At 43.9% G+C, this 54,877-nt stretch overlaps 4 protein-coding genes across 4 annotated transcripts; all 4 read right to left on the minus strand.

The window, feature by feature from the left end:
* Window positions 1–17,010: 17,010 nt before the first annotated feature.
* On the minus strand, window positions 17,011–18,702 carry LOC117769816 (chitin-binding lectin 1-like). Its single transcript, XM_034598959.1, has 2 exons — window positions 18,678–18,702; window positions 17,011–17,984 (listed from the first exon to the last, which is right to left on the minus strand). The coding sequence occupies exons 1-2, from the start codon at window positions 18,700–18,702 to the stop codon at window positions 17,410–17,412; spliced, it is 600 nt and encodes a 199-aa protein (XP_034454850.1). The 3' UTR covers window positions 17,011–17,409.
* A 10,040-nt stretch (window positions 18,703–28,742) lies between these two features.
* On the minus strand, window positions 28,743–31,711 carry kctd12b (potassium channel tetramerisation domain containing 12b). The gene has a single exon (XM_034597523.1). It carries the CDS (start codon window positions 31,483–31,485, stop codon window positions 30,634–30,636), a length of 852 nt encoding a protein of 283 aa, XP_034453414.1. The 5' UTR covers window positions 31,486–31,711; the 3' UTR covers window positions 28,743–30,633.
* Window positions 31,712–36,186: 4,475 nt separating this feature from the next.
* znf711 (zinc finger protein 711) lies at window positions 36,187–42,833 on the minus strand. The gene is made up of 8 exons (XM_034597506.1): window positions 42,662–42,833; window positions 41,567–41,648; window positions 41,348–41,445; window positions 40,044–40,901; window positions 39,770–39,916; window positions 39,473–39,655; window positions 39,141–39,275; window positions 36,187–39,047 (listed from the first exon to the last, which is right to left on the minus strand). Exons 3-8 carry the CDS (start codon window positions 41,424–41,426, stop codon window positions 37,867–37,869), a joined length of 2,583 nt encoding a protein of 860 aa, XP_034453397.1. The 5' UTR covers window positions 41,427–41,445; window positions 41,567–41,648; window positions 42,662–42,833; the 3' UTR covers window positions 36,187–37,866.
* A 415-nt stretch (window positions 42,834–43,248) lies between these two features.
* Window positions 43,249–54,386, minus strand: zgc:66447 (SLAIN motif-containing protein-like). Its single transcript, XM_034597514.1, has 9 exons — window positions 54,046–54,386; window positions 52,544–53,196; window positions 49,771–49,907; window positions 48,350–48,475; window positions 46,325–46,465; window positions 45,771–46,100; window positions 45,491–45,634; window positions 44,359–44,656; window positions 43,249–44,275 (listed from the first exon to the last, which is right to left on the minus strand). The coding sequence occupies exons 2-9, from the start codon at window positions 53,185–53,187 to the stop codon at window positions 44,221–44,223; spliced, it is 1,875 nt and encodes a 624-aa protein (XP_034453405.1). The 5' UTR covers window positions 53,188–53,196; window positions 54,046–54,386; the 3' UTR covers window positions 43,249–44,220.
* Between the last annotated feature and the right edge of the window lie 491 nt (window positions 54,387–54,877).

Raw genomic sequence — 54,877 nt, forward strand, 5'->3', positions numbered from 1 at the left:
ACAAACTATGAATCGTGGCAAACTAAATGAATCACACTGATTTGTTTCACTCCAACACTGTGTTAATTGATCAGGGCCATGAATCCTGTATCTATATTCAGAAAGACAGAGGTAGATGTTACTGTACTAGTTATATTTATTCACAAAATTTAACATATTTACAACATTCACATCATTAAAATATTTATAATATTGTACAAAGGGGGAACGGGGGAGGGGTTTATTTTGAGATCTCTTTCTTTATGAGACCATCTTTGTCATTCAACTGATGTTGCAGCTGCTCCACCTGCTCCTTCAGAGCCTGGATCTCCTTCTCCTTCTCCTTCTCCACCTCCACCTCCACCTCTCTGCTCCAGCTTGTCTCAGGCTGAGGTGGCTCCTGGTGCAGACTTGCCTCCATACTCCTAGCCTTGGCCTGACACTCAGTGAGCTCGGCCATGCAGTCAATGTAGGCCCTGAGGCGAGCACGCCGTTTCTTGGTCTCCTTCTTTATGAGACCATCTTTGTCTTTTAGCTGGTGTTCCAGCTGCTCCACCTGCTCCTTCAGAGACAAGTTTCCATGTTTAAGAGCCATAATCTCCCTGTTGGCTCGGAGGAGTTCGGCTCTGAGGCTCAACACAATGTCTGGTTGCTGCATGTTTACAACAGAGAGCAGATCTATTTGTTGATGAAGCTCTTGGAACAGATATATTTGGGACCCAATGGAGAGGGATTGGTTTTTCCTTAAAGGAGCTACACACCTAAAACTCACCAGTAAAAAAAAAGCATTTTCTGAAATAAATGACTGGGAAAACTTCCCTCATCAATCACCATGGCAACCAGATGCTTTGATATAAATTTGAATCTGAATTTGATTGGCAGTGATGGCAGTTGTTTTTTTTATTACTTTCTCTGCAATACTATAGTTAAATACCACGGTTAATCTTCCCACTGTTACAAAAATCACATTGTTTGGTAGAATAAGATGTGAAATGTGAAAATATCCTGGTGCTAAAGATGTGTTTTCCACAAGGCCTCGCTCTGCCTGGCCTAGGCGACCTAACGCTACTTAGCATTATACATTATCACGTATCACAACATAAAATGACAAGAATACCACAGGAATCAAAGATAAGCAGCAGAAAACACAAAACAAGCCAGCAACAATATTCCCACATTTGTCATAGAAGCAACAGAAACCAGCACAGAAACCAGCACATTATCAACATTTAACAGCAGCAGGTAACAGCAGCAACTTCATATTATACAGTGGTCTCATTTCAAACTTAAATTATGAGCCTGAATTGTATCGGTTAGCATGCTGGGTAAATACAGAGAGAGTGAGACATGACTTACCTCAGTCAAGGTCAGAGTGCAATAGAAACTGTCTTAAACTTTAACAGTATTTAAGGCAATCAACAGCCAATCAGGGGTCTCCTATCAAAATTGTCCAATCAAAATCATCCTGTTGTCACAGCAACAATGGGGGTATTGAGGGAGTGTCCCTGTCAATCAAAATCAGCTTCTATTTCAAATCTTAGCATCATTTATTTCAGTAAATACTTTTTTTCTTACTTAGATATTTTGATGACCATATTTGATTTACATTTGAAATAATAATGTTATGAATAATAACTAAATATTATATAATGTTATTAATGCTATTTAATTATATGTTTAAAACTCTTTAAAACTCACTAACTGAATGCACCTGTTCTCTCCCCACTGGGAAGAGACGAATCTAATATAATAATAATAAATAACAACACAGTGGAATGTTAGTCAGCTTTCCCTTGAATGCCAGCGAGAACGGTGTGTCGCGGCTCGCTCTCCCTAGCTCTACTGGAGGTGCTAGCGAGGGGCTACTAGCGCTAGCTGAAGATGACACACTTGGGCTCGGACATTAAACGCTGTACAGTCGTTCAGATCCGTTGTGTGGAGACATAGCACAGAAGCATGTATAATTAAAGCCCTCAAAAAGCCAATTCATTTGCCTGAAAAAAAATAAAAATAATAATCCTTACAATTTCAATAGGGCCTCCCACTGTCTCCTACTGTTCGGTGCTCGGGCCCTAATAATGGATAAATAGCATACACTGCAATATATCATTCTGATATGAAGTATATAAATATATTTGTTTCAATCTTAAATTCATCCCTGACTCACAGTACAATACAATGCTGTTGGTGTTTTGTAAACAAGCCACTTCTAATAATAATGTAACACAGAGGAGGAAATGACCTGGTCCCGCCCTCCTGTCCTGTTCCCAAAGACCACTCTCTCTGCACCCCCCCTCTTGTTTTCCCTGGTGTGTATCCAGCCTGTCAGATATGGAGCTTTACAGATCTTTTCCTGTTTTGATTTTTCCTGTCTCCGCTCCTTCCTTTCACGCACTGCTCAGCTTGATGCATGTTTGTCTAAATTATCTGTCATGGTGTCTCCTTCTCTATTTGTGTTTCCAGTGATTGTCTGTAGCCGGTTGTGTGTCTCACCTCATCTGCTCCTCTCTCCTCTTCCTCCTGACTGCATCACGCAGCTCACCTGCACACCAGTGTTTCAGCAGCATGTGGCATTTAAGCCTCGGTTCTATCGTCAATTTAGCGCTTTGAGTATTTTCACATTTAAAGTCTGGACCTTGGTCTGAACCAATGTTCACGTTGTTCACATCTGATCATTGACATCTGACATTTGGATTTCACATTGCAATTCAGGGAGAAGACTTTTGTATGACATAAGTACATCCTGTCATCATCCCCTACGTGGGCTGCATCTACCAACACTAGACATTGATTGGTTTGTAGATGGGCGTGCGTCCATGTTGAAATGAGGATGAACCGGTTCACATATCGTTCTTTTTTTGTTGCCATTATAATATCATTATGAGGTGAAGACTGCAAGCAATCCTGTGAGTGTTTCTTTTTCTTCTTCTGCTGTTTAAGTCCATCTCAACTTCCTGCAATTGGTTCGAAAGTCGGAACTATCCCCAAAAAATGTTTTCACACTGCGAATGAACCCAATCATGGTCCCGTCTCTGGTCCGGATCTTGGTCTGAGGCACCTTTCACACCTGTTTTCATTGTTCGGACTAAACTGAAAAGTCTGAAGGTCCAAACCAAACAAGGTTGGTGTGAAAGCCCCCTCAGTTTATACACACCTTAGTTGTGCAAATGCTAGCCCCTCATTTTGTCTTTCTTATATTGAGCTCTTATCTAAGCAAACCTCACCCTGCCTTCCTTCCTGCTGCTCAACGTCTCCCAGCCTCCTGCTTCACCTGACATCAGCTTCTCCCCTCTGCTGACTCAGCCTTCATTACCTCTGCAATTAATCCTGTTCAACTCACTCAACCTGAGTCAGTGTGTTCTGTTCCTGGGTCCAAACAGTCATTATCAGTCGGTTATTATAACAATGTCTTCATGTGAGATGTTCTGGGATGTACTGTACATGCAGGATTTGTCAGGTGTTGCCTGGAGATAGAAACAGGTGTGATTGCTATTGATTTTCTCCTTGAGCTGCTGCATGTGCATAAAAGATATAGGGGAAGAGAGAGAATGGCCAGATGTGGTCATTGCAGATCAATGGAGCAGAAGCTCTCATCCTCCTGGAGTTCATCAGTTTCTCCGAGGCTGCTGCGCTGACCTCCCTCCCCGTCCAGCCAGGCAGAGGCCATCCTCTTTGATTCACTCCACCTCCTGAAGACTAATCCAGTATTGCTCTGCAGGGGATAATTGCAGACAGTTTTCCTTCTCTTCATTATTCTACCTCCGTAATTATAGTGGAATTAAGGCACATTTGCTCCAGCTGAGCACTGAATATCCATCCATTGATTACAAACACCCATTTACGCTCACGTTCACATTTAACCAGCGGATATTCTCCTGAAATAGAGGCAGAGAGCGCAAATGTCCAAGTCAGTTGCTTGAACTTTTCCTGCCAGCACACAAGTCAAATGTCAGCAAATGTGAGAACACAGCAGGACAGTGACTGGAGAATTTACCCCCGAGTGGCTGAGTGTGTTGATGGTGATTCTAACACACAACAGATGCTAAAACTGGAAAAAAAACAACAAGAATACAAATATCTCAAAATTTAAGAAAGGTGCCAAACACATAGAAGACGCAGACGACGATGTCAACTTGGAAAGACAAAGGGACTCGAAAGCTTTTGGTGATAAGAACCGGCGCCGGTGTCGATGTGCTGTAAACAAAAACACATTCTGCATGCTCTACCTGGAGGCCCCCCCTCACCTGAACACTTTGTAGATTGTCCTGATGTGTGAACCGGTCTGACTCGGTCAATCCCCGCTGCACTCTTCATATTTGAAAGGAAAACTCAGGAGACCCTATTGTCCGGATATTATTACATTTTCTGTCTGAAAAAGGACTGTAGAGACAATCATCTCCACTGAACCTTACCCCCACGCAGACTGCACCACCATGCTGAGCAGTGAAATGATGGTGCCAAAAAAGTTATTTAACACATTTAATTGTAAATATGATTATTGGGAACTCTGACAGCCGCTTCGCCATGATGGTTTACCACTGTTGGCAGCTTGTGAGTCTGTAGTTCTGCTTGTGTGAGATAGAAAACTTGTGAAAGCCTCCATTCTTCCTGTTAATTTATGAATTCCCAGTGAAAAACCTTCTTGATGAAATTGTTTCCCTTTACAAGACCAAGTATCCTCTCCACCAGGATACAGAGAACTTGTTAGACACCACTGTAGTAGCAGCAGCAGCAATGTTAAGTCGTGTGTGTCTGTGTGTGTGTGTGTGTGTACACTACAGTGTGAATGGATTCAGCATTGCTGGCAGTGTAGTGTGGCGCTGTGATGAATCACTGTAATTTGTGCAGCCTGCAGAGGAGGCGATACCATGGACTATTAAAGACAGCAGCCCTGCATTGATTACCATAGCAGGTAATTGCTTGGTGAAGATAAAAATCAGTGCTAATCCTGGAATGTTGTCAGGTTTTGAAACACGGAAAAAAAACTTGTGATCTTCCCAGCGGGTATGTAAAAGCCTGGCCATGCCAAAAGAGATAAGCTGAAGTGGACCAAATCAATTCCTGCAGTGGGTTAATTGCTTTTCTGTGCATGTCTAGCACATTTCAAGAGTGACAGGGTGGTAGGATTGTTTTAATATTGATTCACTGCACAGGGAAGATTTTAATTTCCCACAAACCTCTCTGCTAGTGCCGCCAGTCTGAGGTTAGGGAGATTCAATTATCTGGACTTGCACCAAAACCAAACTAAATCCGCAGGAGAACTGTGATATTCAAATGACTGACATGAATCAGTGGGCCTTTTGAAAAATTTCTGAATGAGTCGAGATAAGAATCAGTAGATCAAGGTCACATTCACTGAGATAATAAGAAGGTGCAGAGAGGCTTGAATGATGTGTCCTTTGTAGGAGAGTTTGTGGTGGGAAATATGTCGTGTGAAAAGGCTGAAACATGCTGTGACCCACTGCACAGCACTTAGAGGCATTAGGTGCTGCTGCAGTGATGCATGTAACAAGCCAGAGGCTGAATTGAAGAAAACTTTTTTGAGTTTATACCATGTTGACAAAGTAAAATGTGATTTTTTTTAAACAATGAAATTGGGTTTTTGATTGACTTTTTTTCCTGAATTGCATTTCAAAAACTGGTAAAGTAGAGACGAGCTGCTCCACACTGGAGAGAGAGGAATTAATTGGACGGAGCTGTGACGGCTCAGACAACAACTCAATATCTTCTCAGTATAAGACATTTGGCATGTGCATATAAAGCAGCAGCTCACACATTAGAGGTCTGTTCCCTAGCCCTTTACCCTAACCTTACCCATCACAACTAAATGCCAAACCACAATACTTACACTAACCTTACCCTAAACCTAAACCTAATCCGAACCCGAAATTTAACCAAATCTAAACCCTTTAACATCCCTTTAAAGAGTGAGGACCTGCCAAAATGTCCTCACCCTCCCAAAATGTCTTCACTCTATAAGGTGTATGCTCAAAATGGTCTTCACAAAGATATAATTACGAGTAAATAACACACACACACACACACACGTACACACACACACACACACACACACACACACACACACACACACACACACACACACACACACACACACACACACACACACACACACACACGTATCTGTCCTTATTAGTCTGTCTTTGTGGACAGCCTCATTAGGACAGGGCTTTGGTCCCCATTAGGTCTACTGGTCTTGACAATGTCAGTGTTTACCCCGGTAAAGGTCCTAGAGAGGTCACAAAAATGTATACACACACACACGCACACACATACACACACACACTGTGTTGTTTATGGAAGTATAAAGTCCAGTAAACACAGCAGACTGCACATGGCAGCTTTACTATCTCAGTGGGGACATTGACATTGAGGTTTTAACCATTCATTGGAGCAATAGGTGTTATAGTGCTGTAGTATATTATGCATTATAGTCTGCGTTATATAAATAACAATGACCAAGTCATTTGCCAATGAGCATAATCTGGTATGAACCCTGAAGTGTGGATTGTTCACATATTCATTATCTCACTAAACTCAGGCTTTGTGTGGTAAAGTGTGTAGTTAAAAGCTGAAAACAAAAACTGAAAAGCTCAAATGCATTCCCTTTTAGAGGTTTACAACAATACCCCAGCTCTAAACTGCAGTTCTGAGAATAGTGGTGTGTAACAGGCAGGAATTAGCATTTTGCACTTTCAGCCCTCAGTAATCCATTAATTGAGTCTTCCATTAGTTGTTGGCATTCAGCTAGAGTGTTTCCGTGCGACAGTCCCCCGATTAAATCTCAATAACTCCAACATGTTGGGTTAGTGGCGTTTTTTAATTGAATTTTGTCTGTACGTTGTAATAACCATGGCTACAGGGAAGTGCGCTCTCTTTGTTCACCTTGATGTGTCAAAGACAGAGACACAGCCAAAGGCCATAATAGAGACTTCACAAGACTCTGGGAGAAGAATACAGCAGTGGGAAGATCACTTCAAAGTCGGCCTCTGCTTAAAGGATGACACAAGGCCAGTCTACTCTGAAGTGCATTGTTCCTCCCTTCCAATTAATTTAAAGGTAATTATTCCTTAGGCACCTTTAATAAGATGAGAGGTCGCTTTCCAGAGACTGTTGCTGCTGCTGGAATTAGAAAATACATTCACAAGCAAAACTGTGATTACATGCCAGTCATGTCGACATGTTCTGCAATGTTGGCAGTCTTATTTGTCGACTTTTTTTTTGGTAATTACTAGGGATGTTACAACGATTCTGAGTCTGAGCCATTTTTGCCACTAAATGACCATTTAATGGACCATTTAGTGGCAAAAATGTTGGACCCACATTCCTGTCTCGTCTTTCCAAAGTGTCCGAGTGTTTAACACAGGTCATTAGTTATAAAGTCAAACTGTTAATACAAATGTGAGATTAAACTAAGGCCATCACAGTGACAGTGAAACCTCAAAAAGTAAAAATGTGTGGATTGGGATTAGCTGGTGTTTTTGCCACTTTTGGGGCAGAAGAAACACAGACTCTGACATAGTTTCACCTTTTTGAGTCACTTATATACTGCAGGTGAAAGTGCAGTATATTTACACATCGAGCAGGTCTGGTTCTGTTGGAGGAGCTTCTTCCTGTTAAAAGGGAGTTTTTGCTCGTTGTAATTTGGGTTTGGTTTCTCAATCATTTTGTATGGTCTCGACCTTAATTATATAAAGTGCCTTGAGATATTGTTTGTTATGATGTGGCGCTATCCAAATAAAATGTATTGAAATTATAGAGCAACAGTTGGATTCCTTTGAGTCATGTTTTTATCCAATATTTGCTCTCTTTTACCTCCATTTTTGGTCTCCACCAGCCTCTGTGGAAAACAGGCTCTTAAGCTGCTAAATGAGTCATTTGGTGCTTGATAGGTGGCAGTCAGTGAATTTATCCGAGCTTGACCTGACGAAGGCAGTGAGAATGAACCAAAAGACTGAATCTGCAAGCTAGAAAGCCAAATGATGCTGAACACTGAGTCAGGTGATCATTCCCTGTGGACCCTGGCAAATTGTGGGCTCTTTTACATGTTGAGAAGCCCGTTGAACCGTTCCTATCGTATTGTCCTATTCTAAGAGGGGTGGAAGTGCAAGAGATTCCTTCGAGGCTGATAACTCTCTGTGGGTTTGTCTCTTTGGCAACTCCTTTCACACAGAAGGTGTTAATATAAAGCCATTAAACATCAATAAAGTACTCAGTAAAGTCGTAATTTGTGAGTGGGAGTGTTATTTTTTCCAGGACTATTATTTGAGCCGTGAACTTCTAGTGTAGCGTTGTGTGAGTGGCATCACTAACACACAGAGCCCATTTGTATGCAAAGAGAAAGGAAGCCAGTGATGCTCCTATAGTTTATTTGGAAACAACGGGGGACTCGGGCGCTGTGTTGTTGCCGCAGTGTTTGGTTGTTGCTCAGGAGTCAGCAGGGCCTCGTGGGAGACGCGCAGACACACACAGACACACAGGACTGATGATGATGTACAGCCTCGGCGTAGTTGAGGAGTCTCCTCAGCAGTACATGCCAGGAGAGGCATCAGTGACTCAGGCTGACACAGCGGGAGTACAGGGCCAAGGGAAATTATATCAGCTCCCGGTGCACCACAACTCCTCCTCTGCCAGGAACTGTTTGCAGGCTTTTCAGCTTCCAAAGACGCCCTGGATCTGTTGTTAACGATAATGTTGTTTGTTGTTTGATATGATCTATCTGCTGTTTGAACCCCCGAAATATAGAACATTTTCAGCTCTGGGATTTTGTCTCCTCCTTGTTACCCAAAGACAAAGATGCTAATAAACTTTAATCATGCTGTGCTAAACAAGACAGAAAAAAACACATGGGGTCCTGCAGACCTTCCTTGTAAAACATTAATGATAATATCCATAACAATTTCACAAGAGGCTCAACATTTGGAATTATCACCTCAGGGTATGAAGGGAGGAAAATAAATTAAAGACATGAAGAAATGACAGCAACAAGAGCCCCTGTAGAGCAAGTCTGAGAGATTCACCTTGTCTCACATTTTAATAGGAATTCTTTTAATATAGTTTTAATAATGTCAGTGTTGCACATTGGGGAGTTTCTTTAGACAATAAGATCAGTATCCACAGTGATACTGCAGCTACAGGCAATGTTTTCTATCCGTCGCTTCTCACAGTTGTTTGTCTCTAAAATATTTGGACTGAAATTGTCCAAGGCCAAATAAAAAATGCATGATTTCTGCCTCTGGGTAGATTTAATGGTCCATTTTATACAATAACAACACAACTGTACAGTATTTAACATCCCACATAAATTGTTTTATGGTCATGAAACACTTCGTAGCACAGGAATGAAAAGTTAACGAGGGAAAGAATAATTATGGATTCTTTTGGGGTTTTATCAACTTCAGAACACATGCAGGAGACAGCAAAGTACAGGTGGAGAGTATTGATGAAGGAAACAGATGTGCTGCAAATGAGTCTGCATGAGTAGACTTTAGTTTTCGATAAAACTCATTAAAATGTATTTCACAAAGCTAGTGTCAAGATGGTGAACATATTGAAGCACATAACGGGTTAAGAACCACATATTTCCCTCAGAGGTTGGCGGAGACCAAAAACCGAGCTAGAAAGAGAGTAAATATTGGAATTCAAAACATGACTAAAAATGACTCCAACTGTTGCACCTTAACTGCTCAATGTATAAATGAACAACTGCACTTCCACCATACCCAGATAGCATACGGATGTAAACCACTTCAGGCAATGATCCGGCACTTCTCACCATCTTGTGGCCCGAACAAAATAGATAAAAGAAAATAGACAAATTGTGGGTCTTTTTTTGGCAAACCTGCTCCAGTCAGTGTGATCTGGATGTTGCCAATGTGGTAAATGGTGAATATGGCCCAAATAGCACAAAACAAATTATGGCCACCTATTTCACCTTTGGTCTACATGCGGTATTACTATGGCTTACTTGTGGCCCAGATCTGACAAACACTAACGGGCCGCCCAAGGTCCATCATTCCATGCAGTATGTGTGCCGGATGTGGGATGTGGTCCAAATCTGGTCCAAAACTATTTTGCTATGTGGGCAGTGGGCAGTGGCTTTAAAAGGTGATGCTATGTCAGTACTTTGTGTTGCTACCGACCCAAAAGTGGCAAAAATATGAGTTAATGCTGGTTTTAATGTTTTATTTCCACCGAAGGTTTTATTGGCAATACATTTCTCATAGGAAGTAATATTCAACCTAGAGTATAATGCAGCAAGTGACACTGAGGAAGTCAAATCCTCTCATGATGCGTTGGATTGTTCGTGTTGTTGTTGACTGACAGATAAGACTGCAGCTAACAGGGGCCTTGCAGGCGAGTTTTAACAGTCTTAAAAATGTCATTAAAGGTGAAGTCATGTCAAATAGGATTAAGAGCTTGGTGAACTTTTTTTCAGATGTCATGTGAGCCTTGTCCACTGCTATCGCTGTCTGCAAGGAGTTTTACGGACAATTAACTTTAACGTGGTCAAGTTCAAGTGTCAGATCACACAATTATGCAAAGTAAGTGGCTTAGCAATTAAACTTCTTTTAAACAAACTTTACTTCAACCACCACTGGAATATTGCACTTTTTGCCTTTGTATTTCAACATAGTCTACATCATGATCATCAGCAGAAAGCCTGTTGTTTCCAACACCATCAGGGAGGCAACCGTCTGTCTCCTGTGTCCGATATACTGTATATTTTTAACAGTGCTTAAATTCACTTCAAAACACATCCAAACAAGCCCCATGGACAGGACGCCTTGTCTCATTTGTGCTCCTGATGCAGCGATATCTCTACAGCTTACATCCTCCATCATGACACTGAGCTACCACCCCACGACGGTTCATAAACCACAGATCCTGAGACCAGTCAGAGCACGGCACAGACCACAAACCAGACGAGTCGGCTGCAGCTTACATTTGTGTCAGGCTGCATTCGCTGCTAAACTCCTCTCCACGTTGACAGCGTGTGGCCTGGAGGGCGACATGTCAGCAGGGCACCCGTTGCTTTGCATAAAAATGCGACTAACTGCAAAAGCCGAGGCGTACTATCGAACATAGGGCAGGGATTTGTAGCCTAAACAAGCATTAATGAGCAACAGAGCATCTTGGGACGACTGTCAAAAAGAAAATGGCTGAATTTTAATCAGTTGAAATGGTGTTCTGTAACATATCTCCACTGCCTCCACATTTAGAAGTTCTTATTTATATTATTCTCCTGCAGGAGGCTCGGTCTGTTTGAAATTTGTTTCTATATTTGGTTCATAATAATTCCTACACTGCAAAAGAGGTTGTTCCACTCTCGCTGCAGTGTCTGCAAAACAGCAACAAGGCAATGTGCCTTGCTTTCAGACAGGCCATGTCATATTTTCCACAGAGAGCTGTGACGGGCCAGGCACTTGGCTCCCGGATCAGACTATCAGGCCATCTGCTGCGCCATCCCACAAATTCACTCTTTAATGTGACACATGGTAATCGAGTCATCTAATGTTTCCATCGACTTCATGCTACTGCTCATCTCCACATGCCTGCTTCCCTCCCATTATTCAGCACTACCCATGACGCTTCTGTGTGTCCTCTTACATATCATTAATCATGTGCAGGGCTTGACAAGGATCATGGAGATGGCAGAAACGTGCTGCACAACCCCCTCCGTGCACAGTTATCACATGCAGGCACATTCATTCAAAGGATTTAAAAGCATGTAAAGTGACCCTACAATGGAAGTGTGACTGTGCGTGATGAATCTATGGAAACGTGTGATTTTATATCAGTGAGGGAGAGAGAGAGAATGGGAGTGCGCTGCGTGCAGCGAGAAAAGGGTCCAGAATTAGGAGATTAAAGTAGCTGGAGGGATTAGGCTCCAGGTTTTAATGATGGAAATGGAAAAGCTGTGAACGGAGTCTGACACATTCTCCCTGGCCCTGTGCTCCTCTTCACTGCCTCTCTCCTGAGCATGTGTCTCCTGCTGATTGTCTGGACGGCCTGCGGGGAGAGCCAGCTCTGCTCTCCATTGAATAACATACATTTGTTTAAAGAACATTTACGCGCAGGCACATGTTTCCTGAAGCTATACAAGGCGGTAAGAGAGGATGTGGACTGTGCTGCACACTCTGCATGTACTAGTTGTATTTTCGCAGCTGTCGCTGTTGTTACCATTACTCTTGCACATTTGGGACCATACACACATACTCAGGCTTATTTGCACTGACATGCATAAGGAAGACAGTGTAAATAACAGGATTAAGGTAATAGTTGGGCTAAAGCACACATGATTTACACTAATCAGACCTCCAGAGCAGCCTGAGTTTACATAATCAGGTTCATGTCTCCAAGGATGTATAGTTGTTTACAGGAAATGTCTTATTAATGCCACAAAATAATAAATCGTCTGTGCTATGTTTATTATTTTTAATTTTTCATGAATTTACAGAGCCCCTTAACATGATTTATGAGGCTTTCTAGCTGTAAATTGAAAGTTGTTTTTGCTGCATGCTGAACAATTTCCCCACCACACCCAGAAATGCTTTCTTTTCCATCTTTTTTTATTAATAAAAAAAGGCATGCATTATTCCATGACCTTTAAGGAGCATGCACAAAATCTGAGTGTGCACATCTGCCACAACAATGACTGATTTGAAATTTGGGTGTGTGAATCAGCATTGTTTTCCCTGAACCTGAATAAAGGTAAATAAACTGGAAACGCACTCAGTAGAGCACATACCTTCACCAACATTCTCCTTAAATCCAGTCATGCTGCACCAAATTACACACACCCATATATATGGGGGACTGATATCTAAGTATACCTGATGCTTTTCATCCAGAGCCATGAATTATTGCCTTGAAAAATAGAGGAAATATCATCCTCCCCCTGATCTGGATCCACACCAAATCTTAGACGTTTATACCTCCACCAAGTTTAGTGGTGAAACAAACAAATAAACAAGCAACCCCAAGCGAAAACATAACCTCCTTGGCAAAGGTAATGACAGTTACAGTTACTGGAGTATTGAGTTAATTGTTCATAGTGAAATGTAATTGTATACTTTTTGGTTATTGTTTTTTTTACTCCCAGTTAGTAATATTCATAACAAACTGTATGTTTAATGTCACACCAATACCTGATGTCACACCTGATAATAAGAAAAGTGCCAGTATGAACCCACGAGTGTATTAGAAAGCTTGACTGTTTGCTCTGCACTCCCATTTTTGGCGTAATAATTAGGCCTCAGTCCTCTTATCTCCCCTAAGGCCACGTTTCATTAGCGCATACGTACTACTCTGCCCACAAAGTTTATCTGAAAGTTTGAAACTCTTCGTGATTGGAGAGACACTAAAATATCCGATGACCCTGACTGCAGCGCTGATTTTTTTTTACAAGGATAAATTTCAGCTAAGCTCTAATTGTCAGGAGGCCCGACTGTACCAGAGATAACTCATGCCCCGAAGAAATGAGATGCTAATATATTGCTCGCCATTCGAAATAAATCTGCAAGGTGCTCTTTCATGCAAATGCGAGGCAACCTATGTGTCAGCAAAAAGGCAAAGAAGGGATACTTTTGTGAAAGGAAGACGGAAGACTGTGCTCAGGAAGTCTGTGGCGAGTTTCCTCCGACTCAATGTGTTCTTGCCGAAGGCTGCTGAGGTCAGTGTGGGGCGCTTCCTCGAAACAAAGGAGGGACAGTCCGTCTTTATTTTCAGACCCGGTGCTTGTATTCCCTTTACTCATTACGATGTATTGATTAGTGGATCTTTTTCTTCTAATTAGATGCAGCTCTAAAGCTGACACTTTCAAATTTGGATATAGGAAACCACTCAAAGTCTTGGCACTGTCGCTGCATCATATGGAGCAAGGCTTAATTTAGTTTTCATTCTCTTTTAACCCTGGGTGCCGAAACAGTGAAAACTTCAACTTTAAAGAAAGAACCCATGGTTAGCTCCACCTCTGTCCACTGATAATCACCAACGCAATGATTCATAGGTTTGATCTGAAGTGCTCAAATATTCTGTCAAAGAATGTTTCTCTGTCGGTCGTGTTCCCACCAGGACTGCTCTACCTCTCGGTTTCAAAGCGTAAGTATTCCCTTTGTTGAAGGGCTGAGCCTATCAACTTCAGAGCTCAAATCCTCATAGTGCATCCATAATAAGTCAAAAGGCCAGCTTCAGAGAGTTATACGGAAGGAGGGGAAAAAACAAAGGGTGAAAGAGAATTGAGAAGTGGACAGATTATTATCGGAGAGGCCCAAATGCAAATGCAGCGCTCTGGTTTTGGGTAGGGACGTCTGTTTTGTCTAACAGGACTCCAACACAGCAGAATGTGCAGCTTCTGCCGCAGTAAACAGGAATTTCAAATCTTGTTGTTTCAGTCCTTTTCATGCATCCCTAACTCAGGCGCGCTCTGATGACACTTGTCCGAGCCCGGGAGCCCCGCCAGCGCGCAGTCGCTGTCCATGAGCCAATGCTGAATGATGAGAAATGCGAGAGAAGGAGCTGATGAGGCAATACTGTAATGAGTTGCAGGGTGGAATCTTTTCTATGGATTTCTCAGCAATCAGCAGTTGGAGACGGCCTGAGTGTTAATGCTGGAGAGTGAAGTCAGGTTTCGTCAGAGACTCACTGGACGGCATAAATTGTCCCTGTTTTGCAGCCTGCGAGAGGAATGGCCTGCTGTACAGGGACTGTGACAAACCCTTATCTGTTGTTAATCCTCTACTCAGAGCAAGGGGATATCTTTATTGCCCCTTAGTGGTTACCAGTGTGCCTGATAAAACTACTCTATTTGTCTGATGTTTAACAAGATAAAACGTCCCTCTCAGCCAACACTTCAGGATTAACGTCTTAGCCTCGATAATAAGAGCGCTGAGCTGCATCAGGCCGAAGCTGCTGATGGAAAAGACAAGGCTGCAGCTTGGACTTTGCTTGGTCAGATAGAAAAACACAACAATTTACCGTGAGTGCAGTTTTTGGTGTGGGGGAGGCTTTTTGTAATTCTTATTATTGCTCTCTTGATAGTTATGGTAGTAAATCACAAAGAAAAAGCAGTTTGATGGCCTTGCATCTGTTGTTGTTACTAGTGGAAACAGGAAGCTGGTGAAGAGACTTGAGTTGTCCCATGTTTTAAAAGCTCAGAGTGACGAACAGTTAGTAGTATAGAGTCACTGTGGCGAGTAACTTTAGAGAACAGTGGGGTATAGCCTGCTGTGTTTTCAGGGCTGAACACCCAAAGTCCAGCTGCACAACTTACGTAACTACGTGTTTCTGTTATGTAATTAAATCATCACTCATGTAATTAAATCATGAAAGGGCAAACAATTAGAAATGCAACGTTTACGTCATCTCAGTATGATACTCTTCTACTCAGGAGAAAGAGGACTCAAGTTGTCTCCAAAGTTTGTGTCTTTTTATCTTATTGCTGTAATCCTCCACCTCCTGTTGACCTTTTGTGTGACTTTTTGTTTCTGGACTCTTTTATTTTGATCTTGTCATTTCCTGTCATTGAGATCCTGTTTCCCTGTCACCTGATTAGTCCCTGTGTTTTCCCTCCAAAATGCGCCATTAGCCTAAACCAGGCTTTTTTTCCGAGCATATTTCTAGTTTAGTGTCTCAAGACTTTTTACCAGCACCCTGATTTTTCACCTTTTGGATTTGTTTTTTGGTTTGGACTTCTTCTCCCAGGTTTTGGGACTTTCTTGTTTCATTAAAGCACCATTTTATGTTTTCATCTGCATTTGGGTCCTCCTGCCGAGGTGTCTTTGTAGGAAACATGACAGATGTGTCGATGGTCCACTTCCAAAACATATAGGCTGGCTCCATGTTGAACAACAATATCTCATCTTCTAATTCTACACATGTTAAATGAAGAATATGTGGCTGGGGAGGGTTTGACTACGGTAGCCTATAACAAGGCTTTAAGAAATATTAATTTACATAAACCAAATGGGATTTTAATATTTAAACATGTGAAAATTATATAATTCCTGTAGAATTTATCCTTGAATCACATTACACTTTCTTGCCATTTACATGAGAAGATTGATACCACTGTCATGTCTGTTCGTTAAGTAGCCTTTGGTACTAGAGCCATGAGGCAGTTAAATTAGCTTAGCATAAAGACTAGAAGCAAGGAGATGGCCTTTGTAGAGAATGTCGGGAAATCTGGATCCAGAGTTTTCCTGCCACATATGAAGAACGCAGCTGGATGTTGTCTGGGACATACGGGGTCACGACATCACGAAAATGTCCAGCACAGTCGGGTGAGGGGAGATGTCTGTTTGCTAAACTAACCAAGCTGTAAGCTAAGCAAACTAGCTCCTCGCTCAGGCTCCACACCTACTTCACAGAAATGCAAGAGGCAAACTTTTCCTATCAAAAAATGAGTAAAGTGTATTTCCTGAATGTCAAACTGTTGCTTTTTGTGTGTGAACACTCTGATGCTGAAAATGAGTTTGTATGGTGACTTAAAAAGATAAATAACAAATCATTTTTCATGTCATTATGAATTATCTCATATATCCTACAAAGGGAAAAGCACAAAGACAGACACAAGCACACAAGCACACACACACACACACACACACACACACACACACACACACACACACACACACACACACACACACACACACACACACACACACACACACACACACACATCTGGTAATTCATTTCTGAGGCTGGATGAACATTTTATGCAAAGCAGATAGAGGAACAAATGGCACTGTGCATTGGTTCATGTAGTCATTACTGTCATTATTATTCCACATTCTGGCCGCCTGTAATTACCCACTTCACTTCCTGGTACGACACATTCTCCTTCTGATTCCTCTCCAGTGCTGACTTGGATATAATGCGACGGCAAAAACTGCAGAGCCCTTTGAATCGAAGGCTTTTGAAGTCACAGGGTTAATATTAATGAGACAAAATAGTTACATACATGATTAGGACCAGATATTTCACTGTTTTTTCTTCTTTTTATTTTGCATCAGCAAGGTCAAACACATAAAACTTTCACACTTAGCTCACATTTTCCAGTTGTTTGATCAGCGGACATGTTACAAAGAGCAGGGCAGACATTTCTAATCAATGACATTATATATATTATCCTTTTCGACTGAGTAAAAAGAAAGTTATTAAAAATATATCTCAACAACAGTTTCTAAAGGGGAACTGTTTTCTATGATGGGAAAAGACACATCTTAGTATTTAATCTTGTTTGTGTGTGATTGCTGGACTCGCTCAGCCTAAGCACAAATCAGTCTTGTTCTGTCGACATGCAAAAGCTACCACATTAGAGGTTTAAGTAAACCTGCTGTGAAAATAAAGCTGGAGTCCACTGCTCACAAGTTGTCAAGTTTGTTCGTCACGTTGCCTCAGCAAAGCGCTCTATGCGTTGTACTTCTTGAGCAAGTCACTTTGCCAGTGCCTCTTGCGATCCGGAAACACTCTGGGCAATCGGATCTTTCTGAAGTCCTCAATGCATTTCTTCAGATCCTCCTCCAGCAACTTCCTCTCCTCTTCGTCCTCATCCACCCCAAGTGCCGGGCCGCCATTCTCCCGCACGGTGGGCCGTGGAAGTGTCTTTAGGTTGAGGGTGGTCGGACGCTGGGGGCTCTCAGCAGGAGGCGGCGTCGAGGAAGTAGGAGGAGGGGTGGAGGTGGACGAAGGTTTGGGCGGCAGAGGCGGAGGCAGGGCCGGAGGTGACGGAGGTGGGAGGTCCGGGCTGTTCGCAGCAAGAAGGGGCAGCGGAGGAAGAGGAGGCGTCAGAGGAGGAGGAGAGTCCAGGTGCAGCGGGTTTCGTATGTTCACTGTTGTGATGCTGCTGTTTTCTGGAAGGCTTTTGGTTCGACCAGCATTGCCATGACACACCGTGACGGATTCAGTGGCAGTTGTAGAGGTCAACGCTTCAGTGAGAGCTGGACGGTCAGAGGTTGTTGTCTTGGAATTTACTGATGAACCACCTGCAACAAAAAGAAAGAATGAAGTCTTTTAGATTCAAGTAAAATTTTAAAGGTTCATTGATAAGTTGGCAAATTTTCTTGCCAAGAGTTTGATGAGAAGATCGATTTATGACATGAACCTAGAATCAGCCTTCTGATTCAATACGGATTTTATATATTTTAGAATAAAACTAATGAACTAACTATGAAAATTCATGAGTGAGAGGAATATTTAGGTTGTGTCTGAAATCACTCACTAATCGCTATATAGTGAATCTGAGTGTTGGGTGAAAACCTATATGGTGGACTGATTGTATCCCACAGTGCTTCATGAAAGGTAGTGTACAACTGATGGTCAGTAACCAAGCAAAATATACCATCATGCATTGCACTCGAGGCATTGACTAGAAGAAAAATTAAGAAAAAGAGACGAGAGGAGAGAGGGCAGCAAGAACAGAATGAATTACTGCGAGGATAAAGTCAGGTTTATATATGCAGGCTTTTTTACAGACCGGTTTTAAATCTGTCTGTTTTCGCGCAAGTCCCTCATATTTACGATGATGTAGTTTGCTGTTTTATGCCCGGCACGGGACAAATCTGTGAGTCCTTGTGGGAAAATATATAATAAAAACAGAGCAGTGCATCACAGCTCAAACTGCTGCTTCCCAGTTAATTTCTACATTCAACATGCTTTTTTCCTAAAAGTATTAATACCAAGGGATTTTCCACCAGCCGTCATTGTTGCAAAAATTACGCAGAGAAAATGCAGAAAGTAGTGCAGCGTTTTTTTCTTTTGCCGATGAGCTCACTATATAGTCCTCTATATAGAAGTCTTTAGGGGTTAGAGAATAAGTGGGTGATTTCGGACAAAGCCTTGTGGTCAGGCATCTGTTGTGTTGGAAGGTTTTAGGAAACAGGCAAACTCTGCACAAAAATTGTACTCCATTTGTTTTGTTCCTATCAGAGTGTGTCAGTAGCATGTGGCTGGCATAGCCGCGAGCACCTCGGCTTTAAGCTTCACAGTCTTTGTCTCCAGGAGCACAAAAGTAAATACATGCTGGCACAGGAGCTTGTCGGAGCATTATGGAAACAGAAATTAGCAGAGAGACGGATCTCCGTGGGAGAGGGAAGGGAATGAGCGATAAGGAGGGTGGAGGACAGTTTCACACAAATGCAGAATTCCTCCTCGCTTTTGTTTGCCTGTGTATCGTCCTAGAAGGAGAGTGGCTGAGCGGGGAGCATGAAACCTCCTGACTGGAGCCCGACAAGCCATTATTCACGGTGTGTTGATTTTTCCATCTCAACTCTGTGTGAGGACAGAGGAGGTTGCTGCCGTGCCACTTCTCCGAATAGGTGGCACATGCACATTCTGCACCTCTCGGTATTTGAAGGCCCATCACCGGTTTTGAACTGCCCCCCCTCTCTAACTCTCTTTACAAACACAATATTTTAGAATCAAGTGGGCGTTCTACTCCACCTCCCACTCGTCTTTGATTTTCACTGTCTACACATGAGGCTAGAGGACAGCGAACTCAGGCCGACCGGCTGTAAAGCCGATGAATTTCCAATATGCATCCTTTTTTTTGGGGGTGGGTGGTGGGGGGGCTTCCATGTTGCACTTATCCTGGGTTTGACCACGTAGAACACAACACACAGAGTCGCTTCTCTTTTCTGTGTAGGGTGGTCTAGGGAAAAAAAGCAATCCAAAAGCATTCTCAGACTCTCTTCTCATGTGATCCATTTTGGAGAATCCTGATTTATTCATTTCCTCATGCTGCTTCTGTAAACAACAAACTGCAATTTCAAAAAGGCCTTGACAGGAAATGGTGCAAAGCTGCTGTGGCTGCAAATGCCCAGAAGAAAAGATTTTTTTTCTTATTGTTGTGAACTTTCAGAAATGCTGCATCGATGGAAAAAAAAAAGAAAATACTTAATGCATAAACGTTTATCCACATGAGAGTGGACCTGGTTATACACTAAGTTAAATGGGTAACGACAGCCCTGCATGCGTGCTGCTCATGCACTGCATCATCTAATGGAGTCACAGTCACACAATATTAATCACACGCATTCTGGCTCTCACAGTGAAGCAGCCACATACAGTACAAGCTGCTACGGCCCATTAAAATACACAGGCAGGTGCAATATGTCAGCGAGAGACACACAACCCAAACACACACATGTGCACCGACATACGAAGATCCACGAGGGCCTGCGCTCTTTCCTTCAACAGGGCTCATCGTCACGGTAACCCATCTTATATAAGAGGAAAAGCTGCTTGTGTCAAATGGAGGCGGCACAGAATATTCTCCCACTGCCTTGGCTTTCTGAATACCTGAATACGGCTGTGCATGTGTGTGCGCGTGTGTGTGTGACAAAAAGTGCACAGCCCATGTGTGAGATAAAGTAGAAAGCGAGTGTCATCTTTTGTGTTTCTGCATTCATGCGTACGAGTGTTCATACTGTAGTGGTGTGTTTGCATGTGTGTGTGTGTGTGTGTGAGAGAGAGACAAAAAGTGCCAATGAGATAAAGTAGAAAGTGAGTGTCAGCTTGTGTGTTTGTGCAAGCAAGCATATGTGTGTTCATTCAGTAGGTATGTGTGTTTGTGTGTGTGTGTGTGTGTGTGTGTGTGTGTGTGTATCCTGGGCATGTATTGGCATTTGAAAGGAGGACAGATAAAGACAGAGGATGTAGGGGACGGGAAGGAGGGTTGGCAGAAACATGCGCTCCACCATGTGTGTGTTTGTGTGTGTGCTGCATTCCCTGTCTCTCATAGTGAATACATGTGTTTGAGGGCTGCATGGATGTGGGAGTATGGGGGCTTAGCAGTGTCAGAGGAATAATCCACTGGGGGATGGGCTCCCTGCTTTCCTCCACCACTAAGCCTTATGGAGGAGAGCAGCGAAAGAGTGCACTCAACCCTTTTTCCCTGGGCCACTTCTCCAGGGATCTATGCAAAAGCCAAAGCACTTTCTCACACTGTCTCCTCTCTGTATCTGCCTCGCTCTCTCTCTCTCTCCCATCTGTTCAGTGTGACACATCTCTCCTCTGCCATCATTACTGCTATTAGCAACTCTAATGTGTCACTGTTGCCAGGGTTTAGCGCCACTCTGTCACAAACGTCTCCTCCACGCTTTGTAAAGTTACTCTCACCTACATCTTTATATTTCACCAGCACACTGTGTCTTCTCACACACAGACGACATGAAACCATGATGAGTTGTCAAAAACAGATACTCCGCAATTTGTGGGAAGTTATATCGCCACTATCATCCTGACCCAATGTGAACAAATCATTTTTCACTGATCATTTGAACACATGTTAAGTGTCTTTGAGTTCCCTGAAAATAGAGTTATTATTATTATTATATATTGGTTTAGTATTATTGTCGTAATAATCATCATCATGATCAAGTTGACAAATAAGTAAAATAGAAAATTCTTAGGTCATAAACCCTGCCTCCTCCATGTTAGTGGATGGGTCATGGACCAAACTAAAAAGTCAAAGTATACACGTCAAATAATTTTTTCTTAAAGATGATTTATGTCATTATAAGTAGCTCTTATCACACCGAGTGCTCATTTTTTCAGGCAAATTTCATTAATAATGTCGTGATTGACAGCTGAGAATGACTAGTGATTCATTGAGCATGTGTATCGCGATCACGACTCCACACCACGATCGCTGCTGCGCAGACCCTGGCTACAAATGCACAAGATGGCGGCATTCGTATGCAGGATATTTTGGCATCATTTCTGGATAGTGGGAGGAAGTGGAGACGCGTCGTCCATCTTTATATACAGTCTTTGGTCTCGAGTTTTATTGTTATTTAATGTAATTTAAGTTTAATCTATATCTCGGCTGTTCTTCTGCTAATATTGTTCCTGCAAATACTATAAAACAGTCGTCGTTATAGTTTATATTTTCCACACAATCAGTGTCATTAAATACCTTGAGATGTTTGAATGTGGAGTGAAGCGAATAAAACATGAACGTATCCACTGCTTCTGAATTACCTTGAGTATGACGGATCAATCAGCCGATGGGGTCTTTTTAAAAGTCATTGTGTCACCGCCGACAGGTGCTGTGACCCGAGAATGGGGAGAGTGGCAAACGATCGCCATGGTAACGGCACAATAATGTGCGGGAGCCGGAGCTACACAAATGCATAGCAATGTCTGTCAGACCAAAGAGGAAGCCTTTCTTCCCCAGTGTGATGTTGTGCATATGCCTTCAGCTCACGCTACATAAGTTTGGCAATTACGGCATGTTTTATATCTAATTACCTAGTATTCAGCGCCGATATCCAACATCTGCTTTGTGAAATGATCTGTATGGTGCCTAATGACAGAGTGGGCCTCAGCCCCTCTTCTCACTCATTGTCTTTCCTCTCCGATTGCTGCCACAGCGAATACATACGGGGGCGTAATCAGACATGGTGACACTACTATATTCCTCTGACTAAACTGTGCATGCTGGGGCATTGACACAGTCGTCCATATCAGAATCAGCGGAGTGCATTCACGAGCCTCTGAGCAATTTCAAACCTGTCAGTCTACATGATGTTGAAGAAACAGCTGGAGCTGCATCCAAGTAAGAAAAGCAAACAGGGGATGAAAGGGTGAGAAGATCGAAAGGGAGGGAGGTGTTCGAAGGAAACCATTGAGCCAGGCATCAGTGCTTGAACCACAGATAATGTTCTTCAAAGCAATGATCTACTAATTCCACAAACGTCTGTCTGTCTCTGTCTGTACGTGGCTTGAGAACCGTCGATTTAATCCGCTTCACACTTGGCAAGTGTCGCAGGTGCTGATCTCCATCATTCACAGAATCACCTCCTCTTAAGCAGGTTGTTTTCAAAGTAAAAACACAATGTTCTTGTTGCTGCTGTAAAGCATTATGTAAAGCTGAATTACATTTTTATTTTGAAAGGTTAAGTGTCAATCATTCATACTTATATAAAATCCACACACGAACAGTAATTAAGTAAATCCAGTTTTATTTTATGACAAACGTTGACTATAAAAGCTTTATTTTGCAGATAAACCAGGTAGGATGAACACAAGGCTTTCTAACTGAACTCTGTACCATAGACTTTTTATAAAAAACTCTACAAACAACGTCCAGTACACAAAAGTGACAGTTTATTGTAGAACTGTTCGAGGAGGACTCACTAATGACATGGAATAATTCTGAAGTATCTCCAGAGCTTTACCACAGGACAAGCAACCAGACCATTCCACCCATGAAGGTTCAGAACTGGAACTGAACTAGTTTGGTAATTAAATATTATGATATGATTTTTTTATGTGTTTTTTGCAGGCTCGCTCAGATCTCATGTGACCTCTTTATCTTCCCCCTGCGTTAAACACCTTGAGCCGCCGCCTGGCTTCCACAGCCCGCAACCAGACTGCGTATAAGCACCCTCAAGCCTGTCCTGGCACCCCCTCAGCTGCTGCCGAGCCCCCTGTCTCCCCCCGCCCCCGTCACCCACCACCTGCTTCTCCTCTCAAGCCCGGTTTGAGCCAGGGTCGAGCCGTGCCGAGGACGACTGCAGCACCAAGGACGAGCCTGGCTGTTCAGATTACTGATAATTAGAGGGGCAGATTAGAGCCCAAGTCTCCAGATGGCTGAGGTGAATCACCTTCTGCACAACAGCACCGAGTCACATCTACAACTCACTGCTCTACAGCAAGACACTAACTGCTCATGGTCCTTTCACAACATGGATTCACAGTGGACACATTACACAATCGGGCTGACATACTAAGACATTATTTTAAGTGAGTGAATATTAAAAAACATACACGCAGCTTAGTTTTCAAACTGATTTTGTTGAAACTTTGTGGATGTATGGGGTATGGAACAAGAAGGAAGCCATTAGCTTTCTGAGCAGATTCAATCCAGGAATGACTTATTACTTCCTTTAACATGGTGCGATAGGGTGCTAGCCTTGGCGGAGGTATGTGCTCTCTGAGTGTCCCTCACACTAAATGCTCTCTGGCTGGCAATTCTTAAAATATCAGCTTTCTATAGCATCAGCTGATATTGTCTCATATTTTATCTAAATAAAGAATACGAGACAACAAATCTAACAAGAATTAAAATAACAGAAAGCTGTTTTCAAATAATTAGGACTAAAATCTAAAAACTGTTTTTACAACCCTCCTTACAAAGAACCCACATTTGTGATCATTTTCTACGACGGGTGACTTTAAGAGAAAAATACAGATGTAATTTTGTATATATAATGTATAATAATCATAATAATTATAATTTTAGGCTAAATGTTATTTTAGAGAGGGAATATAAGGAGATCAGTCTGTCGCCTGCATTAAAATGAAGAATGTGGGGCATCTGGTGAGGTTATACTTCAGTATAGGTTTCACAAACAACAAAATACTGCACCACATTATCATAAATATCGGGAAAAGATTTTTTCAATTCAATTCTGAAGAAAGAGCCACACAGATTTTTTCTCATTAAATAACTACTTTGTTCTCATAATATTACAATTTTTTTTTCTGTAAATCTCTTCAGTGTGGTCGTAATTATCCGTCTAAATCAGGGGTGGGGAACATTTCTTCGATCAAGGGCCATTTCAATTTTTATAACATCCTTTGAGGGACATTCTAAATTATTGTATATTATTAACACATTTATCACACTAACTTTTAGTAGTTTTTAACTGGGTGCACTGGTGCGCCTAACTTTTTCATTTGGGTGCACCATCGTTTTATGTGATGTTTTAAAACAAATTCACTGTCCTCCTGTTGGACCATGTAACTGTGCAGTCTGGGAAATAGGTGCAGATAAAATATATGTTCATCACATGGGACTTGAGCAGGACTTTGGTTTGAAAAGGGAACAAAACAAACTCACGTGTACTTTCCTTTGGACAGAGACTCTTCTGCTTTTAAGGAGAAACATTAATAACAGTCACATCTTGTCAGTTATTGCCACAGCTTCCTGCTCAGTTTACGCAATCTACCACACAGTTTATACGTTTTTCCTCTCCGCTTCTTTCCTCTCAAGCTGCTGCCGCCTCACTCCTCTCGCTCCTCCTCACATATATACAATCTCTGTGCTGCTGTACCGGAGACCGTTGCCACTTGAGTTATCCTCTTTTTTGTTGCTTTCCTCTTTTTAATCCTACAACTTGACTCCGACTCTCTGACTCACTCTCTGACTAATTTCATGCTCCCTCATTCCCATCCTACTTTTGCTTTGTGTCTCCACACATCTCCAGTTCTTTTTGTCAGTTATTCTTTCTGTGTCTTGGGGCTTTGAAGAGAAGGGAAAAAAAGACTGTGAAGTAAAGCGGAATAATAAAGAGATGGATGAAAAGACACAGCACTGTACATCAATACTGACCTAATCTGCTCCTAACCTTTTCCGTCTGTGAGATCTCGTTCCATGTTAAAACCACCTTTTGCCTGTCCTCTCGGGTGTGACTACCCACTGACCTTGCATGATAAAGTCCTGCGGGAGTTCGGGGGGGGGGGGGGGGGGGGGGGGGCTTCATATGTTTTGAGACAGCTGCTCTCTGTAGGAGACATGTGTGAGGAAGAGGAGGAGGAGGAGAACAAGAGAGAAGGAGGAAGAGGCAGCAAATCATGTGTACCCATGCTGCAGGATAGAGCGGTGCAATGAAGTTACACATCTGGCTTAGTGCCTGGCTCACTATAAATAAACCAACGCACAATAAGATAAAGATGCCCCGAGCCAGCGCTACTGTACTCCGTGCATGTGGGCTTACATGGCAGCGTGGGTGAACCGTGTTGTCATCGAGGACACGCACACATGTGAAAACAAACAAAAGAATGCAAACACACAACGTGCATTTACTCTCCTCTCTCTCACACACACACACACACACACACATGTATCTTATATGTTGATGGAGAAATCTGCGGTAGGCCTGAGGCGGCGGCGGCTGCTGCCTGCTCTCTCCTCCCATTGGCTGACGCTGCTCCCAGGTAATTAGCAGCGTTTCCATATTAGCGTGGACCTCTCCAGGTTATTGCTGTCAAGAGAGGAGGGGGGCAAATTGCCTGTTTGCCTGCTAATGCATTTTTAACTAATCACAATGACGAGTGAGAAGAGGGTAATCGGATCTAAAACCTTGCAGCTCCGACTCATTAGCGTCGCACAGGAGGGCTGTCGAGCCTCTTCTTCCTGGTAACTTCCCTCACATTGTGCACGTGTTTGTGCGTCGCTGCACGTGCCAACTGCATGCTCAGCACATTTGGGAGACAGGGAGTGTCCCCCCCCCGCCCCCATGCGGCGCTGACCCACCCAAAACAGAGGCCCGAATACTCGTCCCACCTGCTCAGCAAACATTCACACGAGCGGAAAAAAAGGAAACAGAGCCAAAATGCACTGGCACGCAGATCCGAACGTGGACACACAAACAAGTTTAGAGCTACAGATGGCTGCGGCCGAATGTGGAGGGTAAACATAACGACAGCGTGAAGCCTCAATCTGATACTATACTCGGTGTAAAGTGTAGAGAAAATGAGTCACCGTGGCTCCATAAAGCATATGCTGGTGCTGTTCATGAAAGATGCAGCCTGGGAACCTGAGCTGCATGGATTTAAAGGCACAGCTCACGATTCACATCCACGAGACAGACAATACAGTTTCCCTCCTCTCCTTTGCTGACGCAATTCTACTATGAATCGATATACTGTATGATCCCAGCCATGCTGAGTAACCCTGTGGATCGATGGTGTCTCTCTCTGTGAGTGCTGACGGGGCTGACAGGCCTGTAAGGACGACATCACACTGCAGCCACGGCCCAGTGCCGCGGGTCGGGACCATTCCAGAACCTCTTCAAGCTGAAGTGGCTCAGGAAGAGAGAATAAGACGAGAACACATAATTCTTCAGCACTTAAACACTCTCCCCCTGTCACATCTCTTCCTCTACCAGGTTATCTGTTTCTCCTCACTTCCTTGCCCCATTTTCCAATCCCCCCTTTTTTTGTTCTCCTTTGACGTAAATCCGCTCCCATTCTCCTTTCTTTTTCCTAAACAGGGGACGTGATATACGAGACAAGGGGGCCATTCTGAGAGGGGAGAGCAGACCGGGGGCCAAGGCACGCTGCCACCAAGAGCCGCCTACAGTGACGATAGCAGCACGGGAACATGACATGGGTCACATCACTGCCTCAGGCTGCAGGGAACAGACTTGTTCTCTCAGGGTACGTGGCAAAAGTTCAATAATGAATAACAAAAGCTTTCTGAGGAACTGTATTAACTTTAACTATTGTGGTAGGAGTAAAAAAAAAAAATATTTAAGAATTGATTGTGTGCTGTGTGGTGAGCAGGTCTGTCAAATGCAATCTGCTATATTCTGATGTTTTCCAAAAGACATGAGAAGCAGCATTTCATGGTAAAATATATTTTTATTGTGACACTTTGGATAAGACAGGCGTACCATCCCGGTGACACAACTGGAGCCTGCTTCTTGTATTGCAGAGGAGCAGGCGTGCTGCACCTTTCAGCCACAAGTTTCACAACAGAGCATTGCAAGAAAAAACAATCCCAAGCAGCAGCATGTCATCACAGCCTGTGGCGAGTCGACCTCGCCGCTGCTGCTCCTCCACGTCTGAGTGTCAACACTTCTCGCACATCCACTGTTGAATGTCGAGTCTCAAGGCAACTCCCGGAGACAGAGACAGAGACAGAGAGCGGTTCGGGACACTGATGCCTGAAATTTCACACATGTCTCTCCATGCCTGTGCTAATGACTGACCTTGGCGCTCCCCGTCTTGCAGCGGTGCACCAGGGAACAGTGGCCAGAGGAATGCTGCTTGTGACTCTGTGTGTGTGTGCGTGCGTGCGTGCGTGCGTGCGTGCGTGCGTGCGTGCGTGTGTGTGTGCGTGTGTGTGTGTTACTGCAGGCCCTGTATCGTCCCGATCTGTGAGGATTCGTCATGCATTCCTGATCGCCACAAAAATCGTCTGTTTTTCCAGGAAAGGAGCCACATAAATATTTTAACATTTTATGTGGAGCTCATCAGCGATGCTCTTATCTAGGCCAGGCAGATATCAGGTTCACAGGTCTTATTCTAAGGTAATTAACATGTGATGATCACCAGGTAACAAAGGCTTATACAAGACAGAATTTATAAGACAACATGTGACCACCTCAGCCACATAACCGACATAAACACACACCTGGCTGTTGTACAAGTTTAAATCATAGGGCCCACTTTTCTGTTCTCTTTCTCAGAGGGGGCGTTTTTTATTGACAGCAGACGAGAATCCTTTCTAATCTTTTTAAATGGGACAAATCATTGCTTTGGATGAAGCCTTAATAACTGTAATTCACCGTCCTGCATTTTATGTCCAGTCTGCTTCGAGATTTGTAATGTGCAAAATAGTTAGCTCAATTAATGGCAACAAAGTAGGGTTTTTTGCAATCTGCTTTAAAGGAGCTTTTTTTATCTCTGCTTGTCCTCATTTGTACCCTGGCTCTATATTCTGGTCAACTGCTCCATACAAGTCCAGGCTGAGGAAGAAAAAGCAGATGGGAGAAAGATGGTGCCTGAGGGCAGAGTGTTGAACATTTAATATGAAGCAGAGTTTAAGTCCAGGGACATTCATTTTGATGGGAAATGTTGGATGGGTTTCTCTGGTGATTGAGTTGTATTGTTACTGAAAGTTAAAATGTCAATGTGTAGTAAATGAACCACTTCCCAGAAAGTTTATGTGGAAGGCCATTCAAGACTGTGGACACGCTTTGTTATGAATGGAACATAAACAACCCAAATAGGAAGAAAACATCTTTTATTTGACAAATCAATTCGCTTTTTTTTGTTCTTTTCTTTTTTTTTGCTGAACACTTTTGATTTCAGCGTTGTCTACGCCTGCAGTGACACACTGCTGCAGGACTCACATATTGACTTAGATGTCAACAGCACGTCATCACACCGAAACACAACATTGCCGTTTCTAGACATTTCAGAATACATTTATTGTCACTGTCAGACGTTCTGCCAAAACTACAAACTGACACCTCAGGTGAAATCCTGCACTGTATTGCCTTGCTGGCTGCTTCTCGACTGAAAAGTCACTCGCACCTCTTGTTCTAAAAATCAAATTACAGCTTCTACATTTCCTTTCTGTGTCTGCATCACCTGGATCTTTCCCTTCAGTTTGTGTTTTAGTCTGAGGTATATATGATGTTGCAGACCAGTCCTGAGGCTGTAACTGGAAAAGACTTGTCTCTCAACTTGCCCCTTCATGACTGAAGTCAAACCTGCCACATTATAAATCTGCCCTGTCGATGCCCTTTGCTACAGTGGTGAGAAAACATTGGGCTTTGGCTGAGCTACAGCGTAATCCTACCCTTTTCTCCCGGGGTATTCACTTACATTAAGTGAGAGTTATCATCAAATAAGCAACAGCTTCAACTAATACTGAACCGAATATTAAGAATAACATTGTTGTTTACAGAACATTCAGAGACATGGTCCACTAAAGTGACAAGCACATTTTTCTTTTTCATGGAAACAAGATGTAGTCGTGGTGTGAATCCCGTCCCACGACGCACTTCACTAAAAATGCTCTTAAAAGTCTAATGGAGCAAAGAAATGTCAAAGAGCAGTGGGCTGTGAGTGATATAACGCCTCCCGTCTCCTGCGCCCTCCCAGCGTGGCTGATTAAAATACTGAAAGCTCTGTAGTACAATCGATACACACACTTCATCCATCTTTTCTTTCTGTCTACGAGACCTACGCGATTTTGTTTTCCTTTGAATCAAAGCCTGTTGCTCATTCATTCAGGACATTCCACACACACCTACAACATCTTTTTCCCTTCAAAAACAAGTTCAATGCACAACCTCCCCCCCCCCCCCACCGTCCGTGTGGCTGTATTATATCTTTCCCCATTCAATCATTCATTACTGGACAGGAAAAAACTAACTACTGTATATGGCACGTTCCCTATCCACATGGTACTGGACATATTTAATAAAAACTGAAGGAAATTTGATTTTGTGTTACACTTCTTTTCTTGTGCTGGGGCTGCTCACATCCCTCAAGGCTGATAAGAAGTCCAATTATTTGGTAATTTAGTTCAGAGGAGCAGGAGAGTCCAATCTGCTCCAGTAAGCAGGCAAAGTACAGCACTGTACATCACGGCCAATCTCTTTGAAGCCCTTTCCCTTATGCCCATTATGACTGGTTTCATTCGTCATATAGACACAACGGGCTGCTTTTTTAACAAAGTTAGCTCTAGGATAGAGTATTGTGCTTCACCGAGGCAGATGCAATGTATAGAGTACAAAGGGGAGACAGTACATAGCAGGTATCAGTCTCTGCAGGACGAGGCTGAGGTTCAGGACTGGGGGGGCTACAGCTAGATGGAGCGACGGCTTAGGCAAAGGCAAGAGCTGGACCTGAGGATGAGGTGGGGGTTTGGATTTGGGGTTGAGGGGGAGGGCTGCAGATTGGACCAGCAGAGAGAAGAGTCAGGGCCGCTGCTGCGTACTGTTCATAGGGGAAAAAGCTGGATGCTGTAGAGAGAGATGGAAGGGCACAACATCTACGGTACATCTACTGGTGCAGGAGCCGTCAGAGAGAGACGGGATGGCTGGAAGCTAAGGGAAGGGGGGCACTTGGAAGGTGGAGGACCGGGGGAACAAAGCCGATATAGTCTCACTCACGGTAGAACACATATTCAGTGTAGCTGGTCCAGATCTTGTCGTCCGTCTGCTCATGGGCAAAGGCGCAGGTTCCTGTAGAGTTACAGGCCACCATGTGGAAGCCTGCGTCGGCCAGCTTGTCAAAAGCCTGCTCCAGAAAGGTGAACTTCAGATAATAGCGGGACGTGTAGCGCTCAGGGGGGCGGTCAGGGTCACGGCTCTCGTTGAGTGTCTCCCCAAAGACCTCTTTGGCCAAGGAGGTCTTCCCACAAACCATGATTCGTGCCACCCTGCGGAATTTAGCATCGGTCTGGCTGTCACGGCCCAGAGTATACGAGCCTCGGTAGCCAATGGTGATGAACCCGGAACGTTTGCCATCCATGGCACCGGGCACCAGGCTGGCACACGCAGCAGCTGCAGCCCCCAGGGAGCTGAGGTTACGGGCTGTGTCAATCCCCGGTGAGGAGTCCTCTGGGTCGCTCTGACACCCCTCGTCGCCCAGCGAGTTCTGCTTGCTGATTTTGGGCACCAGCAGCTTGACGAGCTCTGGCAGGTTGAAGAACTCAGCCTCCCTCTGCAGGCGCCCGCGTTCGGGGAAGTGGTCAGGAAGGACCAGCTGCTGGTCCCGCATGTAATCCAAGATGTAACGGAATAGGAAACCATCACGGTCCACAAAGAAGCGCCCCTTGGTGTCCCTGGCCAGACCTTTGGCTGACTTTCGACTGAACATCTCCCACAGCAGAGAGTCTGGCACACTTGTGAGGGTGGAGTAGCGGGTTATGTACACCTGGCCTCCAACATTAAGCTCTATAATCTCTGGGAAGGGCAGTTCCTCCACAGATATGCTACTATCTGGTAAAGCCATGGCTCCCTCCTGCCACACAGGTGCACTAAGGTGCTGCTTTAAGAAACTCTCTCGGTTGCCCAGTGGTGGCGGAGGCCTGTTGCCTGTCAGAGATGTCAGGAGCAGCCGCGGTGTGATCTCCTGTGTGGTGACGGACGCAACGCACAATTGGAATGCGCGCAAAAAAGCTGTCCACCACTCTCACATCAGATCCAGGAGCAACTGAACAGTCACACAAACACTCTCTCTGTTCTAACTACAGCTTCGCCTCATTCTTACTAAAACATAGTGCAGAGAGTTCCATCAGCGCTGAAAGGAGCCGTGTTGTCCATGTCCTTTACCCGCAGACAGTCGCGCTCTTCTGTGGATGAAAGTCCGCTTGTGGCACCAGCTCTGTGATCAGGAAATGCTCGCTTTGCGCAAGTGTCCATAACGAACTTCTCTCTCTCTCTCTCTCTCCCTCTCTCTCTCTCTAATGTCGCTCCGTGGTCCTGGCGTAAACGGGATCCGGTGGTGGCCCAACTTCAATTAAGCAATCCATAGTTGGTGCGCTCCGTGGGGGTCCCGCTGGTGTAGAGCCACGTGACGAAGAGGATCTTCCAGACGTAGTGAGAGACGAGGAAGGTGAACAAAAAGACCTCGGACCTTTCCATCACATGGTGTTGTGTCAGTGTGTGAGCGGACAGGTCCGCGGCTCCTCTCTCTCTCTCGTGTCAGACTGTAACTCTGCTGCAACGTAACCGGGGGATAAGGCATTATTCATCCCGGTAAGCACCGCCCACACGCCGTGACGCGCCTCTGCTGGGATCCAGGTCAAAACAGCCTGCGTCCCTCGGGGAGCGGTGGAAAACTGGCAGCTCCTTATTGAATCTCCTTAAACAAATCAGGGCAATTTAGTTTCCCCCTCAAAGTTGTATTGAAACGTTAATTGCCCCAAATTGCCCCAGCAGATAATGCCACAGGATCTATTTAGAGAAGCCTTACTAACTGGACTCATTACATATATTTCCTTTGACATCACATCAAAAACGTCATTATTATAAATGGTAAGAGAACAGAAAGGAAACCTGCGCTTCCATCGGGGCTTCATTCATTATTTCTCAATGTGGCGACTTGATGGAATAAACTGTGTAATAAAAACAAACACCAAGGCCAAATTCTTATTTGCCGGAGCCTCATTAAAACGCAGCCACTGACTGGTGAATGGTTGTGCTTTTAATTTTATTGCTTTTATTTTTGGGAGCACTCACAGTGGATGAGCCTCCTAAAGAAGGATGGGATAACAGTGACATCTAGTGAATACTCAGGAGGACACTTTTTCTCTTACAAGACAAAATCATTAATTCAACATTTAATTTAACTCAGGAAGACTTTGAGGTAGAGACATAAATTACTGCATAGCCGAGTGTAGAAAGTAAACAAAACATTCCAAGAAACCAAGAAAACACAAATAAGAAACAGTAAGTTTACCAAACAGTAAAAACAAGAGCAAAATCCTTGTAGTACATCAAATTCTAAAGAAAATGAATCACATGAACATACAACCAGCTTCCTCCTGAGCTTTTAGTTATACAACATGGTTTTCATGATGTGAACCGTCTGCTGAGTTGCCATGGATATTGATTTATCTGAACTCAATAGTTGTACTGATTTAATCAATGAAACTTCTGTTTTATTTGTGGCTGTCAATGAATAGTCGCCAGGCCGCCTGCTACTTATGCTCTCTGTCTCTCGCTGTGTCCTTTTCTTTGGTTAACTCCACCACACAGTGAGTCTCTCTGCCTCATCAGCAGGCCAGTTTCAGCCGTCTCCGAGCGGTCTGGTGCTGATTTCCCTGAGGCCCCTCCAGATGGCTCGCGGCATTAGAAAGCCTTTTCGCAGACAATCTGGTTTGGACGACTTTGGTTATGTGGTCCATGGACCTGGAGGTGATACGGCAGGGCTGTCTGCCAATGAGACGGACTGTTGACACAGTCCCAGCTCCATTTTCTGCTCCTTTGTCGGAAATATGCTGCGTAATAGCAGAATGGTGAGCAGGCCAAAGCTTAATATCCAAAATAATGTGCTCTGATGCAGAACTGTGTAAATATTTGGGTGTTGCCAAATCTCAACCCAGTGCCACTGATTTAAAATTATTGAATTACTTCTTTTTTTTTTAAGTTTGACCCTGCCTCTCACTCACTGGTTCTAAAATCCCTCCACATCAGCAATATTTTTACAGACAGCTTCATCATTCTAATCACATCCACACCAGATTCCATTGATCCTCAGAAATGTGGGCAAAATGACTGCATCCAATGAATTAGTTTGACCTTCTGCAATGGCTGGATTATCTGCGTACGTCTGTCAATGCTCATCACAGTGATGGCCTTTGGAGGCTGTTTGGTGTGTGTATGTGTGTGTGTTTGAGAGAGAGAGAGAGAGAGAGAGAGAGAGAGAGAGAGAGTGTTTGATGCTTCTCTGATCATAAGCAGAGTCTTGCAACCCTTGGGAGAGAGATAGTAGTTCAGCATAACTCCGACAGGAAGTGGGAAAATATACTTACAGCTCCTACTGCTGCTAAATCTGAATGTGTCGAGGGAAAAACCAGCTGAGCCACAACTCACACTAAAGAGTTGGATTCTATAGGGGGAGAAAAGAGGGGTTACTTAGTGAGGATCTCATGGATATGTCTACATATTGATCTCTGCATCCTCAGCGGTTTGTGCTGACGGCAGCGCCATTAAGTGATTTATGAGATGTACACTGGATGGACTCAACAGAAATGAGCAGGCTGTTGCTTCTGTTTTCTCAGGTGGCTGTGCTGGGGCCTGTGTGAACCTGTCTGCACGGCCTCATTTCCCTCAGTATGAGGCGTCATACATCTTTCATGACAGGTGACAAGTGGAAACTCGACCCGTCTGCAGCACGTCTCAGTGGGACTTTACAGGTATATTTTTCTACAGTGTGTCGAAGAGCTGCTTCCCAATCAACATGTGCAAAGAGGGAGAAGATTTGTTTTTTTTATTATCTCTGCCATGGAGGTTATATTTTCACCTGTATCAGTTTGTGGATTTGTTTGCTTCATAGTAGGATTACGCAAAAAGTACTAAACCGATTTCCACCAAAACAGTAGAGGGATTGGGGCCGGGGCCCGAGATGAACCACAGATTGTAAATAACGATGAATGATGAATCAATGAAGTTGAAATATCCGGGACATGAATGCTACCATCTTGCGCCCTTTGGACTCTGCGCAGTAGTGATCAAAGGATGAAGCCACAGAGGGAAGTTCCCGCCGATACAAGTGCTGGGCCAATAGCGAGTCAGTCTCAGCTGTCAATCTAGAAGTTTCACCCCATTTCTATAGCATCAAAGAATGAATAAAAAATAAAACAGAGGAAAAATTTGCACTTGTGTGACGAGAGCGACCTGAAAAGACAGACACCATCTTACAGAAAAAGGTATTTTACGTGTATTTTGACTTTTTAGTTTGGCCATGTCCCATCCACTAACACAGACGAGTTGAGATTTATGACCTATACTGCAGCCAGCCACCTGGTGCCAATCGAGACAATTTGGCTTCATTTTTAGGGAGCTGTCATGTCTTCCATTGTTGTATAGTCTACGAGAAGACCTCATTAGATTTGGGTTTTTATTTTCCACATTTTTATTCATTTTTCAGATCTTGATTTCCCTGTTCAGCACTTTGATCTATAATAAAATAAATCATTTAGGTTATAAGACCACTTCCTTTTTTCTTTAATATGTCTCGTATAAAAATGTGGATTTTAACGCTCTACTGAGTACAGATGAGGAACACATCACCTTCACAGTGGGATTACAGATTACAACTTTTTAATCAAACCAGTTGACTTTACTTTCCTCGTGACTCAGTCTGTGTTTTTGCCCTCTCTCTCCAACAGAGGACACTCCCTTACCAATCACATCCTCTCTATAATATATGCATAATGTAGACCACTTTCATTAATGTGGTTCCTTTTTCATCACTATCGCTCTGAAGAGTAACTGGGGGCTGTTGCAAAATGCCTGACAAGTCAAGTTGTCAATTTTCAGTATGTGTCAACATTTACACACTTGGGACAGGGACTACGAGTCACATTTACTCACAGACAACAAGATGTGATTGGGTTGAAATCATTGTTTGTTCAATTACATTTGCTGTTAGCCCTGGGGATAGGCTTCCCATTATTTACTGCACAATTCACAGACAATAGGGCTTTTCTTAAACCAACATGTGTAAATAATCAGACTAAAGACAGATGATTCCGTGGTTTCTTCAGTCCTGGTACCGTCACACTCCTGGGATGCTTTGTTAGAACAGAGCTATTGTTGTTAACAGCAGTACTGAGCTTGCCCACTTCACTGCATTGTGAACTTGAAACTGATGAAGTAACTGCTACCACAAGAACAAACACACTCAGACAGACTTTAAACCATAAACAGGCCTCTGCTGAAACAAGTTGTAGTTTAGGAATGATTTAAGTTCCATTTTTATTTCAGTTAAGACCACAATGCTGCATGATGTCCTATATGAAACAGGTTTGCACCGAAGACGACTGGACATTCTTTCAGATCCCTGAATAAATTGGACTACCTGGGAAATGAAGAAGTACCAGCTGAACAAGAAACAGATCTGCTACAACCAACCCTGAGTTAATGACAGGCTTTTAGGATGTCATGTCAAGTTGATTGTGTTATGCAGGACAAACGACAAAAAGTGTAAAAAGATAATTGTTTATTTTGGTTCTTCCCCACCAGTAGTTTATCCACAATCAGACTGAAAGAAAATATAGACTAAGGTACACAAAATGCAGGGATTTTTAATATATACCACAATTAATTTCATGGAGACATATGTGCATACTTTACGACTAATGCCAATATGATGACCACTGACTTTGAGGGAGTAATCCGATGCTTGGGACTGGGTTGGGTTATTTAGGGACTGTAAGACTAGGGTATGGGGAACTTGTTAGTGAGCACAAACAAAACACAAAATCCAATCACTTATCCATAGAACAAAACAATAACTGGTTCACCAACTGCTTTCAATGACATATCAGTTTTGATGCAGTAATGGATCGTGCCCACTTTGTTAAAGACAATACTCAAAAAACAATCTTTACCTTTACCCACTCACAAAGCTGTGTACTTTTTATCATGTGGGGTTAATACACAGTGGTGACAGACTTCTGGGCCCCACTGTGTATGTGTATATACATATATATATGTGTAGATATATATGTATGTATAGTCCCCATACATATAATTAAATTCAGTTATTATTAAAGTGCTTTCTACTGACTCAAAACACACAATCTCTGAGAGAATGGTATTGGTACAGCATGTTTGAGAGTTAAAAATCACTTATTTTTGATTAGCTGTGTTCATCAGTGCTTAAGAGATAAATACCGACAGATGTACGGCATGATTGCGATCAAACGGTTAGCTTAGAGATCACATCTGTGGCATAGGTAATGTCACAACTTACAGTGCCGGTTATACGACTACTTCAGGGGTTTATATCTGATGCAAAGTCCATCCATCTGTGATGTTCACGTGATAATACGCCCGTTAATTATCGGCACCATAGTAGCAGATATAAGAGCATTTCTGTGTCAGAAATGTGTTGTGTACACTAAAGGGATATTATACTAAAATACCAACTGAACCTTTCTCCTCCTCAGACCAGAACATTTTCTGATTCATCTTTTAACGCATATTTAACAGAATATAGCCTATATCATACATGATTCAGTTATTGAAACTCCAAATGTTCAGGCTTGGGAAAAGAATCAAAAATGATTAAAAGTTCAATTGATAGTTAATAAAATGTCTGTATTCAAGGTGCATAATGTTTGTCACTGAATTTATGAATCATGAATGGCTCTGCCCATTTAAGACCAGATGGCACTGAACACAAATGTCAGAGTAAAAGCTAGGTGATGAGGAAAATAGACACCGTGGAGGCAAATGTCCCCTGTACTCGGTCCACATGGTCTGATGAACTGGCATGACGTTCACGAAGCACCACTTTCTGATTTACAGGACAAAGTCGTCATCTTGCAGCATTTCAGCTGAGTGGGTATAAAAATATAGACATTTGAAACCCTGAATATATGTTCATAAGTGATTTTCTGCAACGAAACACAATTTACAGTTGTCCCCACTCAGTGTACACACTGTGTTTTTTAGACTTCAGCCCCCTCATCTAAAACATGTTCGTCCATCACCTCTTGGGGAAGAGGTTCCATTTCAACACAAAACGGCAATTATAATGTTGTTGTCTTCATCAACAGCCTGCATCCGTCATTTCTTTGATAATACACTAAAAATTATCTCTGGGTGTGTGACACAGATTTATTCGGGAAATAGGAGTGTGTATGTGTGTGTGCTGACGTTACATCATCATGTCTTTGTGATGCCTGGCTATGTGCTGGCTCTTCTCTGAAGGCCTCCTAAAGCCTTTGGTGCAGTAGTCGCAGCGGTGGGGGTAGTCCTTGGTGTGAATGGAGATGACATGACGTTTGAAGCCAGAAGCGTCCGTACTGTTATATTCACAATACTGGCACTGATAAACCTTTCTACCACTGTGTGTCTTCATGTGCTTCTTCAGCTCAGCGGGCTGCCGGAAACCTCGCCGGCAGCGCTTGCACTTAAAAGGGAGGTCCTTCGTATGCAAGGACAAAATATGGCGGCTTAGGGTGAAGGTATCGGAAGCGTTGAAGTTACAATGCCGGCACTGGTGCACCTTGTTGCCCTTGTGTGTCTCTGCGTGTTTCTTCAGCTCAGAGGGCCGGTGAAAGCCTTTCTCACACACATCGCACTGATGCGGAAAGTCCTTAGTGTGAACGGAGATAATGTGTCGTTTTAGGTCACTGGAGTTGGTGCTCTTGTGCTCACAGTGCGGGCACTGGTGGGTCTTGTGGCCTTGCACCATCTCTATGTGACGCTGGAGTTCCCGAGCGTCGGCATAGGCCTGTGGACAGTGGCTGCACTTGAAGGGCAGATCTGCACCATGCTTGCTCTTAATATGAGTCTTTAGATTGGACTGGTCTGCACAGCGAAACTCGCAGTGCGGGCAGTGGTACGGCTTCTCTCCTGTGTGGGTCCGCATGTGTTTCTTCAGCTCTGATGGATGGCGGAAGCCTTTGGCGCATTCGACACACACGTGTGCAAAGTTCTTACTGTGCACAGCGAGCAGGTGACGATTGAGTAGGCCCTGTTCAGCCGTCTCATAATCGCAGTACTTGCAGTGATGCAGTTTGGGCTCCCGGTCCTTGACGATGAGCTTGTCAGAGCCCAGGGGGCTGGATTCATGGTAGCGCCTTGTGTACTCAGTGTATTCAGGAGAGCGATCACTGTTGTGATTCAGCAGCTTGTGACTCTCCAAATGGTTGTGGAAACTGACCTTCTTGTTGGTGGTAAAGTCGCAGTCCGTACACTGGTACTTCTTCTTTAGCAGGTGGTCCGGGTGGTTCTTCATGTGGCATTTTAAGAAGCCGCGTGAGCGAAACTTCTTTCCACATATGTGACAGGGATAGACTGTCAAAGGCATGCCGTCTGGTCCAATGATAACAGCTGGAAGAGGTCAAAAAACAGCATGCAGCTTAGAAAATTATGTCACATTTTGTCATTGTGAATTATTACATCATTATCATATGCTGTCCATACCAGTCTGACATTGTCGAATCTCTCCTTTCTTCTTTTTCTTAGCTTTGGGCTTAAGGGCACGGTTGGCGCCCAGTCCCTCTCGGATTTGCAGAAATGGTGTAGCTGCCCCATTCTTTACCTGATCAATGGTATTATCTGCACAGACATGACAGGGCAACATTATTACACTAAGCAAAACCTGTCAAATTTTTTATTTTCAAATACATTTTTTCTTGAAAAGAATGTCATGTTTTAAACATGTTATTAATCCAAGCTGTAATCTTTGCTGCACAGGCACAAATATCTTGTTGTTGTCGCAAATGAACAGAAAGCTTTTTCACAAAGGAACATACTGATGTCATCATCATCATCCTCATCACTGTCATCATCATCATCGTCATCTTCTTCTTTAAGATGGTTCTTGACCGCCATGTAGACCATCTTGTCGCGGCCAACTCCCAATCGGCCTGATGATGCAGCTTCCAGGTCAGGATGGCCATTCTGGTAGTCATCCTCCGTTATTACCTCTGTTCCACCTGGAAACGGAAAAACTATTTTGAATGGGAACAAATCTACAGGTAATCTCTTGTGTCATAAAATGATGTGTTGCCAGCAGACTGGAAAAATTGCTAAATTTAAAGGCGACTTGCCTAAATCGTCATCTGCTTCAGCTTTAAAAATGTAGACTTTTATGACCTCAGAGCCATCGTCCTCTTTGGATTCCTTATCTTCCATTACCTCAGTGCTGATCTCAAGGGGAGTGTCTCCTATGTCCAACTTCTCTTCCACCTCATCCACTACAGTGACACAAGAATCCAAATATTGCGTTATCCCAAATAACATGATAACAATAATAAACAAGACATTACAGAAGAATAGTGTTAATTAATCTAAATTGTGTTATCATGCACAAAGTGGTCTTACAGGAGATCATGAGGTAATCCTCAGAGCTGCTTCTTGCATCATCGTCCTCATCTGTCTGCAGGGGAACAGCCTCAGTTGGCAGCTGTTGGTGGATTATGGTCTCTGAACCGTCCTCTGTTACCATCAAGCCTTCTGACACAAGCTGATGGTCCAGGGTGTTGTCCTGGTGGTCCGACAGAAGCTCTGCCACAAACACTTGGTCTGGCATGTCATCGTGGTGGTGGTTTGAGTTCCGGATGAGGCCTGAGGTAAGGACGTGGTGGTGGTGGTGGTGGGGGTCCAGATCTTCCTCTATTGCAACCTCTGTCCCCAGGATATTCTCAGGCATGATCACACTGTGTTCTGAGGACACCATGTCTTCACTGTTCATTTCATGGGCCTCAACCCCTTGAGACTGCAAACTTTCCACATCTACCTCCAGACCCTCCACAACCTCGGCCTCTAAACCCTCCACCTCCACCTCCTCCTCGAGGCCCTCAACAACATGAGCTTCCAGGCACTCATCCTCTATGTCTGTTTCCAGGCCCTCCACTACTTGTGCTTCCAGACCTTCGACTTCCACCTCTCCCTCAAGGCCGTCGACAACCTGAGCCTCCAGCTCAACAACATGCGTCTGTAGGTCTTCAACCTCCAAGCCCTCTACATCTGCGTGTAAGCTCTCCACCACTTCAGTCTCCAGTCCTTCAACCACCTCTGTCTCCAGGTCTTCAACAACCTGAGTCTCCAGGCCTTCCACCTCAAGCTCATGCTCCAGGAGGATGCCCTCATCCGTCATCACATCAGAGAGAAGCATACCCTCAGGCACAGACACCACAATGTGGTCCCCGTCAATGTGAGCCAGGCCTCCCATGCCTGCAACTGGAAGCACAAGAAACAGAGACGGGCGAATTAAAAGCTGTTTCCATGAACAAAATAATTAATAAACCACAGTTCACAGCTTTTTGAACATTCAAACTACAGGTAAGATGTCAAAGCATCTTGTAACATTTGTATCATATCATCAGCTTGTTGGTATGCAGTGAGGATGTCAGACTGACCATGTAATGTTATTGTAACTTTATTATGCAGCCAGTTAATGACGCTCAATCCCATTTGGACTGTAGATTTAAAAGGTGTGACCAAATGAAGCCAATTAGTACATGTAGGGAGTGTCTCTAATGTGGGAAATAGTGACATAGTTCATCTACGCATGCTTTCATCTTTAGATTTCGTGGGGACATTTGTGTTGGACTGCATACTGCAAGAGGAAAATAAGGGCTTCTGGCAATACAATCATTGTCACCTTATCCTACTTGACCACCTACCAAAGTCTTGCATGATCATAGCGTGGGGCATCTTTAGCTCCTGAGTGTGCAGTTCCAACACCCCTCCTCCTTGATCCATGTCTTTACTCGGAAAAAGACTGAAAATTTACAGTGTACACGTGTTACATGGTTGCTTTCACTTTTGTTAGTGTGTGTTACTGATAATGAAAGTTAATACAACTTCTGACAATGTCACATTGACCCCTATTGAATACATACCTTCACATTTGATGACAAAACCCTTAAAATAAAACCAATAAGATATCTGCTGTGCCTTCTTCCATCAAGGTAATCAATCCCTCTGACAAACAGACAAAACAAAGAATTAATGACATTAAAAAACAAACTTTATACATGGTTTCAGGAATATGACAGGGGAACTGGTGTCGACACAAATAATGGCCTCTGTCTGAGTAAAATGCAGAAGACAGAAAAAATATGTGCGGCCCCCGAGGGGGTGGCAGTTGTGTTATTGACCACTAGCTCCATCCATTGCCTCTCTGCAGTACTGCAGGCGGGTTCAACCTGCAGACATGTAGCTTTACACCTGGAGCTGGTTGAGCCTGATGGCTGGAGACCAGCTGAGACAAAGGACTGTCCCGCTCAGTGTGCGGGGGACGAGCTCACAGGCAGCGGCTCCTGGATGATATGTCCTGCTTATTTCAGTGGGAGGAAATGCACTGTCGCCACATTTACGGTTCATAATGAGCCAAACATGTCATGTCTGCAGTGGTCTGATGTCATGTTGTGGGTGCCTGGTTTGCGCAGATGTGTTATTCTCGGATAAAAACTAACACTGTGCTGCATTACATCTCTTCTTAAAGAGTCTTGTTCTCCGAACGCAGAAACTACACATGCTCCGAGTTTATGGCCGCCAATGAAAGTACCGCAGACGTTATGCAATGCAGACCAGGGCGGCTACCGCCCTCCACCCACCGGAGCTAACTAGCAAGCAGGCTAGGACTGTTCCCCTGAGCGCCATTTTGTTTTAGCATTATGGCTAATTCATGGAAGGCGATAACCGATGTTATTTGACTATTTAGTCATCAAAACACGAGACGTCGCCACGCTGGTGAAATCATCGCAACAAGTGACAAATGCAAAATGCCTCGTGAGGTTATTTCTGCGTGTCGCTGTAACCTGCGCGACATCCGCGGTCCGTCCGGCTAGCTAGCTTGCTAAGCTAGGTGGCGCAGCTTGTGCCGCATTATCTTCCATGTTGTTTTCGAGAGGGCTGAAAGAGGCCCGCTGCGGCCGACAGGGCCCTTGCGTCTTATTTCACATGCCCCTCTGATCGATTCAAAATAATTTTACCTGATAACGTCGTCTTCCGACTCTATCGGCGTTTGTCCCCCTCCTCAGATTTGTCTGTTATTGTTTTGGTTTATTTTTGACGGTAAGCTAAGTGCGGCCTGCAGTTTTGGATCCCCGGCCACTCTTTGCTAGGCCTCGGCCAATCAGCTTGCTTCCTGACAAGCAGAGGGAGGGCGGGGGGCAGACAATGCGTGGCCTCGTTTACCGCTGATCCTTTACTATTTGCGTCATGCATAGGAGAGCAGAGTTACATTAACGCACCCAGTCACTCTGCGGGGACATATTTATCATCCGCACAAACACACAACGCGGGAACGGTGTCACATAAAGAAATAAAAAATAATGTGATGTGATTGCAGACTGCGCGCTCACACTTTGTTTGCGCAGATGAGGCCTGTAGGCCATTTTGTCACAAGGGGTGGGAGACGTCAAGTTCCCATTTATGAAGCGTTTGGTCGCAGCCAGGAAATAAACAGCGGATGATGCTGCTGCCTATTCGGTGGATGCTCTGCATAATGTTATCAATTAGAACTATGCAAACAGACATAGGCTTGGTATGCATGGATTAAAAATAAGCAGAGACGCTCTTAAAGGTTCAGGGTAGACTTTATTTCTTTTAATTGCAGCTCCTAATTGTCAGAGGCACTCTGCAAGAGGGTGCATAGCTGTGTAAGGCACACGGCCTTCGTGCATAAACATCTTTGTTACAGTGGTATCCAAAAGCAGACACACCTCTAGATATGCAGTAGAAATGCCTGGAAAACACAGTACGTTAACAGTACCTTCAATGACTCGGTATTACTTCTGGAATTAGAAAATTTTGCAGCTGAAATGCACATTGGCACACATTTCTTTTTCTTTTTTTAAATATATATTCATGAGGACAGTGTTGTTGAGGAGTTGCATTGCCGTGTTAGCAAAGAGCAAAACACAAATACAACACAAACATAAGATAACTTCACTTTGAACCACTCAAACATACATAATAATCCACACAGATCATCATGGGACACATGGAAGATTTGTCAAATTGCAGTTACACGACGATGGCAAAGGCTGGAGGTAAAAGGGAAAAACAAAACCAAGCATGCAACACTCAGCACCTTCATCTAGTAGGAATTCACAAAAAAATGAACAAACCAGCAATATCTTCATTTGAATTGTCTTCATAGCAATTACATCTATAGAACAATAATTAAAACCATTTATATTCCAGCAGTTTCTCACAGTTACCATAGAAAAATAAGTAAAATTGACACAAACAAATCTTCTGGAAGCTCAGAGTTGGTCCGTATAACAAGTGGAGGAAGCATGTGTGCCTTTTTTTGTCTGCCTACACGTCCTCTGTGTGTGTGTGGGTTGACAAATGTTTCATGCGAGAGAAATTGACGAGTTTCAACTATGAATCCAGTGCAGCCCAGTTCTCCAGTCCAGAATGGGGGAAGGCTGTAAGACACTGGTGCGGAAACAGTGGCTGTGTTTTTGTTATATTCTGAGAGGTAAAGGGGAGCGGTCAGGTGAAGACTGCAGCAGTGAACATCCTTCATCACCGATCCGACTCAGTAGCAGCCATCTTTCCAAGATTCATCTGATAGTCGTGTCACGCCCAAAGACCTATAAAAAAAAAAAGAAGTGTTAGTTTAAGTAAGAGTTATTTGCCATTTGTTTCGCTGCAGTCCTTAATATATGAATTTCACCTTCTGGTTGGCTGGGACAGTTTACTCCTGGTGGATGTGGCTGGCCCAGCCTGGCCTTGGCCCACAGCAGACCTCCCTGCCCCGGTTGACGCTCTCCCAGGTACGTAGGCTCTGCCATTGGCTGAGCCCGGGGACTGGACCCTGCGGCCCCCTCCCGCAGGCGGTCCTTGGATGACAGGCAGACCTCGTGAAGGCTGACGGCTGGCTGCCATGGGGCCTACTGGACTGACGGCTTTAACTGGAGTCCGCAGGGAGAGTGGAGACTGGCCATTGCTACGCATTCGACTACCAGCCATACCTTAAGTGGAAGAAAGGCACAAGCGGTTTAATGGACTCTCAATCCAGATTGTTTCTTTAAGACAAGAAAAATAAATTATCCTATATTTGAAATCTAAATCTGATTTTTTTTTTCAGTCTGGTGTTACTTGTATATCAAAAGAAAAGTGCTATATGAAAGGTTTATTATTCATTTGGACAGGCCTAGGAACATCAGTGCTGAATTATCAAGGATAAATCTTGAGCAGAGACAGGTACACATAGAGGGCAGGTGTTCTGCCTGCTGAGGATGGTATAAACTTTATAGATGTTTTGATGGTCTACCAACAATGGCCCATAAACTCTATGTAATTAATGGGAAACAATGGCCCTATAAAGTTTACTTTAGGAGGTGGCATTAGGAGAGCACATTACCCTGCCAAGCTGATTGGCCACTTTATCACCATAGTCTATACATGTAGTGAGATCAGATACAGTGGAATGTAACCTTCATGGCAGGAGTACATATAAAATGCCTAAATTGCCCCTAATGGCTGTCAAAGCAGTATTGTAAAAAAGCAAACGTGTGACAATAATGCGTATAAGATCATGTGCATCCTTATCCTTGTGTGTCTCAACATAAGAAAACGGGAACCTAAACAGAATAATTAAATTGTTTCGTAGCACTACTTTATTCCAAATCCTACCTTTAAGAAGCTTCACCTTGTCCTATCGGGCAAACCTTACCTGTGGTCATGCAGAGGTTAAGAGGAGGTAATGTGGAAGGAAAAAAGTGACACTATACAGAGGGCAAGACAAATACAGGTGCCATTATGTGGGCGGAGTGGTGCGGACCAGGTGAGGAGGGCAGGGTTACCTGTGGAGGGGGACTGAGTCAGGTGGGACATGCGGTTGCCAGAGCTCTGGAGGTTAGCCTCCATGCTGCGGCTGTTTCTGACTGCTTCCAGGGAACGTAGGCTGGTGCGGGGGGCCAGATTAGGCATGCTGTGTCTCAACTCCTCTGGAACCACACATATACAACACATTTAACAACAGAACGCACATAGTCACACCTTTGGTACAACAACAATCTCTGGGATCGTCACTCTAATCTTCCTAGCATAGGTTGCTGTGAACTATTACGGGTTATTCCCTACCTTCACTCTTGGCAAATTTAATCAGCTCTGCACTGGGTCCCTGGAGAGATCGTCTTGGTGTTCTTGAGCGTGGGGCCCCGAGTCGGCTGCTGTATTCCTGACCGTGGTTGGAGGTGGAGGGGGACAGGCACCGGGGTGAACCTAAGGGCGAGGGGCTGAAGTGATGCCGTCGCTGGGGAATGGAGCAGAACTCATCCTCCTCGTCTTCCAGGCTGTAAGTGTCAAATTCTTGATCGCTGTAGGTGCCAGCCCGGCGCAAGGACTGAAGAGATGCTGTGGAGCTGCGGCGTGATGCAGTCGCTGAGCTGGAGGCATAATCCTGCCTGAGACCTGACAGAAAAATTTGAAAGTTAAAAAAGGGAAAAACTGCATTGACATACAGATTCATGCTCAACCTTTGACCTACCGAGGTGTACGGAAATATTTGCACTGACACTGCCTGTGCTAGTCTAGTCTCTTACATCACCGGTTGTCATTTACAACCCTCCGCTCTCTAGAGTTTGGAAACAAAATTACAGGTGACGTCCTGCACACCATGTGACACCTCTACTCACTCTCTTCCTGTAGGCGAGCCATGATCTGGACATCAGTGAGATCCTGCAGCTTGTAGCCCATAGAGATGGAGTCATCTGATGTGCTGAGCTCACTGTCTATAGAAGACTGGGAGCTCAGGGCTGACTGCATGCTTGTGACACCTGTAAGCACAGCGGGATGCCTGTTACAACAAGCTGCATCTCACTCATCAATGACAGCAACATTGAACACGTCTTCTGCTACTCTGCTGGTAAGAAAGAAAGATGCCTTAAATTCATTGCTGGATTTTTAAAACTGCACACGTTTGTGATCAAGCAATAGCCATGCTAGTCTGGGACATGGTAAGATAAACTGTTATTTGTGTCATATATATATATATATATATATATACACATACACACATATACACATACACATACACACATATATTCATGACACAAATAACAGTTTATCTTAAGTTTCAAATAATGAAGAATGAAGGCATGTCTGAGTAATCTCTGTCAAAACCTCAGTCTACAACACCAGGCTCAGATGGGATCGGACAGTAAAAATGGAGTCCGAGGTGCACTCTAACTCACCCTGACAGAGCACACGCAGCGCTGCCTGTATAATACATAAGGCATTGGACAGACCATGCTAACGTTTAAGAATCTAGGATATAAATTAAGACGACAGCTCTGTTTAACAAACACATTTTTCATGTTAAACAACATCTCTCTGCAAACCAAACACCCTCCAGCCTGTTCCAGCAGCATCAGTCTGGAAAGGACTGTCTGGTGATGATTATGTTGCCCAGAGAAAGCTGTGTGCAAGCACCCCCCCGCCAGACGTGTCTGTCGGACACAGGCCCAACACTTGGAGACAAACAGGAAGTGACAGCATCATCTGGAGGGCACTTGGTTATATAAAAAGTCTGGGATTAGATTTGGCCTCTGCCCACAAGCCAAGCATGTACACATCCATGCAAAGATTTGTTATTCACAGGGATTTCTCAACAACATTAAGAAAAGTGCATCTTCACACAGTGTCAGGTGCTGTGAGGCAACGTGAGGAATAACAAAAGTGCAAAGTGACGGCAACCCACAATCCCCACAACAAAGTCAAAAGCACCAACATGAAACAGTATACTTCACACAGGTTAGAATCACCACAAACCTGCAGTACACCAGTGTTTCCCCCCCCCCAAAAGTATAAACCACATATACTTTACATCATAACTGACCATCTTCCAAAGTAGATCAATACTTCAATTCAAGATAAGTTGACATGCTTGAGGTAAACAATCAATTACAGTGAACATTATGTCTGGTTATATTTTTTTTACCTCCACCAAGGAGAATATGTTTTTATCTGCGTTTGTTTGTCTGTTTGTTAGCAGGGTTACACCAAAAAACACTGTACAGATTAGGGTCAGGAAAGAACCCATTCAAATGTGTCCAACAATTTAATGGGACTGTTGCAGAAGTATGCGCTCTACTGAAAAGTTGTTCTAGTTGGTTTTTATCTTACAGTGAACTATGTAATTTTTGTACAGTAGTTGGATACTGGTCTACCACTTAGGAGCTGGCAGAGTGAACAGCAACCTTTATGCAAGAGGCAACTAAATACACATTTGCCTTTTCAGAACATCCGTATTTACATATTGTTCTTTGTTGTCTAATCTAACTCCTGAATTCACTGCTGTTCAGCAGACAGCAATTTAGTCTAATAATGTTCACTGGAATATTTTGCTTTTTCATATAACAATTTTTTGTTGATTGTAGTACAATAATAAAATAAACAATAAAAAAATAAACAAAAAACAATGGCTACCTTTGGGAAATGGTTATTTATAATGTACAGAATATGTGTTATATAATAAAACGTGCAAAAATGCTTTAAATACTCCCAGTAAGATCCCAGAGAGAACCCAGAGAGAACCCACTGCTGATGCATTAGTGCACACACACGGTATCAACTGACCTACATCTTTACAATAACTGACGTCAATCCCATTGTTGTGTAGAGCAGAAAATAAGGAGCGGTGTGTTAATATCATGCCATACCTGAGCTGCCACAGGTTAGTAGGGATTTGTTAGTTGATTTGTGGTACCCAGGAGAGATCAGGCCTGATCCTGCCGAGCCTGCCTCAGCTGACGGGCTGCTGTACATGTTCCTCCATCGAGACGTATCTGGGGACAGGAGAGAAATGTCAGACAGTTTGGGAGAATCTACACACTTGATGACTTGAGCGGCTTTGAAATTTCCTGGAGGGGCTGTATGTGAGAAAGCGTGTGTCAGAGTCAGCTGCCTCCGACAGTCTCCAACACGTTTCTAACACGAGACACACACAAAACTGAAAAAGAAAATAAATACAAATATCTAAGGATGAAAGGAAGACGCAGACGAAGATGTCAACTTAGAAAGACAGCGTCAAATGCTTTTGGTGATCAGGGTGGATGGTGGTGCTGATGTGCTGTAAACAAAAACATGTGACCTCAGAGCTGAATGTATACGTTATGTTCTGCCTCCTGTATGATCTACACACATTTTCCTGTTGTTGTGAACAACTGGCCCTAATACTCAGGAGAATGTTCGGACCCAATTTTCCTGACATTTTCCAGAAACATGTCTGAAACAGCTACAGAGACACATACAAACATGAGGTTGGGATAAGTGTATATGATATTAGATGAGTACAGAATAATATTATAGACATATACAATATGTAGACAGTCTAAATGTCAAATTTACTTGACACAAGAACTTTGAGAGTAACTGTTGAAACATTTCCCTGCAAACTGTAAGTAAAAAAAGAATAGAATTCAATTAAAACAAAGTAACTTTTCATTCACCTTTATTGCCAACCCTATAGTTTCTGCAGTTAGACTGAAACCAGCTGCACGTCAACTGGCAGTTTCATGTCCCAGTGCTACCGTTTTAAAAAGGAGAGCTGACCCAGAGGGAGGAGAAGGTAATTCAACCCAGCCTGTGACTTCATGTAGTCATTCAGCCCTGGTGTGAATAACTTTGTTGTTCAGCTTTTGCAGTGTGCAGGAGGTAGGAGCTGCGAGCAGGATTAATAATGAATAGGGCCTGTTGGATCAGACACAAACTTCTGTCCACACTATGCAAACTTTCACGGTGGTGCGTGAGCATTGTCAGTTGACTTGCACGCATACAAATGCATGCTGATGCACAGTGGAGGCGAACTGTAAATAAGAAAGCAGCACAGCCACATGAAGAGGGGAAGAATGAGATGCTGAATTAGTAACCTTAAACCTGATTTGGGTCAAAAGTCGCCAAGGAAGCAACTTGCGACTCGGATAACTTCAGTTACGAAGGTTTGCTCATTTAAAAAACGGTTATTGTTCATCTAAGGGTTTCCAATGGAAATTATTTAAAATACAGATGAATAATTACTCAGTTTGAGGCATTCCAAACTATTTCATACAAAAAAATACACATATGTTTGGTAAACTCATACTCTGATCCAAGCGGTTGATCAGGGTCCGACAAGCCTTCTCTGTCTCTGGGCTGCGATGGTCGAGAACCTGCCGACACCATTTCAGTGGAGACTCTGGGCCCGCATCTGCTACTTGCTTTTTAGGAGACACATATAACCTGAGGAGAGAGGGCAGAAAAGAGTAAACCTCATTATTACTATTAAAAAAAACAAGCAACATTAAAGGCTGAAGCAGAAAGCCTGCTTTACTTCTTTGTGAAAGATGCTTGTCAAAGGTGTAAGTAAGTGCAGAGCTGATAACTTGGTTGAGGACAAGCGAGAGATTAGTGTGAACCACAGGAGGGCGAAGTATGCACTTAATGGCACTGAACATGCCATGTACAGTATGATTTGTTTTGCACAAAGTGTGACATACACTTGACTGAGCGCAGGCAGAAAGTTACGCCCAAACACTGAATGGTCTTGTGGCTACAGCACAGTAACATCTCGCACCAAACAAACAACCAGGCTGTTCTGTTAGAAGTCAGTGATGTAATGAGTGAGCAAATATTTGAAGTAAGTAATGCATCTTTGAACATCCTTATCATAGCCTCCTGTCTGACCTGGTCCAAACCTCAATCTACAGCTACTAATGCTAGCATCTTAGTAAAATAATGGTGGACAAGTAAAAAAAAAAAAACTATGTGAAAATATCTTGCGCACAAACCCAAAGGAAGTTATTATATTAAAAAATGACTCAATATTTGAAATGCAAGTTCTCATACGTGCAGCTATCACTGTGCATTACTTTCCGCTACAAGAGAAAATCTTCAGTCACACCTGAGAAACGGCCCGCGTGCCATCAAACCACATCACCATCTGAAAACAACGCTTTGTGATGCTTTGTCTGCAATATGTCCAGTGTTGCCCCGGCGAGAGCAAATAGCCATTAAGTTCACCGCAGTGCTTTTGAAGAGTCGGTCACGTGGGCTGATCCTTTTGAGTTCCATACACGGAAAGGACCCCGAGTGACCGGTTCTGGACCGTTCAACCACAAATCATATTCCCATCGGCCAAACACAAAGGGGGCCATTTCCCACAGGGAATGAGCACAAATATAGAGAGCAATATTCAGGTCACAAAAACACAGCTACTCTGTGTGTGGGGGGAGAGTGGGTGAGAGCTGCCTCTTTCATACACTAATCCTGTGTTGGATGAGGAATAATGATGCATGTTCTGCCTGTGTTTGATGCAGTCACACCACAGTTTTGATTCCAGGTTGGGACGCAGCTGATGCCATTCACATAAGTTCACATAGTTCACGTAGTTTTAACCATAGTTCCAAAATATCACTGCTACACCTACAAATTATACCAGACCTTGCAGAAACATATGTCATGTGAGGGGCTGAGATTATACTAGAAACAATATACTAATTCTATAACAATTTTAAACTTAACCCTATAGTTACTATACAAAAATATTTACGGGAGGAAACAATGCATGTCTGATCTAATACAGTTGATATCCAGTGTGGGAATACCACCTGATGTTTCTGATCTTAGATCATCTAATTATACTCTTCCACCCGATTCTACGAATCCAAAAACCTGTAACTAGAAAACCAGCAGTTGCTGCCAGTGTTTCTGTGCCTGCCGCGGTCTGGTCACACGGGGAGGCCCTCCGATCACATGCTGTGCAATCCCACCCAAAGCAGTTTAGCCATGTGGCAGCATCCTGCCCAGAGCAGATCAGATTATGTTGTTGGAAGGGATTATTGGATGTTTTGGCTATGATAACCTCGCAAAGCACACATGGTATGGCTAATGATGTGAAATTGAAAAAAACCATGAATGGTCTGGCTGTTAAGCTTCATGGCTGAGCTGCGTAAGTAGCCGACACAATATGGTGCCTGTTTTAGGCAAAGCAACGCCCACAGCATAAAAAAACATGGCCGGTCTGATCATAAACATAAAGATAGAATGGATATTATTAATAATTAACTTTCTGTTTGTGTTCCTTAATGTAATTACAATGGTCACGTTACAGGAACTGAGCAAAGTTCATATTGTTTAAAAAACAACAGTGTTTTTTTTACAAGCTTTAACCTGACCTGCATTCAGGAATGAGCTCATTCAGATACAACTATGTTAATCTTTAGTACATTATGTAACAAGGCTTATGGTTTGCAGATCTATATCAGGTCAACTTGTAATTATTATCAATGTAACTATTATTAAGAAGAATCTCCTTTAGAGCAGATGGGTCGAACCGTCCACGCAGGACGCAAGAGAGGAGCAGCTTCTCCCTCTCGTATTCACGTCAACTCCTTCTGCACCCACACAGGCTGCCGTTTCTTTTGCCTCCGCCACATCACCTCAATTTCTTCTTCCCTCACTAGCACTCTATATCACCTCCTTGTTTGCCACCGTAAAGCAAAACACAGCTTGTTTCTGTGTATAGGGAGAAAAAGCTATTTCTGTGTCAGCCCAGAGCTGAGTCTAATTTTAAATCTAAATACCCTAATGCTACAGTACATAGTCACTGGGCTCCAGGGGAGTGATGCACTTAAAAATCAGAGGTTAAAATTAAAAGCTCCAGCCACTCATCTGGCTGAGGGGCTCCTGTAAGATCTTAACAGGGAACTTTAAATTAAATGTGGCATCATCAGAAATCTACTTGTATACAATGGTATTGTATACATTACATTTGCAAAGGTGTCAGTGCAGCAATCGGCTCTAACCAGGTGTTATTTAACTATATGTTAGGTAACAAGAATATTAAAGGGATGCATAGTGCAGCGGATGAAACGTACCAGCTGTCCTCATCCTCTACTGCTGCGCACTCATCCTCCAAATCCAGGACATCCACCTCATCCAGTGCAGTTTGGTCCACCCCTGAGTCGCTTTCTGCAAGTGTCTCTGACTCATAACTGTCCTGAGAGGGGCTCTCTGGTGTATGCCCTTGGGTATCCACCGCTCCGTTGCTGTAGGTCAAGGTGAGAAACCCCCCACACGGACCCCGATCCTCGTCTTCATCCTCCTCTTCTTCCAGCCTGTTGGTCACAGGTAGAGGCGACATCTCCTCGCTGCTGCTGTTGCTGTCCTGTGGGGGCGACAGCTCAAAGTCTGTGCTGCCCAGCTCACCGCTCTGCTCCAACCTGAGGCACGGGTGGGTCAGCCCCTCGTTGATGTTGGCGGCCGCTGTGACATTGCTGTTGCCGCTGGCACCTCTGTGGATGATGGCCTTATTGCTCCCCCTGGTGCGCAGGGTCTCATTCTGGACCTCCAGCCTGCGGACAAGCTCCTGTAGCTTTCGGACCTCCTCCAGCTCCACCCCTGCCAGGTGTTGGCCCCCCTCCACTTCCTCCGAGCACCCGGACTTGGAGCTCTCCATGAGCCCGGTGGGGCTGCCACTGTCAGGCTGGGGGACCACACTGGCACTGTCCGGGACCACCATCCTCCTACTCTGCTGGAGGACATGGCAACATTAATGGGATGCATAATGAGGAGCAGCTGGATCATGCACAACACAGAAAACATGCTAGACTAAGCTTGATGTGACTACAAGAAGAAGCCTGTGTTTCAAGTTAAAGGCCATCATGCTACTGAAGGGACAGCGGTAAGACAACTCAACCACACACAGATTAGGTAGCACAGCTGAGAACAGGAGTCCAGCCTCTGGACCTGGAAGTTGGTTCGTTTACAAACATCCGGACAACAGGTTGTGTTTATAAGGAGAATCACATTTCTTCTGTTTACCCTGGTTATATGATGACATAAGAAAATGTCTGTTCAAAACCCAGAAATGTCGTGTTGCTGACAGAATAGCATGGTTGCTTGGTTTTACTGCTCATCATGAGTTGACTGCCTCTGTTTCTACATCCTGGAAAAAAGTCAGGGTGGTTTATTTGTTTAGTATCGTTGTTGATGCTGCAACTCTGGTGTTCTTTTTTGAATTCTCTTCCTATGAAGCGGTGTCTTGTGCGCCTGTGGTTCTAAGCTGGGCACCAAACAACAATAACAAAAATCAACCCATGGCTGCTCGGGTTCAATCACATGTGTGTGCTTGTTATCACACAGGAAGCGCCAGTATCACAGCTAAAAAGGCAGCAAACAATCTCTATTATTTACATGGCGACGTGAGGTTGCTAACTCAGCGTCAAGCTAGCGCCATGAAGACGCTGTGCATCGATACATTAACCTGGGAGCTCCACGGCAGCAGCTACAATGTGAGTAACGAAACCACGCGTGTGTGTGTTGGGAATAGCCTGGTTGGTGTTAGCTGTGCTAGCATATGCTACCAGAGGAGTCCTACCGGTGAGTGAGCCGTGTTGTCCCAGCGAGCTTGCCCGCCGCTCCGAGCTCAAACTCCCCGGAGCTCCAGCGGTCGCATGAGTGAAGCCGCTAATTACGAGCGGGCGAAAGGGCTCCAGAGCCGGGCGGTGAGTGTCAGGAACACACCGGGGATGGGAGCTCCCTGGTCGGCTAGTCCATGCTCTCTTGTTGCTGCCGCTGCGCCGCCGATAGCGTTGATCACATCGCTCGCCGCTAACTAGCTTGTTGGTGGAGTTGAGTTACAGACACTCACACGCACGCACACACGCTGAGTGAACAGACCTGCAGCAGCAGCAGCAGCACCTCCCCCCTCTCTACGGGGGGGTTTAGCGCCCCCTGTGGAGGAGATGTGGTACTGCAGTGGCATCTCCAGCCCACTGACCTCAGTAGGTTGAGTTCTATGCAGGAGGAGTTCCTAACACTGCTTTCAGACACGCACTGAGCTCCCCTGAAATGATCTGGAAGGAGTGAGGGGCTCCGGAGTTTGTCCTGCCAGGCCCCAAGTAAAAACTCTGCATAACGTCTGAGTGAAAGGCTCCAGACTTTCTCCGGAGTTTCTCCCCCCCCCACCACCACCAGTAAAAGCTCTGGATAACGTCCGAGTGAAAGTCTCCGGATTTCTCCTGCCAGCCCCCCAGTAAAAACTCTGCATAATGTCTGAGACAAGTGAGAGGCGCCGGACACTCTCCAGAGGTGCTGCATGTGGTAACGCAAATTTCTGAGTGCAACACTCTGGACTTTCTTTACAGTATACCCTGCCGGCCCACTAGAAAAACTCTACATAATGTCCGATTGAGAGGCTCCAGACAGAA

This window comes from Hippoglossus hippoglossus, chromosome 10, assembly GCF_009819705.1.
Source record: "Hippoglossus hippoglossus isolate fHipHip1 chromosome 10, fHipHip1.pri, whole genome shotgun sequence".
Taxonomy (NCBI): domain Eukaryota; kingdom Metazoa; phylum Chordata; class Actinopteri; order Pleuronectiformes; family Pleuronectidae; genus Hippoglossus; species Hippoglossus hippoglossus.

What these genes read in the sequence shown, in the direction of transcription:
- kctd12b (XM_034597523.1), bottom strand. Translation starts at nt 31,485, where the DNA reads ATGGCTTTACCAGATAGTAGCATATCTGTGGAGGAACTGCCCTTCCCA.
- LOC117769816 (XM_034598959.1), bottom strand. Translation starts at nt 18,702, where the DNA reads ATGACGGCTGGTGGAAAATCCCTTG. An exon ending in GGCTGGTGGAAAATCCCTTG is followed by an intron (nt 17,985 to 18,677) that starts GTATTAATACTT and finishes TTTTTGTTGCAG; the next exon opens with GTGGTTCATCAGTAAATTCC.
- znf711 (XM_034597506.1), bottom strand. Translation starts at nt 41,426, where the DNA reads ATGGATCAAGGAGGAGGGGTGTTGGAACTGCACACTCAGGAGCTAAAG. An exon ending in TATGATCATGCAAGACTTTG is followed by an intron (nt 40,902 to 41,347) that starts GTAGGTGGTCAA and finishes TTGTGCTTCCAG; the next exon opens with TTGCAGGCATGGGAGGCCTG. An exon ending in GATTCGACAATGTCAGACTG is followed by an intron (nt 39,048 to 39,140) that starts GTATGGACAGCA and finishes GACCTCTTCCAG; the next exon opens with CTGTTATCATTGGACCAGAC.
- zgc:66447 (XM_034597514.1), bottom strand. Translation starts at nt 53,187, where the DNA reads ATGGTGGTCCCGGACAGTGCCAGTGTGGTCCCCCAGCCTGACAGTGGC. An exon ending in GGCTCGCCTACAGGAAGAGA is followed by an intron (nt 46,101 to 46,324) that starts GTGAGTAGAGGT and finishes TTTTTCTGTCAG; the next exon opens with GTCTCAGGCAGGATTATGCC. An exon ending in CTGTCCCAGCCAACCAGAAG is followed by an intron (nt 44,276 to 44,358) that starts GTGAAATTCATA and finishes TTTTTTTTATAG; the next exon opens with GTCTTTGGGCGTGACACGAC.